The sequence below is a fragment of the Polypterus senegalus genome, chromosome 15, assembly GCF_016835505.1.
Source record: "Polypterus senegalus isolate Bchr_013 chromosome 15, ASM1683550v1, whole genome shotgun sequence".
Taxonomy (NCBI): domain Eukaryota; kingdom Metazoa; phylum Chordata; class Cladistia; order Polypteriformes; family Polypteridae; genus Polypterus; species Polypterus senegalus.
The window spans coordinates 6,064,243-6,136,331 of NC_053168.1; the positions used below are offsets into that span (position 1 = coordinate 6,064,243).

At 41.0% G+C, this 72,089-nt stretch overlaps 1 protein-coding gene across 3 annotated transcripts; it reads left to right on the top strand.

The window, feature by feature from the left end:
- The first annotated feature begins 26,007 nt into the window (after positions 1–26,007).
- On the top strand, positions 26,008–54,626 carry ctnnb1 (catenin (cadherin-associated protein), beta 1). 3 transcript variants are annotated; one of them, XM_039737559.1, is made up of 16 exons: positions 26,008–26,217; positions 45,487–45,534; positions 45,769–45,993; positions 46,104–46,357; positions 46,434–46,672; positions 48,453–48,654; positions 48,735–48,879; positions 48,965–49,068; positions 49,181–49,519; positions 49,778–49,936; positions 50,011–50,130; positions 51,120–51,270; positions 51,507–51,628; positions 51,712–51,772; positions 52,998–53,218; positions 53,361–54,626. In XM_039737559.1, the coding sequence occupies exons 2-15, from the start codon at positions 45,522–45,524 to the stop codon at positions 53,204–53,206; spliced, it is 2,343 nt and encodes a 780-aa protein (XP_039593493.1). In that variant the 5' UTR covers positions 26,008–26,217; positions 45,487–45,521; the 3' UTR covers positions 53,207–53,218; positions 53,361–54,626. The 3 variants fall into 3 exon arrangements, with proteins under 3 accessions (XP_039593493.1, XP_039593495.1, XP_039593494.1); XM_039737561.1 differs by having other exon boundaries at positions 45,772–45,993; XM_039737560.1 differs by having other exon boundaries at positions 26,027–26,098.
- Positions 54,627–72,089: the final 17,463 nt, after the last annotated feature.

Genomic DNA, 72,089 nt, shown 5'->3' on the forward strand with positions numbered 1-72,089 from the left:
AATCACTGAGGTCACAAATTATTCCCATTTATTTTATCTGGAACCCTTGGCTGTGAATGTGCACTGTCTGGAGCTCAGTGGTGCCCCCTTTCTGTCACAGTGTAAAAATATACATATATACACATTTTTAGAAATATAAATATATTTATATAAATATATATACATAGATGTCCCCATGATATTCAAAGCAGTAATGTCTCTCTTGATTTGTAGAATATAATAGAGCAATTTTTAAAGTCACCTCCACATGCTGTCCTGTGCCATGGCATACTCATGGTACAGTAAATCAAGCATTTGAAAAGAGCTGGATGTTTATTATGCCATTTTGCCACTGCATGTTGCACTTTTTATATTGTATAGTTTCAAATTTAAATTAAAGATCTTTTATTCAGCCCTATATTTTGTTTTCCTGTTTCTCTGTATTTCTTCTCTCATGTTGCAGAGAGCCAGTGCTGCTGCCCGGCATTAAAGAGCCCCGGGTTCACATTCTGAAGACTTCATCTTATCACAGGATCAGAGCTCACTGCTCTCCTGAATAAGACGCCACTTCTTCTTCTTCATTTAATGGCGGCTGGTAAACCAACTTAAGGTGCCTCATTACCGCCTCCCCCTGGACTGTAGTGTCATGCAGAAAGGGGGAAAAGTAACACAATGATTTAAAATGTTTCTACTTAAGTGCTCTCAAATAAACTTTTTTAAAAGTTTAAATTTTTTTTTATTATTTTTTGTATTAATTTTATTACAATCCATACAAAGCAATCAACTTTTTACAAAAAGAAAAATTATTTTATTTAATTACCAGAATATGGCTCTTAGATAGATAGATAGATAGATAGATAGATAGATAGATAGATAGATAGATAGATAGATAGATAGATCATGAAAGGCACTATATGATAGATAGATAGATAGATAGATAGATAGACCATGAAAGGCACTATATGATAGATAGATAGATAGATAGATAGATAGATAGATAGATAGATAGATAGATAGATAGATTTGAAAGGCACTATATAACAGATAGATAGATAGATAGATCCCCCGGATACCATCCATCGTATCATTAGGATGTTGTCAGGTATGCATACAATCACGTGTATGGGGGTCAGGGTGGAGGGTTGTTGGGTGGACATACAAACTACTGAGTATGATTTGGAGTTGCTGCAATGACATTTCATCCAAATAGCTTCCCTACCACATCATTTTTTCCCTTTGATTTTCGGGGTGTCTTTGAATTCATCCCACTGTCGGTTGATCATTTTCATCTCCATCAAACGATGTGCCATCCTTTTGTTCCTAACACATTACCATCTCAGTTCATATCAGTAGAGATAGCGACCAGGATATTTTTTTCCCCATTAAGATTTGATGTGTTTTCAAAGTGTTCCTTTAAATTTTTTGAGCAGTTCATAAGATTATCAAAACACACACAATATAAGGACAAGGGATGTGTTGTGCCATACGCTCAGACGCATTTGACACGAGGCTTCGCTAAATTGGTGAGGTGAGGTGAGGTTAGGAGAACACGCTGATACAGCACATTGCTGCACCCACCACATGACAAACCAACTCAAGATCCCAGATTTGGACCCGAGTGCTGCCATGCAACGGGTGACACCTCAGCACCACACCAGTTCAGATGGAATAGAACAGTGTGAGTTTTTTTTATGGGAAGACCCTTCAAACATTTGCAGAATGTTAATCTATTTATTTTTTTTCCTTTTCCGTTGGTCTCTCCTCAGTGGTTTTGTCCTCACTGCTTCACTTCACAGTTATTGTTAGCCAATCTCGCGAAGCGCATTGTGATCTTCACATTACTACACGTATTGGACATTTAAAGTTGACCCAAAGTGGAGCGCTAATGCAGTGTGCAGCGTACGTCATTTACGCTCGAACGGTGCGAGAGCCGGCAGGTCACATGACTCACTCGGGGGTTACATGCTGAGTCAGAGGTGAGGTGTAAAACAAACACTTTTACGACGTTGGCCCTTCAGGGGAGTGGGCGGTGGGTTCGTAAACACCAAACGCGTCCTTTTCACCTCCTGCTGCTCTCTTTTTTTTATTTAAATAAAAAACGGTGAGTCGCACGTTTTATCTGCCCGTCTGGACTTGTGCAGTTTCGGTGTGACTCATGCCGAGCCCACCGCCTCCTTGTTTGACTTCAGCAATAGGGGTGGAGGTTGATTTGTTTCGAACTTTTTTTTTTGTTAAACTCGAATTATTCGTATGGAATGCTATTTGTTTTCAATAAAATAAAAAAAAAGTAAAAGAGCTGAAATACCCTGCAATGGACGGGCGTCCTGTCCCTAGGTTTGTCCCCCGCCTTGCGTTCTATGGCAGCTGGGATGCGACCCCACGTTCAGGACTTGAGCGGGTTAGAAAATGAAAAGATCTGAAAATTGGCTTTTGCAGCTCAACCTAAAATGCATTACTTACTACAATCCCGGGGCACCGTGGACACAGAAAGGATTCAGACTCCCTCACTTTTAAGGTCAGGATCTTTTCATTGTCGCACGTGCAATGTACAGCGAATGTCATAACTTGCCTAATGTCTCCTGTAGTAGACATGATAATCAACATAAATCAGCAGGGAAAAACTTCATAATCGTAGCATATTGTAACAACCCGGCAGCAAGCGCTGGCGGAGTGACGCCTCATGGGTAATTTATGTAAATAGTTTGCGGGGAAATTATGGGTAATTTATAAAAAGCTTATTGTATGTCGGAATTTACGTATTGTCATTTGTGTTGTAAATAATGGTGTGTTTGTATTTAATTGGTTGGGTGGGTTTGGGTTATCGCCGTCCGGGGGTTATTTATTTTGTAAAAAGTACCAATTTATTGAAATGTGTCTTCGTGCTTGACCTTGGCAATGGCCGCGCAATAATGTTGAGCTTTTGTTTCTGACTATCTTCTGTAATAAAAAGATACAACAGGACAGAGCTGTTTATTTGCTAAGATGTTATCTAAGCAAACTACCGAGACACTCGGAGTCGTGCGGTGTATGGGGCACGAGTGTTCTCTTTCTTAAAGAGCTGGGTGCAGTTGCGCATGACGCTGGCAAGCCGCTAGCCGACAGCTTCGGAGAGGTGCACGGCAGAGTTCGGCTCGAAATCTTAAAAGACTCCTCCACGGGTCGCTACATTGGTGTCAGAAGTGGGAGACCAGGCTGTTAAGAAGACGCCATGGAACAGAGTCTTGAAGAAATAGAGCGTGCCATCTCGGAAAATAGCGTTATGTTGGAGCGCCTGATCAGCAGAACTGCACGGAGAAAAAGGACAAACTGGCCTGAGGGTGCCAGTATTCCCCGGACAGTGTTGCGATCTTCTAGGCACGGCCGAATGAACCTGTAGCTGCCGCAACGACACCCCAAATCACCAGTCGGCCGGTCCTCCCCACACGGTCACCCGCTAAGCTGCCACGATACAGCGGGTTGACGCCCCTAGAGCCATACCTTGCACAAGTGGATCTGGCTGCTCTTCACAATGGTTGGAGCTGCGAGGAAGCTGCAACACACTTGGCCCTTGCCTTGGAGGGTCCCGCACTTCAGGTACTCATCGACCTGCCGCCTGAGGAGTGTCGTGATCTTCAGGCCCTCACCGATGCTCTCACCCGTCGCTTTGGACAGAGAACCTCAGCGAACACAACAGGGAGGAGCTGACAAACCGACATCGGCGTGAAGGTGAGAGTGTGGGAGCATTTGCAGCTGACATCAGGGTCTATGTACGGAAAGGTTACCCTACTTTCTCGACAGCAGCAAGGGAAGAACTCAGTGTTCATGCTTTCCTGCGGGCCTTACACCAGAGCGTCTCCGCCAGCATGTCTGTCTGCTGTCGCCCAGACATTTGAGTGAGGCACTACGGGAGGCTGAACGGGCTGAAGAGGTACTACAGCTTGGGTCTCCGCACGCCAATCATCACGCCCAAGCCGCTAACGAGCAGTTGAGCGAGTGGTAGAAAGGGACCAACCTGAGGGTGTGGAGGTCAGTCGCCCAGCCATCATCATCCCTCCGCAATGACTGCCCTAAAGTGGGCGCTGTGGGTTTTCAGGTGGACTGTACCTAGACTGCATTATAGACGGACGGCCATGTAGTGCCTTAGTGGACACGGGTCCACTATTTGTCTATTACAGAGAGGAGTGTTGCCCAAACAGCTGGTCCTCTTCCAAAAGACTGGACTCCTTCTAACATCGAACTGCGACGGTTACGGGTGAACGGACAAAAATGCCCGGAAAGAAACTATTGACTGTAGTAGTAGGGACGAGCCAGACCAGCCACGAATTCTGGCTCATGGACATTAAAGACAAATGCATAATTGGGTTAGACTTGCTGGCCCACTGGGGAGCATGTGTTGATGTGTCCAGGGCCATCCTCCGCGAGGTAATGAGACTGTGTCGCCCAATCGGGCTGGAATCATCCTGGAAGGGCTGTTAGCTTGGATTTGCCTGGACACCACGGCTCACCGCTCCCGACCGCTGTTCGAAGATGCAGGGACTGAAGAAGACCCCCAGGAGAGTATTGCAGCTCAGACCAGTGCTCCCCAACGGTTTTCCTCACACGACCACCCATCCACTGAGACGGTTGCTGCTGTGGAGGAATTGGGCCATCGGTGGTGAACAGCTGAGCACGCCACAGCAGGAGCAACTCCAGAAAGTATTGAACGACTTTGTGGACATTTTTGCGCTCGAGAAGAGGACTGCACCAGAACCTCGTTAGTCAAACACCACATTGACACTGGCCACGCCGCCCCATTCGGTTGCGCCCCACAGATTGCCTCTTGCAAAACGCCAAGCTGCCAAGAATTGATTCGCGAGATGGTAACCAACGACATCATTGAGCCTTCTGACAGTCCTGGGCCGCACCCATGGTCATGGTGCGGAAGAAAACGGGGTTGGCGCCTTGTGTGGACTTTCGTAAATTAAATGCAGTCACCGAAAAGACTCTTACCCATTGCCTCGCATCGATGATGCATTGGACTATGTGGCTGGATCCCGCTGGTTCAGCACTTTGGACTTGCGCAGTGGATATTGGCAGGTAGAACTGGCAGCAGAGGACCGACCCAAAACTGCATTCCCCATCGGACAAGGGCTGTGGCAGTTTAAGGTAATGCCGCTTGGACTTTGTAATGCGCCGCCACGCTTGAAAGACTAATGGAGCGGGTCCTAAAAGACATTCCCGAACCCGCTGTGTGGTCTATTTAGATGACCTGCTGATTCATGCCAGAGACTTTGACCAGGCGGTGCACAATTTAAGGGAGGTCCTGACCGCCATTCAGCGCCGGGTTGCGGTTAAACCCTGAGAAATGCAATCTTCTCGCCCGACAGACTCAGTTTCTAGGGCACGTAATCAGCGAGTGGGGTGGCTACAGACCCGCAAGGTGACTGCCGTGAGCAACTGGCCCCCACCAGCCAATATCACTGAACTGCGGAGCTTTTGGGTTTAGCCTCCTACTACCAAGATTCAGAAAAACTTTGCGACCATTGCCAGCCCTTTGCACCGACTAACGAGTAAGGGCCAACAGTTTGGGTGGACGGAGGATTGCACAGCCGCCTTCCAACAGTTAAAGGCTGCCCTCGCCAGCGCCGTCCTGGCGCCCTGACCCCAACCAACCTTTTGTGGTGGACACTGACGCTAGCAATGTGGGGATTGGGGCCGTGCTCTCACAGAAGGGGGAGGCTGGAGAAAGAGTGATAGCTTATTACAGCTGCAGCCTCAGTCGACCGGAGAGGAATTACTGTGTCACTCGGCGGGAACTGTTGGCAGTGATCCTAGCGGGACGGCACTTTCGGCCCTACCTATTGGGCACTAGGTTCACACTGCGGACTGACCATGCTAGCCTCACCTGGATGTTGAATTTCAGGCAACCAGAGGGCCAGGTGGCAAGGTGGATGGAGATTCTACAAGAATATGACTTTGAGATACAGCACCGACCGGGACGGCAGCATGCCAACGCTGATGCCCTCTCCAGGCGTCCATGCCTCAGCAATGAATGTCGATATTGCCGCCGACAGGAAGAAAGGGGCTGGGGCCATCGCCCGCATCCGCAAGGATAGATGACACTGTTGGAGTAGGGGAGCCGTACACTATTGACCAATTGAGGCAGTTACAGGCTAACGATCAAGCACTAGAAAAGGTAAAGGGCTGGTTGGAGACACAAGAACGCCCCGACTGGCAAACCGTGTCGCCACAGGGGCCTGAACTCAAAATACTCCACTCTCAGTTGGGCAACTTGGAGTTGCACGATGGCGTAATCTACAGGCGGTGGCACGCACCGGGAGGAATTGACCGCTACAACTACTGGTTCCCCAGGCTTTGCGCCGAGGTCCTCCGATGGGTCCACGGAGCGGCTGGATCCGACATTACGGGAACGCTAAGACAGTGCGCCGACTACGGCAGCGGTTTTATTGGCCCGGTGTCGGCAAGACGCAGAGCTACACGCCCACTGCTGTGACGCCTGCACTGCACAAAAGGACCTGGTCAACGCTCTCACGCCGCCATTGCAACGATACCTGGTCGGGCACCCATGGAGAGAATTGGCGTGGACATACTGGGTCCTTTTCCTGTAACGGAAGCCGGAAATCGCTACGTTTTGGTAGCAATGGACTACTTTACCAAATGGCCAGAGGCGTATGCAGTTCCGGATCAGAGTGCCCCACAGCTGCCCAAAAACTCGTGGATGAAATGTTCACTGATTTGGAGTTCCGGACGAGCTCCCCAGCGATCAGGGGCGGAACTTTGAGAGCCGCTTGTTCAGGAGGTGTGTCAGCGACTGGGGTGAAAAGACCCGACCACCCCTTCACCCACAAAGTGATGGATTGGTCGAGCGATTTAATCGCACCCTGGCCACTCAACTGGCAATTCTGACCAGTCAACACCAGCGGACTGGGACCAACATTTGCCTTTGGTCCTATGGGCATATCGGACAGCAGTGCAGGAGTCGAGCCAATGCACGCCAGCGGGGCTGATGTTTGGAAGGGAACTTCGCACGCCGGTGGATTTAGTGTTTGGCTCACCCCCTGAGCCTGAGATTATTGGTGGGCCCGAAATGGATTATTTTAGACGGCTAAAAGAGCGGCTGGACACCGCTTCATCGACTGGCCAGGGAGGCCCTGGAGGGAGCTGGAGCACGCCAAAACGGGCTTATGACTCGGGGCTCATGGCCCGACGCTGAAGCCAGGGACAAAGTGTGGGTATTTTGCCCGCAACGGAAACGGGGATTGTCCCCAAAACTAGCCCACCATTGGCAAGGACCGGGAGAAATATTGGACAAAATATCGGAGGTAGTTTTCTAGTTCGAATGCCTGGACGAGGCAGACGGGTGGTGCTGCACAAGGACCGCTTAGCACCATACCACCCACTGGCCCCAGAGCAACAACAACTCGAAAATATAAGCGGTTCTCCAACCTCCACCCCCGGCACCGAGTCAGACAGTGACAGGACTGAGCCCGACACCAGTGATGGCACCTCCGGCAGGACAAAGCGTGTCCGTCGACGGCCAGGACATTTACGTGATTTTATCTGTGATGAGTAGGGTTGTGGGGACACTAACCCTCTTAGGAGGGGGCTGTGTAACAACCCGGCAGCAAGCGCTGGCGGAGTGACGCCTCATGGGTAATTTATGTAAATAGTTTGGGAAATTATGGGTAATTTATAAAAAGCTTATTGTATGTCGGAATTTACGTATTGTCATTTGTGTTGTAAATAATGGTGTGTTTGTATTTAATTGGTTGGGTGGGTTTGGGTTATCGCCGTCCGGGGGTTATTTATTTTGTAAAAAGTACCAATTTATTGAAATGTGTCTTCGTGCTTGACCTTGGCAATGGCCGCGCAATAATGTTGAGCTTTTGTTTCTGACTATCTTCTGTAATAAAAAGATACAACAGGACAGAGCTGTTTATTTGCTAAGATGTTATCTAAGCAAACTACCGAGACACTCGGAGTCGTGCGGTGTATGGGGCACGAGTGTTCTCTTCTTAAAGAGCTGGGTGCAGTTGCGCATGACGCTGGCAAGCCGCTAGCCGACAGCTTCGGAGAGGTGCACGGCAGAGTTCGGCTCGAAATCTTAAAAGACTCCTCCACGGGTCGCTACAATATCTTGTACGGTGCCCTCTGTCATGTATTCGTGATGCAGTACACTTTCGTACCCTTTTCTTTTGATAAGGACGGACGGACCGGACAGCGTGTGCCTTTTTCTTTATTGTCTTTATTGAACAACAGCAACTAACCAGATGTGTCAGGCATTACCAATCATATCAGCATGCGTCAACTCACAATCAGGCATCAATAGCTGAACTGAAACGCACACTTGCGTATATATTAAATACCACTGACTCGCTCATCATGAAATCTCCCGAACCATGAGGACTTGGGACTTGACATTTGGAATGTAGGTTACCCTTGGCCCATAGGTGCTCGCTAAGAAACGGTTTTAAAAAATTCGTGGGCCAAAATTGAAATTTCTTATAGTTTCTTTTAGACCCGTTTGTATGTCTGTCCTCTTTTCATGAGAGAACTACTTAACGAATTTAGATGTTTTTTTTATATAATTTGCTTGCGACTTTCTCATCGCGCTAAGTATCAGAGTTCGCTTGCGATACCGATTTATTAGCGCGAATCCGAGTGAGACTCATCGGGCTGCGGAGAAAAGGGACGGAGCCCCCCTCACTCACGCGTCATCCTTGGGGCGTAACCTTGACTCCGTTTAGTTAGCGAACGAGACAACTACTTAACGGATTTAGATTGGGTTATCTATATATATAAAATTCACTAAGTCCATGGCAAGCAAGACGCACGCAAGACAGACCATGGGATACGCATGACAGAGCCCCGCCCACCAACAATTCGCGCCAGAGCGAAAGCATTTGCCAAGAATGTTTTCATTAATCAAGAACGAAAGTCGGAGGTTCGAAGAAGATCAGATACCGTCGTAGTTCCGTCCATAAACGATGCCGACTGCCGATCCGGCGGCGTTATTCCCATGACCCGCCGGGCAGCCATCCGGGAAACCAAAGTCTTTGGGTTCCGGGGGGAGTATGGTTGCAAAGCTGAAAATTAAAGGAATTGACGGAAGGGCACCACTAGGAGTGGAGCCTGCGGCTTAACTTGACTCAACACAGGAAACCTCACCCGGCCTGGACACGGACAGGATTGACAGAAAGATAGCTTTATCTCGATTCTGTGGGTGGTGGTGCATGGCCGTTCTTAGTTGGTGGAGGGATTTGTCTGGTTAATTCCGATAACGAACGAGACTCCCTCCTGCTAAACAGTTGCGCGACCCCAGAGCGGTCTGCATCCAACTTCTTAGACGGACGCCGTCCAGGCCCGTCCTTTGCTCTGGGAGGAGGGGGCGCTTACAGTCGTATCCTCAAACCCACCCCATTTGAACAACTGTGTCTTTCAGGAAGTGTTCACCCATCAATACATAATTATGTGGGGGTTGGCTAGTTAACTATAATTTGCTTGAAAATTCCGTTGATTTCGCGACTTTCTCATCGCGCTAAGTATCATAGTTGGCTTGTGGTACCGATTTATCAGCGCGAATCCATGAGCGGCTCATCGGGGGCGGGGCCCTCCTCACTCTCGCGTCTGTCTCAGGGCATAAGCTTGACTCCATTTAGTTAGCTAATGAGAGAACTAATTAACGGATTTAGATCATTTTTTCTTCTATAATTTGCTTGAACATTCCTTTGATTTTGCGACTTTCTCATCGCACTAAGTATCAGAGTTCGCTTGCGGTACCGATTTATTAGCGCAAATCCGAGTGAGACTCATCGAGCGGTGGGGAAAGGGGGCGGGCCCTCCTCACTCACGTGTCTGCCTTGGGGCGTAACCTTGACTCCGTTTAGTTAGCGAACGAGACAACTACTTAACGGATTTAGATTGGGTTTTTTTTCTATAATTTGCTTCAACATAACAGTTGATTTTGTGACATCTCTCTAGAGAGATAAGAATTATAGTTTGCATGCAGGAGCGATATATTCGTGCTAATCCAAGACAGAGGCTGCGGACCGAGGGGAGGGGGAAGAGTGACGTCAGGAGTAGAGAGCTGGGCGGGGCCCTCCTCACTCACGTGTCTGCCTTGGGGCGTAACCTTGACTCCGTTTAGTTAGCGAACGAGACAACTACTTAACGGATTTAGATTGGGTTTTTTTTTTCTATAATTTGCTTCAACATAACAGTTGATTTTGTGACATCTCTCTAGAGAGATAAGAATTATAGTTTGCATGCAGGAGCGATATATTCGTGCTAATCCAAGACAGAGGCTGCGGACCGAGGGGAGGGGGAAGAGTGACGTCAGGAGTAGAGAGCTGGGCGGGGCCCTCCTCACTGTCCTGTTTCACTAATACGCGGGCGAAGCCACAGGGGATGGCTAGTACTGGTATATAACACCCGACAAAGACCACCTTTTTTTCTTGATTTCTCCCCCTACTCCACCGTTTCAAATTACAAATCAAACAGTTCAGATGAGATTTCAGAAGAAATAAAACAAAGAGGAGGAACCCTTGGCACAATTTGGAGTGCCACAGTAAAGGGCCTGAATACGTGGCCAAAAGATCTGAGAATGACCCAAGTGTTGGCTTTCACAAAACTGCTTCAGTGTTTTTAGATCTTTGTGTCAGACTGAAGTAGAATTACAAGCAGTTCACAAGTTTCAAAGGCTTTTATTGACAATGACATGAAGGTTATGCAAAGAGTCCATATTTACAGTGTTGGTCCTTCTTTCATTTTCAAGACCTCTGCAATTCACCCTTACATGCTGGCAAACAACTTCTGGGCCAAATCCTGACAGATTGCAGCCCATTCTTGCAGAATCAATGCTTGGAGTTGGTCAGAATTGGTGAGTTTTGGGTCTCTTGAGGATTGACCACAAGTTCTCAATGGGGAGTTTCCTGGCCTTGGACCCCAAAATGTTGATGGTTTGTTCCCTGAGCCACTTAATTCTCATTTTTGCCTTATGGCCCGGTTCTCCGTCATGTTGGTCACCAAACTGTCCTTGGATGGTTGGCAGAAGTTGCTCTTGGAGGAGGTTTTGGTCCCATTCTTTATTCATGGCTGTGGTCTTAGGCCATATTGTGAGTGGCTGAGAAGCAACTCCACGTGACATGAATGGTCTCAGGATGCTTTACTGTTGGTATGACACGCTCACCTTTTTCCCTTTCCAGATGCCCCAAACAATTGGAAAGGAGATTCATCAGAGAAAATGACTTTCCCCCAGCAACCCTCAATAGTCCAATCCCAGAATATCAGTTTGTCCCTGATGTTTTTCTTGGCTTCTTTGCTGCCCTTCTTGACACCCACCAGGCCATCCTGCAAAAGTCTTCGCCTCACTCCCACCTGCCTGCTGCCAATCCTGAGCAAGCTCTGCCCTGGTGGTGCCCGCAGCTGAATCAACTTTAGGAGATGGTCCTGGCACTTTCTGGACTTTCTTGGGTGCCCTGAAACCTTCTTCACCTCTCTGTTGTTACTCAATCAGCATGACAGAGAGCTGAGTGTTGTAGGAGTGGTGACGCCATAATACATTGGGCTTCCACCACACTCAGGTTCATGCTGATGGGCCACCTGGAGTGCTCCCAGGTGCAGCATAAACAGGACCACCTCACTTCAATCAAGGAGCCAGAGTTGAGAGGGAGAAGACAAAGCTTGCCGGAGGAGGAGTGGAGGCGGAAGGAGAGACAGAGAGAAGACAAAGAAGAGCTGTGTGCTGTGAATACTGTGCTTGTTTTATTGTGCATTGGTGGGAAATGGTTGTAAAGCATTTCCCACAGCTGAATAAAAACCTGTGTGTGTTGTTGAACTTGTGCCTTCCTGTGTCAGGTTTGGGGAGCTGGAGTGTCCCCTTGTGGTCTATCTATCTATCTATCTATCTATCTATCTATCTATCTATCTATCTATCTATCTATCTATCTATCTATCTATCTATCTATCTATCTATCTATCTATTATATAGTGCCTTTCAAATCTATCTATCTATCTATCTATCTATCTATCTATCTATCTATCTATCTATCTATCTATCCTGCCTACTATACTATCTGTCTATGTATCTTGAAGTGTTTTATGTTTAAGCATTTTCTGCCATGATTTCCTCTGCCTCCATCAGACAACAATATGAACACCTCACAGGAGTCCAGTGTTGCCGGACTGTAATGTTAACAGCTTTGATGAACCCCAATTGCTGGACAGCTCTTGAATGAGTCCAATGACATTTAAATATCAGTGCACTCCTCTCACCTCACGCCTCTCTCTTTCTCTCTCTCTTTCATTTTAACCTGTCACATGTTACACAAAAGTGACGTCATCAAGCCACATCCTTGAGGGGAAAATCCAATCTGACAGTTTAAAATAAAATCATATACGGATGATCAGCATCAGGTACCCCATAAAAAAGTGGACTGTATTCAATCTGAAAAAAAATCAGGTGCCAAGTGGTTTTTGGGTGTTGACCCAAGATCCGGTCTTTATCAGATATGTGAGAAAACACAAAATCAGGTCACATCAGAGGGGTAGTGAGAAAGGAGCTTAAGGTATTACACTTTTACGGTGCAGTGTTGTTGACTAGATCTGTAGTTTCTTCTGAACAGCCCACCTGTGCCGAGTAAATGTAGGCATTGCATTGAACGTGTTACTACTAAAAAAATGGAGTTTGGCACCCTACTGTCGTGTACTGGAGAACCACTTAGAAATAAGGCTGAAAGGAAACGAGTTGCCTGGCATAACATTGAGAGTGCTGAGTTTTGGCAAGCCTTATTTCTTATATACAGTATATAATAAAGACAGATGTGAAAGGCACGATATAATAAGATAGATAGATAGATAGATAGATAGATAGATAGATAGATAGATAGATAGATAGATAGATAGATATGAAAGGCACTATATAATAGAGATAAATAGACAGATATGAAATGTATTATATAATAGATAGATAGTCACAGAATGTATACTATGGCCAGTAGGGGGTATAACAGAACCATAGAACAACTTCGCCCCCAAGGGGGTCTGCGTTCAGATAAATATTTTCTTATCTAACAAGGTACTTCCAGACAGGCTTCTGCTTCTTTTTCTTCTTCTTCTTCTTCTTCCAAATCAGCACAAACACAATTCTTTCCTTCTCCCTTCTCCATCTCTCTCAGGCGACATTCGTCTTTCTTCTCTCCTGAGTCCGAGTCGCTTGAGTAAGGCACTGTGACTGCTTTTATGTTGACTCATGGTTGATTCTGATGTCAGAACATTACACCCAGGAAGCACTGCCATAAAACAAGGGAGTCCTCACCTGGCACTGCCCCCTAGAGGCACTCAGGAAGCACAACGCTGTTGTCTTTTAGAACAAGAGCCATGCCAGTGGAGCACTGCCACCTATTGCACTGGGGGAACAGCTGTCCTCAGGAGGTGGTCTCTTTATGTCTCCCTCTGTCCATCCATTATATTCTCCTCATGACTGAGACAGGGAATCAGAACCAATGCACAACCATCTGCTCCGTCCATCCATGATGGCCTCATGGTCAGGTAAGGGAGCTCCCTCTTCTTCTCTATCCCAGATGCCAGTCCATTAATGAATTTACTCCAATACATAAAAAGTAGACCAGGATCTATCTACAATGAAGCCGATTGGCAAGATTTGAACGCCAGCTGTGCCATGTCCCACTAGTTAAGCTAACTGAATTTTTTTTGTGTGTGTGTGTGTGTCTGAGTGATGCCACATACGAGGACATTAAGAGCCTCCTCATGGCACTGTTAAGGATACCAGTGACATGAGAAAGTGCAGTCACTAACGGCCTCTCATCTCACAACCCACAGACGTGAGGACAAGTCCCATGATGACGGGTGGTCCACCCCTTTCTGTCTCAACATCACTGGAAGTCAGCATTCATTTCTGGACTAACGACTGAACGTAATTGAGTTCCGCAGCAGAGAGCCGTTCAAATCCATGACCTGAGAGAGAGGCGCTGAAGGATGTCTATGACGAGATAACTTTTTCTTTCTTCAACTCTTTTTTATTTTTGGGGTCCCAGCGGGTCCCCAACCCTTTGACGTCTCCCTGGTGTCATTTCCTTGACAGTCGTTACTAAATCTCTTATCTAAGAGACTTGAAGCTGCACTCCCTATTTTTGGAGTTACCATCTGTGATTTCTCACCTTCCCACTTCGCTCTGCTCACGTGAATTTCTAGTCAGCGTTCGGGGAGAAGCACAAGAGGGCTTCTGATTTGCTTTCTCAATCCATGTTAAAAAAAAAGAAAAAAAAAGAAATTAAAGAGTAAATCTTATGCTTTTGTGAAAATAGAAAAAGCAAACCAGATGGCATGGTGGCGTAGTAGTAGCTCCGCAGCCTTGCAACAAGGAGATCAGGGCTCAAGTTAAGCTTCCCTCGTCCATACGGATTTCATCCCACAGTCCAAAGACTTGCAAGTTAGCCGGGCTGGTGATTTTTTAATTGGCACCGATGCATGTGGGTTCCCCTGGCCTGGCACCCCATGTCCCTGTCCAGGGATTGTTCTTGCCTTGTGACCAACTCTGCTCGGGATAAGCGGGTTTAAAACCTGGAAGGAATAAAGCAAACTAAACGCCTTAAGTGTGGACAGATAGATAGATAGATAGACCATCCAAAAGCCAACCGCGCTCAAGGAAAGTGGAGCAGAATGGCGAGTTGGTATTCTAAATTTACTAAAGACCCCTCACATGACAGGCCACCACAAATCCTTCTTTTAGTGTGACTACCAACTTAGAGGAATTTATCTTAAGGTAGCTGTGTAAGCCCTTGCTGGAAAAATTCCGGGCTCCTAGAAACTACTGAAATCGTCAGAAAAAAAATAAAATGCAGAGTCGGTGGTTTCATTTTGTCGATGTGCTCACCCCCCTTGTCTATCAGCAGCTAAGCGAGTTTCTCACTCCTCAGAGATTTTGTTTTGTGAACATGCTTGACACCTTCTCTCTCAGTGGCTAAGCGAGTTTCTCACTCCTCGGAGGTTTCATTTTGCCGATGTGCTCGCCTCGCTTTTGTATTAGCGGCTAAGCAAGTTTCTCTCTCCTCTGAGGTTATCGTTAGATGTGCTCGCCTCCTTCTCTCTCAGCGGCTAAGTGAGTTTCTCACTCCTCGGAGGTTTCGTTTTGCGAAGATGCTCGCCTCGCTTGTGTATTAGCGGCTAAGCGAGTTTGTCTTTTGTCAGCAGTTTCACTTTGGTGATGGAGTCGCTTTCTTTCAACTTCATGCTGTAGCCTCGTCCTTCTTTCTTCTTCCGACTCGTCTACTTGCAGCCACCTTGCTGGCACTTTGAGCTTCGTGCTGTAGCCTCGCACTTCCGGGCCGGACAGACAGACACACACACTCCCACGCATAGACATTTTTATATATAAGATACGGCAAAGCCCAAGAGAACAAAGGCCATTCATAAGGCAAGTGCCCTCCAGGAAAGTCTGTCACATATACTATACATCCCACCTCTGCCACCAGTGTGGTCGCATATACTTATACCATTAATACAATATGGAAGTGGAGTTGAAGGGCGAGATGGTGTTCTAAATTTGTTGAAAATCCCTTACTTCACAAACTCCCACAAACCGCTCATTCAGCGCAATTACCAACCTGGAAGAATATATCTTAAGTACGGCAAAACCAGAGGGGGCAAAATACATTTAGTCCCCAGTGTCATGCGGGAAACGAGCTACAGGAGCGTTCAATACTGCAGTGCTTCTCAGGTTCAGCCCTGAGGCTGCAGATTTCTGTTCCGACTACTTTCACAATCAGTGAGTCACATTTTACCTCTTAATTGATTTCATTGTTTGATTAGCTGACTTTCTCTTCCTTCTCTTATTTTGCATTTAGAAAAATGCAGTGGTGTGAGATTTCACTTATAAGAAATTAACAAATATTTGTATTTTTTTCCATATCTTTAAATGCTTTACTCTGTTTTGTATTCTTTATAATTAGATTTTCTGTGGCATTTGCTCTTTTAATTTTATCTCAGTATTGACAATTAATGACAGGCAGAGCAGACGCCAATACAAACAGGAATGAATGCTAAAAAGCAGTATTTCAGTGTAGCCCACTCGTGTGCTTAGCAATAAATTACAGCTTAAATAACCAGAACATTACAAATTAAAAAAATAAAAGCAAACAAATTAATTCTTGCCTGCATAAAACACATAAATTCTTGCTTTATTTTAAAACCCCTTATAAAAATCGATATAAAAATATAGCTGACACTTGGAAACAACAACTTGCTTAAGTTTGGGGTCCAATTTAAAGGAACATTTGGTTAGGACAAAAACCTGTAACCACGGGGGGCTCCAAGGACTAAACTTGAGCAACAAGTATATATTCATATATATCCCACCTCTGCAACCAATTTACCTGAGCTTTGTCGTGGCAGAGGTATGGCACACAGGCTTCATAAGAAGACACACGGACTCAAACCAAGTGAAATGAGCGCCCTAGGATGGGCAAACCAAACTGATCTCCCAACACATTTGTTTCTGTCATCTGACTCCCAACATTTCATTCCCTGCTATCCAGCTTCCAGTTAATTCAAAATGCTGCTGCAAGAATTATTACAAGAACAAGAAAATATGAACACATAACTCCAGTTCTTAAATCCTTACACTGGCTCCCGGTTAAGTTTAGGGCAGATTTCAAAATCCTCCTTTTAACATATAGAGCATTAAAAGGCCGAGGTCTGGCTTACTTGTCTGAACTTATCATGAATTACAAACCTGAGCGCACATTAAGATCTCAAGATGCCGGTCTACTTATTATTCAAAGGATTAATAAAATAACACTGGGAGGTTGAGCTTTTAGTTACAAGACCCCAAAACTGTGGACTGGTCTGCCTGGTACTATAAGAGATGCCCCTTCGGTCTCAGCTTTCAAATCCTCACTACTTCAGTTTAGCACACCCTGACTAGAGCTGCTGAACAGACTGCATCTCTGTTGTTAGTCATTAGCACTAAAACATAAGTAATATGAGTTAGAATTTGCTACTAACCCTCACCGATTCTGTTTCCCTTCTTGGTACTCAAATGTGGCACTCGGTGCCACTGCTCACCTGCCAGTTGTTTTGCCTGCCTAAAGTAAAGTCATCTCTGATGGAGGATCGCAGGAATTGTGGGAAAGAGGGGTCCTTTCATCGGATTGGCTGGCCCAGCACTGACTCAGCTGTTTAATGGCCAATAGGGGGAGGCAGCCTGATGGCCGAGGTCTCCAGGACTCAGAACAAATCCAAATTGTATTGTGTGATATCATCTACTGTTAAATTCTGCTACGTACTTGTAATATTTCTATTGCACTATTATATTGTATTGAGGATTACTTGTGTTCTGTTCTGCATATTGTATTGTATTTACCCACTTTTTTTGACACCCACTGCACGCCCAACCTACCTACCTACACTTCTTGTGTGATTTTGGGCTCTACAAAAATAAATTGTATTGTATTGTATCCTGCCTCCAACTGGTTCCACCAATATTTCCCAGCTCACTGGATGTAACTTCTTTCCCATGCATCACATACGCTTGACAGGGCCTATTCCCGTCTAGTACTGGCTCAGTGGTTGCCACCAATATTTCCAACCTCAAGTTCAAATTTTTTTATCTGGAAGAGAGGAATTTACTCTGCCCACCCCCCACTGCACACCTGACCTATAGCTTATAACATATTGGTGGTTTCTAGCTTATTTACAGTAGATGCATAAAAATAAACAGGCCATAAACCTTTCCAATTTATCCCGTAGAGCGCTCGTGGCTAATAAAATTTCATACGTATCTCTTCATGTGCTCATAATTCATTTTGAATACATATCAATCAACAAAAGTTTAAATATATCCCTGCCACATTACTAGACTTTCAGATTCATTTTCTGTCACAGACTAAATTTGCATAAATTTAACAAGTTGTAGGTTGTCGCAGCCTGATCCCATGACATACCCAGTGACCCACTCCAACAAAATCTTCCATCACCCCGGTTGTGCAGTCTGACAGTCTGAGTTGAGGACCGATGAGCACTCAGCTGGAGGGACAATGCATAAAATAAAGAATAGCCGAGAGTTACTATTAGTGATTGAATTCAAGATGGACGTCTTTTGTCACAACAAGCTTTAGGGAGCCAGGAAAGTGTGCTAAATCAGTTCACTGTGACTGACTGACTGAAATGACAAAGCAATGGTCTTAAATAAATTAGGTTCATTTACATAACACAGTCAGGGGGCATTTCGGTTTACACCAATCGACATACAGATAACTGGTATATTCTTCAAATGCACCAACGTCTTAATATTATCTAAAGGTCCCAAAATAGATAACACATTAGACGTCTTGGACACGCATTTGCCTCTAATGAGAACCTTCTTATTAATAAATTCTTAAAATGTATTTAATTACTGCGGTGGGCTGGCACCCTGCCCGGGGTTTGTTTCCTGCCTTGTGCCCTGTGTTGGCTGGGATTGGCTCCAGCAGACCCTCGTGACCCTGTAGTTAGGATATAGCGGGTTGGATAATGGAGGGATGGATGGATATATTTAATAATGATGACCTCGTCATTCTCTTGGTAATTTCAGGACACAACAGGTACAGAATTTCAGGAAATTCACAGAGAGATCATAAAGCGTACAAGGATTTTTCTTCTACAACGAGGAATAAGGTATACGGGTGTATCGTACGTACAAAGACAAGAGGCACTCACCTGTCTGATGTCATTTTTTACGTACCACGACAGAATGGAACAAAGAAGAAGGAGCCGGGATTGCAGCTGAACGCATCATTATGATGTATGGATCTGTATTTTTGTGTATTTTATAGTTTGTTTTCGGATTGCTATTTTTCATATTGTTATATATTTTCCATTATGTTTAAATTTGCATACTGTGTATTTAAATTTGATTCCATTCCTTTTGCTTTGTGGGTGGAGCCACTCTGACATCACTCCTTCTGAGCCCACCCCCTGCCCATTCTGGCTATTTAAGGTCACAGCTGAGTAGGCTCTACCCACGAGCACATTGTTTGTGAGGAGTTGTAAGTATGGTTATTTCTCTTTGGATTTTTAAGTTTATTGAATTATTTTACTGCGGCGGGCTGGCGCCCTGCCCGGGGGTTTGTTTCCTGCCTTGCGCCCTGTGTTGGCTGGGATAGGCTCCAGCAGACCCCCGTGACCCTGTAGTTAGGATATAGCAGGTTGAATAATGGATGGATGGATGAATTATTTTACTTCTGTCTTTGGTTTTAACTTCTGGATTGTGGATTTCGACTGGTTTACTGAAGGGTTCCCTTTTAGGCAACTCCTTTTTGCCTTTTTCTACTCTTTTGAGCAGTTTGCTTGTATTTTATTTTACAAATAAATCTGTGATATATAAAGCGTCTTTGTTGCCCTTGGTGGTGACCCTCCTCCTTGTGGGTTATTGAATATACAGTATTTTGGGGCAATTCTTGTTGTTTTGCTAGCTAGTCTTGTTTGGGTTCTGCTAGGCCAGAAACCTGCAGTTAGCAGTTTCAAGGCTAACTGGATATGGGATGAGTTTTCCTGGGCAGGTTGGTTAGGTTAAGGCCCCGCTATTATGATCATTTTAGGAGGGCTCCCATCCTTTTTGCTGTGTCTGGAACTCCAAATGACATCACTTGTACCTGCAAAGCTTTCAGACTGCGCCAGCTCTGTCAGGCCGCATGATATGGCTGTGAGAAAAAGGGGTAAGCTTGCAATAGTTTGGAAATTTGAAGCTATGCTGGAAAGTCATAATGGAGTTGTGTAATTTGTCATGCCTTAGTCATTTAACCTCACATCCTCGGGTGACGAGATCAGCAGCTGCAGTTGGCATCCCTTCTGACTAGAAATCGTGTAATGTATCACCGGCTTTACCCACCTGGAAGAACATATTTTATGTACGGCAAACCCCAACTTGACAAAAATACACTCAGTGCCCAGTTCCATAAGGCACACCAGGAAAGTCTGTTACACCACTGCTCATAAAGTGTTTTCTCAGAGCGAATTTGTTAGGTTCACCGATGACCTTATTTTGCAGAATTGTTCCCTAAACATTCACTATGGGGCTGGCTTAGGCAAATTTTTAATTTTTTTTTTTCCCAGAGCCCCATGATGCTAAGCAAAGACAGCATGATATCAAAGAGCTGTGGCAGCCACGTTGAACGGGGTTCTCACCCTCGATCTGTGCTACTTGCCTGGTTTGAGTTGTACAGATGCAAAACTTTCACACATGTACTCCACTTTACACCTCTGAAAGACGTGCATCGTGCACGTATAAATAATTTACAGCGTATGCACGGATGCATGATGTCACTACCTGATTGGTACTCCAGCCTGAATTGCTGACCATAGTGCGAATATTATGAAAACAGTTTGTTGTTCTGCATAGATTCAAAGTATGTTATAATAATAATACATTTGATTTATTCGTAGTCGCTGTAACAATTTGACTCCAGACAGTCACAAAGGTTTGGGGAAGCCACCCGCATAATATGATCCTGGCTGCAAAAGGTTTGAAAAGTGAGTTCTTTACAAGACAGAGTCCAAAACAGAACTGATTAAGTGGAGGAAAGATATCGGTTTTAAGGGCTAGGTAAAGGCAATGATGCCATCCACACCGGAAGTGACATCTTCTGGATTAGAAGTGATGACGTCAATAGTGTCCCTGGAAGTGACATCATCAGTGGCACCGGAACCTGGTGAGATTTCCCAGGAATGGTCTGCAAGAGACTGAGAGAGACAGTCAGCACACTCCGCCACCCCCTGGTCTGATGTAGTATTACAGTTACTTATGCCCTTTAGCTGCTGTGACAGCGCCTTTCTAAACACTCAAGGACACAGAACAATAGATAAAACCCTCATTATAAACAAAACTAAAAATACAAAAATTAACATCAGACAGAGCAGTTGTAGTCAAAGAGAAAAAGCAGTCTAAAACAAATGAGCTTTAAGTTTAGATTTGAAAAGTGTGAATGAATCAATGTTTCTAAGCTCAGAAGGTAATGAGTTCCATGGTGGTAAGACGGATGAAGGGGACAGTCAAGTGGATAGAAGAAGAGGATCTAAGGGTGCGGCAGGGAATGGCAGCATGCAGGAGGTCGGACAAATATGGAGGGGTGAGGTTGTGGATGGACTTAAAAGTTAACAGAAGATTTTTGAATTCAATGCAGAACTTAACCGGAAGCCAGTGAAGCTGCTGCAAGGCGTGAGTGATATGGTGAATAGAGGATAAGTGTTGTGTCTTCCCTGCTTGGTTCAGCATGTTATGCTCCTCACTATGGAGTACAGATCAAGCAGTGACAGGGACAGCACCCTCAAGTATATAATGCTGATCCCTTGCACCACAGGCTCTGTGAGAGTTAGGTAGAGACATAGAGATAGGAGCTTGAGATACACAGAGAAAGATAAAGGGCTCTGTGTATTGTGGACTTGAGGAATAAATCTCAAGGAAGCATCAGAACAATTCAGACAAGAACAGGCCGTTTAGCCCATCAACGTTTTTCCATCCTATCCACCTACTGTATATACTCGCCGATAAGTTCTCCTGCAGATAAGTCTGGACTTGATTTTACAGTATAATTTCTGGTATTTTATAATGTCAGTCAATGCTGAAAACTCACGCTATTGGTACAAGGGATTACGATAAGCTAATGCCCACCTGAGAGAGTCCCCACGGAGCACACTGCCTTTTTTTTCCTATGTGGGCGTGGTAATGTGCTGTATCAGCGTGTGCTCCTAACCTCTCTCTGTCTCTATTGTGCCTACGTGACCACACGGTAATACCCAAACTATTTCGAAGTAACATTTGCACTGAGTTGTATTTTTTGTATCTCACACCCTCATACACCTTTATCGCAAGAGCATCCCTTATCTACGATGGGCCGGTCGATCAGAAGAAAATATGAAGCTGGCTTTAATTTAAACATCGTTGAAGTAGTGAAAGACATTGGTAACTGCGCTGCTGCAATAAAATTCGATGTGTCTGAGAAACTGATGAGAGATTGGAGGCAGCAAGAAGATGGTAAAAAAGAAAAAAAAATTAAGTGTCGCATTTTTGAACGGCGTATAAGTCGGGGTCTAATTTTATGATCGATTTTTCGGGTTTCAAGACCCGACTTATACGTGAGTATATATGGTAATTCCTGCAAAATAACATCAAGTCTAGTTCTGAAGCGTTCTAACGTCCTACTGTATACCATCCTCCTTGGTCACTTATTCCAAGTGTCTGTGATTCTCTGGGTGAAGAAAAACTTCCTAATGTTTGTGTGAAATTTACCCTTCACAAGTTTCCAACTGTGTCCCCGTGTTCTTGATGAACTCGATCCACTGGACTTAACTCCCTTGATAATTTTAAAGGCTTCAGATCATGTCTCCTCTTCATCTCCTGTAAAGGCTCAGCTCTTTTAATCTTTCCTCATAACTCATCCCCTGTAGCCCCTGAATCAGCCTAGTCGCTCATCTCTGGACCTTTTCTAGCTCTGCTTTGTCCTTTTTGTGGACCAGAACTGCACACAGGACTCCAGATGAGGCTTCGTCAGCACGTTATAAAGCTTCATCATAACCTCCTTTGACTTGCACTCTACACATTGTGCTTCAGTATATAAACCTAACATTCTGTTCTAACATTCCACATTTGTGCCTGAGGACCCCCTGTTTTATTCCATCCAGCTCCTGTTTTTAGCCTAATTAAGTGAGCCGTTATTTCCCAGTTTTTGGGTTTTGGAGACGATGTAGAAGTTACAAAGTTTGGTAAATTTGATTAAAATGTTCTAAGAGGTTATATGGGATAATGTCAGTCAGTCAGTCATTATCCAACCCGCTATATCCTAACACAGGGTCACGGGGGTCTCCTGGAGCCAATACCAGCCAACACAGGGCGCAAGGCAGGAACAAATCCCGGGCAGGGTGCCAGCCCACCACAGGGCACACACACGGGACAATTTAGGATCACCAATGCACCTAACCGGCATGTCTTTGGACTGTGGGAGGAAACCCATGCAGACACGGGGAGAACATGCAAACTCCACACAGGGAGGACCCGGGAAGCGAACCCAGGTCTCCTTAATGAGGAGGCAGCAGCGCTACCACTGTGCCACCCTGGCGCCTGGGATAATGTAGTTTTTGTTTTTTTTTTCTTTTTAATAATATTTTCCTCTCCATTTTCATTCTGCTTTTCCAGGTGTTCCGGTTATTTAATCCATTATTTACTAATTAGTGGGTCTGACGCTAAAGTAGTTGTAACCTTTCATTGTTCAGTGTTGCATTTTTATCACTCTTTAATTTAACATTGTTTTTTTTATCAGTATGCTGCTGCTGGAGTACTTGGATTTCCCCTTGGGATTAATAAAGTGTCTGTCTATCTATCTAAAAAACACTTCTCAAACAGCAAACACTCAAACTTTTTAAGCAATGTGAATTAAAGTAATTTCTGAGGCCCCTCTGTGATTAGGGGCCCTGAAATTGAACCTTCATTAGTTTCATAGAACATGCGCCCCTGACGGTCCACTCCAAAGCAGCTCTTCAGTTTCTCCATCCCCGTTGACTTCAATGCATTTTGCAGAAATCGCCCATCACTACTGACCAACCATAACAGCAGAGCTTTTGTGAATCTGAAACTTGAGGGAACAAAAAGACAGAGAACTCCATCATAGAAGGAACTAAAAAATGCATATGGTTGTTAATCATGGAGAATTTTTCAAGACTCCGACTAATGTGTAGTACCCACCTGGATGATGAAACGGAAGACATTTTTGTGCCAGTACGGTAACCACACATTAGCTGTTAGGTGGTGAAGTGGTGAGGGAGGCAGCCAACTAGAGAATGGGGATGATTAGGGGGCCAGAATGACTAAGCCATGGTGGGCAATTTAGCCTGGACATCAGGATACACACTACTCTTTACAAAGGATGCTTTTATGACCACAGTGAGTCAGGACCTCAGTTTTACATCTCATCCGAAGGACGGGCACCATTTTTACAGCACAGAGTTCCCATCACTGCATTGCAATCCACTTTCAGACCACAGGGAAAGTGTCCCCTGCTGGCATCACCAGCACTTCTTCCACAAACTACCCAAGCTTTTCCTAGATGGGAAGTACTGGTCTGGCCTGAACATGCTTAGCTTCAGGTGGATGATCTCTTCTGAAGTGCAGGTGGTACGGCTGCTTACTTACATCTCCAAGTCAAGTCAAGTCAAGTTGGGGGGCATGCACTGGTACAGCGCGTGGCCGCAAACATCATACGACGAAACAGCTCGGGATCCCCAGGCAGACACGCAGTCCCGTCCCACACTCCGGAAATGATCTTCTATCTGCTGCAGCCAGGTGTTACGTGGGTGACACCTTGGCCTTGGTCCAGCCACTCGGGTCCCCAACAGTGAGGATCCTACGAGCTGGAGCACCCTCGGGGAAATGCACCACATGGCTGTAGTGCCGTAACTGAATGTGCCTTATTCGGGACTCCATGAGCAACCGCTCATTTGACACAAAATCAAACCAACAGGACCCTGGGATTTTCCGGAGAAACACAGTACATCTTACATCTCCAATTTTGCTTCAAGTGCTAAAATTACACTATATTATAGTAGACACTCAAACTTTTTAAGCAATGTGGACTAAAGTCGCTTCTGAGGCCCCTTTGTGCTTAGGGGCCCTGAAGTTGAAGCTTCATTAGCTTCATAGTACATGAGACTCTGGCAGTCCACTCCAAAGCAGTTCTTCAGTATCTCCATCCCCGTTGACGTCAATGAATTTTGCAGAGATCGCCCATCACTACTGACCAACCATAGCAGCAGAGCTTTTGTGAATCTGAGAGTACAGGGAAAAAGACCGAAAAACTCCATCATAGAAGGAAATAAAAAACACCTATGGTGGCTATGGTGGAGAATGTTCCAAGACTCCGAACGGTATATTTTATAACGGTTCGTTAAAAAGAGCATAGCCGTTTTAGCAAACTGGTACATATTGTAAGGTCACTAGTGACTTCTTCTTTTTTCCTTCGCCGCCTTATTTAGAAATGATGGCAAAGCGGCTAAGTTTCTGCATGCCCTGGAGGCGATGACATACCGCGTGATGAAACCATTCATTCGCCGCATTTAATGACTAGTGCGGCGGTCGGAGTGCGTGACAACTCCAGACGGGGATGCTCCATACGAACGAATGGCATGAAGCGTGTGACGATTTAAAAATAATAAAAAAAATCTGCAACAACAAAACGGCACAAGACGGACCAAGGAGCCGATCGTTCCTACCTCTGTCCGTCCCCACGCGTCCGCGTAGCGTAATTGCAGAAAATCGCGCGAGATACCCGCCGCCTATGCAGGGCAGCGTCGTGAAACTTTATGCTTTTTCTCTTCTTTAAAAAACCAGACACACACACACACACACTCAACGAAATGGGCGACCGGCTCAGCGGATGTCTGCCGCAGCTCTACGCTCACGCCAACCTTGGGAATTCGCTGTAGTGGAGGGGCACCTCTTGCGAGGGGCGTTCGCCGCTGTTTTTCTCCAGCCAGGTTGCAAAGCCCCCCTCACCTCATGCATCGGTACATTTTATTCACTTCATTCAAATAAGATAAACCTGTTTTGCCTCACTGATTATACCTTCGCATCCCTCATTCCTTAATAAATTCATGGATTATCACAAAACAATATACACGACAGGTTTATTTATTATTATGTTTTTTGTTCGCGCGTGTCCCACCACGCCGGACCACGCACATTCCAAACCGGTGAATAGGTACGCACAGCTAACACGTCGACTGTATCAATGCGCCTAACCCGGGCTTCACTTTCCACAAGGGGTAAAAAATAAATAAATAAATAAAATGAATTAACAAATTTTACCGGTGTTTACAGTTCTTCCATATTTAAGACTAGATAAATAATCGTTGGTGAGCAGAATATTCAATAACAATACGCGATTTGGATTTGATTTGTTGTGGGGAGGGGAGGAAGTAGTGACGGATCTATTTTCTTGTCTTGTGCGGAGTGATACGTTCAAGGAGAGGTGATTATAAGAACCACCCTCTCTCCCTGTCGCGCTCACACTCTCGCCGCCGCCATTTTAAGGCTGTTTGGTTCGTGCGGAAGCATCAATCTGGTCGCTGTTTTCTTCTTTTTTTTAAACGGGGAGGAGTAAGTTTTTCGAATTCCGAAGGTGTTTTGGCAAATCTTTACGAAATTGCTTAAAAATATATAAGGTTTTGGTGTGCTTCTGACTGAATAAGAAGAGGGGGAAAGGCTGTTTGTTGCAGGTAGGTTGAAAAAGATCGACTGGAGTCGAGAGTTTTTTTTTTTTTATTAACTCTTTCCTCCAGAGGAAAACAAAGCCGCCCGATGGTTCGGTTAGCGGTCTCAGTTAGAGAGGAATTTAAAGAGTTCACTATTCTTTTTTTCGCCTGTAAGACTTCTTCTCAAACGTGTTATTTCGTGTTTTAATTACGAGTGGGAAAGTTGTGTATCAAGTGAAGCGATTACTTTTTACTGTCTAGTGGCAAATCTCCGCAGCGGTGTATTCGTCTTATTAAAGAAATACGCTTTTTTTAAAATTTGATACGTTTTATAAACCTTTTAAAGAAAGTTTTCCCAGTTATGTTTCGATTGGATTTCTTCTTTATTATTGGTTATTGTTAAAAGTATCCCAATTTTGGCTTTACGCGATACCCTGCGTTTCGACCACTTCAGACCCACAAGGCGATTCATAATTTTTTATTATCAAAGTGTGTAAAATCCTATTATGTTGCTGGCTGTTAACTTAAAATAAAAATTCTGGTAGTTGCAGTCCGGGCTGATCTTTAACCCCGTCTTAACTTTGTCCAATTGGCTTTTTAAAAGTAAGTGTTCTCGGGGAGGCACATCGATAATTCTTTCACATAGTCGATTCTTCCGATTAGGCTTAATTTATGATTGAAAAAATGTTCGTTTCTGAAAGTGTAGTTCGTTTTTGCCCAAAGACTATGGTCGTCAGCTTATTCGTCCGTTTAGTTAATGAGTATTTTTTCCCCTCTAACACAAAGGCCTTGGATTCCGGGAGTGAACTATGAGCCGTTGTGATTTAAAAGGAAGTCATTTAGGAGACGTCGAAATAAGTCTGGAAATGGTAGATTCATTGCCTACTGAAAACATTGGGAACAGGGGCGGGACAGGGAAACGGGAGGCGGAGAATAAGATGCTTTGATCTTCGCTGGTGCTGGAGACTAAACATTGCAAGGCCAGACCCCGAAAATGCCTTCAGCAGTGCTTCTCCTGGTCGCCAACAGTTTTCGTTGCTGCCATTTGTACAGCGCATAGTCTTCATTTTTATGTCGCGCCCCACGCACACAACACAACCCGGACCTGTGTGAAGCAGAGACGAGTTGAATTCGACTTATTTTTTTACGTCGTTTTCCGAACAGTATTGAAATATTAGTTGTCGGTTAACAATATTAAGAAGGCTTAACGGTTGTGTAGCGTTGAATGTGAAAGACTCGTAGGAAGAAGCCAGGATTCGCTTCCTTAGTGTCGGATTAGAAGTCTGTTGCACAAAAAACAAGAATTTAAGCGAGGAGTGGTATGCAGTGTCTAATTTGAGGGGCAAATTTTCAGTATAATTGTCATTTTGCTTGACTTCTCACTACATTCATAATGGCTAACACAGTGTAACACCCTCACAAATTTTTAGAAATCTCAATTTAGAGTAATGAATGCCAAATATTACAGTACTAGCAGTACCTATTTGGCCAAAATTCAGTGGGCATTGAAATGTTATTTGACTGATAGAATTATGTAGTCTGAAATGTGTTTGCATTAGGTCATTTGAGTTTTTTTTTTTCCCCTCCTCCTTTAAGGGTTAATGGCACTTGGGTCTGCTGTAAGCAAATAAGGTGCAAGAATTTAGTTGATGTGCTGCTTGTGAGTGTTTAGTGGATTTGGTTTACTGAAACACCATTCATTAATTATTGCACAGACCTCTGTGTTCTTAAAAAGCTATACTTGCATTTACCTGATATCTTGCGACAGTGCTCAAAGCCTACACTCTGGGAAGAGTGCTGTACCAAAGTCTTATGTGAATTCATATTATAGTAAACTCATTTTATGTACTTATTTGGCAAGTCGCATTTTAAATGCAGTTCGTTGGTTTTTTTTTTTTTTTAATATAACATTTGGGAAGTGACTTGCCCTCGTGGTCACAGCATTAGTAGCAAATATGAACCCACAACCGCAGGTTTAAAGCCCAAAACCCTAACTGCCATACAACACTGTTTTAAAAAAAAACACATTTAAGAAACTTATTCTTTAGTCACAGTAATGGTCATCTAAAGTTTTGATGGTAGGTTTGCTTATTCCTATGCCCCAGAAGGATCACAGGGCCAGCAATTTTGAATGCCAATACTGTAACAGTGGTATTTTCTTGTTCCAAGGAAGTATCAGTGGTAGTTATTTAAAACTCTTGGAAGGTAGGGGTGTGCATATGCATCAGTCAAACTTTACTTTTTTTATCATTAGAAGTTGGTTTAGCAAGTGAACTGTATAATCTTGTGGTTTTAAAGTCCAGTGTACAGCATTATATACATGTATTTCAGAATGTCTCTTGATAAAACCTTTTTTGGTTACTGGATTTTTGTCGTTTGAGCAAAGCTTATGCTTAATTGATTTTATTTTGTGTTGTATGCCACAGGAAACGAGTGCAACATAATGTTTTTTGTATAAAGGAAGATGTAGTAATCACTTGTTGATAAAATGTTTGTTTGATCCTCATACAAAGCAGGAAGCACAAAAGTAATTGACCAAGAGTTGAGAGGAAGGATTTTTGGAATTTTTTTCTGTGGTCTAATCAAACCACCTCCACCTTCCTGGAGGGTTCTGTGGAAGCAATGCAACTAGTATTCTGATTTGCTCCGATTTTTGCTTAGATCACCAGTATGTAAAAATTTCTCTTCAACTTGTTGGAATTTTTTTTCTCAAGTTTTCTAGAGGTATGGTTTTACCTTTCCATCATGCGACTCTTGGGTTTTTTTTTTGTTTGTTTTGGTTTTTGGTCCTGCTTTTTTAGGAGCTAGTGTTACTTAGTTTTAATATCCCAATGGATACTCGACACTTCATTGTGTATTAGTCTTAAGGTAACTAATAAACTCGTAAGTATTAGACTTTCTCATCATTACACTCTGCTTATGTGAAATAGTGAGTACCTCTCAGGAAATTGAAAGTTTGTAGTGTTCAGTGTGTGGTGCCTATTATGTAAATGGTTGAGTAGTTTAACAAATGTGAGTTTATGTAAGTTTTCTCCAAGTGTTTCTGAGTTGGTTATGTGCATGAGCCAGTGCATAGCCATTTTCAGCCCAGTTTGAGATGTCATGAGAGGCTACACAATACCTGCAAACCCATCCCACCTATGCCACAACATGCGACCCTGTGCTAGATTAAAGGCGCTTAAGAATGTTCTGTTCCGTTCTTAAGAGGAGTGCTTCCATTTAATTTAAGTAGACCATTGTGCTTTAATGTAGGGTAGGCAAGCAATTCATCTTCACTTTTATGTTTTTCTGAAGTCGCATAGCCCAGTTCAAGGCTGCGTTAGTGCAAAGTATTTTGTAGAAGTGCTGCTTTAGGAAAAGAAAGCAAGTATTAAGTGGAATGGAAATCCATGACACACAAGACTGAAAAGCAGTGTAGATAAGCCTTCAAAGTTTCCACCTCACTCATGTGTTGCCTTTCCTTATTGTTTGGAAATGTGTAGGTGCTTGCATCCGTCTCAAATTACTAATGTTTCTTCAGCTGAAAGTTTAGCTTGCCAGGTAACTCAATAGAAGCTTAGTCCTGTATCATAAAATTACTGTCAAGCATAAATTCTGAAGTTGGGATTGACAATGAAGAAACGGCTCCATGTTTACAGGCAAACTTAAACTTTTTTGGAGAGCTTTTGTAACCTCACAAACTAAATTTGGAAAAATTATCTGGACTCGTGACTGTTAGACAACAGTGTTTGTCTTTTCAGTAATTTTAAGGTGTTGCCAGTCAGCTTGTCTCCATTGTACAGAGCTATAGGAGTTAATATGTAAGTGTAGTAATGCAGCATTAACTTGTGTTACATAACCGTCCAATGCTGCGCACTGAGCTTCATGTTCTTTTGACGTGTGTCTGTGTGCCGTCTTTGCATACACTTTTTTTTTTTTTTTGTTCTGTATACCCAATGATATGCAGTTTTTTATATTTGTATTCAGCAAGCAGAGCCTGGAATTTCCTGATGCAACTACAAATCGCTTATTTCATAAATTGAAGGTTTAACTGTAGGTTTTATAAACCTCATAATGGGTCACTTTGTGCCGACAAAGTTTAGCGTCCATCTTTAATTACTAAAGAGAAAATGAAGCAATAGTACTAACAAAGCAGGCACTGTCGTATGTAAAACGAAGATTATTCAGGATACTTAAGTTTTTGGAAATTGTTGTTTTTAACAGGTTGGTCAAGTTTGGCTTTTAAATTTGCTGTTTCCATCACTAAGTAGATTATACTGACTGGTTTAACAATATTTAATGAAAAGTAGCACAATGTCTTATTTTTTTGCATTATCCCTCAGTTACAGCTTTGCAAAATTTAAACCTCATTTCAGAATTCCTGTGAAAACCATCCTTGTATTCAAGGTATATTGTGTGCAGTGAAGTATTTGTAGTGACTTCACTAACTAATTTGGTTTCTGAAAATTCAGTTTTGCTACAAGTTTTTGTTCTAGCGCTAATGCCTTTGGATTTCTATTAGTGTGGTCTATCTTATGCTTTAGAGCATCATTGTGATGAGAAGTGTGAACCAAGCAGTGTAACAATGGCCTTTTTAACATTGGATTGTTGAGTTGCATATACTTTATGGTGTTTATTAGACTGACCCATCTTGCCGTATTTTGGCTTCCCCCAGTCAGATGGAGGAGTTCAAAACAGTTGCAACTTGTTGCTAGTAGAGTGTACCAACCCTGTATTTCTGAGCTGCCAATACATGCATTTGGCAATAATTGGAACCATTTCTGTCTTAAAACACATGCATTTTATAGTTATGCACGTCTTGAGTAAAAGGGGTCATTTCTTGTAATTCAAAAATGTGTCCTGGTCATTGCCTTAGCTTGTAATAGGCAAAGAGGCTATGCCAGCACATTTTCATCCTGTATTTTTTGTAACACAGAGGTTTTAGGTCAAGTTAAAATTGTGCACTGCTGTACCTCGGGTATTTGTAGGTATGAGTAGATAGTTTTGCTATGTATATTAACCATTCTCCTAGGGTTTTGAAAGGATGTTGTAGTTAAGGCTATTGCTTTACCGTGAAACATCTTGACGTTTGAAATTAAATGTATCCTCACAAAAGGGAAAATTGCTGCCGTTGGATAAGTCTGTTCACAATTCCACAGAAGTGTTCAGCTTGCACATGTTTGAACAGTTTTAAGTCATGGTCTCTGTGTACCAGGTATATAACTTTATCAAATTTTACAGCAAGAGTTTATACAGTATGTTTCCTGTAAGTAATGTGATCAAATGTTTATCAAGCTGAACAACACTTGTCAAGTGGAATATAAATCATCAGGCACCTTCACTTGGGAATGACTCATGCAGCCATCTTGTATAGTACATGCAAGAATGCTGTTCTCTTGTTTCCACAGTAGGGCCCTCTGGTAAACACTAGTGTATAGGTGGGAAACAGTTTACTAAGCATCTAATTTTGGAATCTTTAGTCCTTGGAAAATTTCCAACTGCATATTGTTTTGACTAATTTGATATTCATTTCTTTTCAGTGTTTCAATTTTGACATTTCAGTTTTCAGTAAGATTGAGTGCTAGTTTCAGAACAACATTGCTGTTGGGTACCTTTTGGGTGTTAATCCTGTTTTCAGGTAGTTGATGCACAGTGGCCATTTTGATATTTTAATCACTGTGCCTCTCATTGAGGGATTAATCTGAAGACATTGTGTTGTGATGCTTCTATATGAAGCCCTTTATACAAAATCTGTTCTCTCCATATACATTTCAATTCATAAACTCTGCCAAACCCTTTTAATCATGACATTTTGTATGCAGTTTTTTTACTTGGAGTAGGCAAAAGCATTCTTGCTTAGCTTTCTTTGTTTGTCGAGGTGTTTGCTCTTTACTGGCTTGTTGCAATAAACTAGAAGTATGCAGAATTGTACATTTTGTATAGGTTTTTGCACTACCATAACTTAGTGCCACAAGGTTTGTTTCGCCGTTAAATTGTTCACCCGGAGACTAATGCTGCGTTCAATTTACCTTGGGTGTGACGTCAATCCCAGCTCGGATATCCAAGGTAAAAACATTCCAGGAAAACCTTTGTGCTTGCTCTGTCGGAATAAATAGCAGTTGCCACAATGTTTGGTTATGTAAAATACAGGGTAATGTGTTAACATCGGAGAGAAGTTGAACAGTACTATGGGCATTTTAATGAGACACTACTAGGCAGAATTGCTAACTGTATAATAGATTTTGCTGAAGTTTGTAGTGTGTTGGAATTTTTGGATTAATGTCATGATCTAAAGTTGGACAAACTTGGACTTGAGGCACCAGCCCCGAGTTTGAGTTGGAAATCCCCTGGAATGCCCCCTTAATTTGTAAAATTCTGGCTTTCCACTTCATATGGAACACAGCATTTGACTTAAGTTGTCTTCATCCCTTTAGTAAAACATTAATGAACAACCCATGAAAGCCTCGTTTCATAGTTGCTCTTGATTATCCTTGAATCTTTTGCCTGTCTATTAAATGGTCATCAGTAGTTTTCAGCCTAAGACACTAGTAAAGCCAAACTAGCTTTATTTTTAATCAAAGTAAAAGTCTAAGCTTGGGTACATTAAATGTTCTGTTGATTGTTGAACCACACTTTAAATAGCTTTGCGTCTTTATCATTTGCATGATGTGTCCCAGAGTTTGCCCTGTTGCATCTGCATTAGGGGTCAGCAGAGCGCTTCTAAACCATTAAAGGCTTTGCCTTACTGCTGAGCCACAGCTGTCGGCATACCCAGTGGCTATCCTAAGGCCTTGTACATTTGGTGCTTTCTCTACACTTGTATTTTGATGTTTAAATATGATGTTTAATAGGCATTGTGGTGTAGTGGTTAAGGTTTTGGACTTCAAACCCATAGGTGGTGGTTCTAATCCCACTACTGACATTGTCCCAGAGCAAATTGCTTGTTCTGCCTGTGCTCCAATTGGATAACCAAAAAGAAATGTAACCAGTTGTATCATAAATACTGCAAGTCACCTTGGATAAAAGCGTTCGCCAAATAAGTAAATGTGAAATGTCAATTCTGGAAGAGGGTATCATGCCCCAGAAACTAAAGCTTTCACTCATTTGTTTTTTATAGTGTCATGATTTAGGTGGGGATGTTAAGGCTTAAGGACTACATTAGTGTCAATCTGCTGGTTGTTTACATGGTTGAAACTTTAGTGTTCAGGATTTTCACTAGTTCTTTCCTCCTTGGGCTGCATATTGCTATTAGTAGTAACTAAACCATTGTTTATGCAAAGGTCTGCTTTTATAAAAGTCTTTACATTTTGTGCTGTTAACACTCTGCAACTGCCCTTCAGTGTACAGTATTAGCTGTTTACTAATGCTTACTAAAGTAACAGTTAAAGTGCAATTAGTTTCATTTTACAAACTGTACAATAGTGACCTTTAGAAACTGAAATATAGATTAACTTTATTTTAAATTTGATTAGTTAAGAGTTCCTTGGAAGCATGTATCTTTGTAGTTCTTTACGCAGTAACTTTTTCTATGGCTTATGCTTGTGAGCTCATCCAGAGTTCTGTAGCACAGGACTGACATTGACTGCAGTAAGTAATATACTATTGAAAGCTACCTCCAGCTGTGGTGATTTCAGGTGGCCCCTGAAATGACAAACTTGCACCTTCCTGTGACCTGATTCTTTAAGCAGCTTGCACAAACTTTCATCTTCCTAACCCTGAAAGTCTGTCTTCGTGTTCGTCCTTGTGTAGAATTCGAAGTCCTAACATTAAGTTACATTTAAACAGATTAATCTTTGTTTGTCCTAATAAACAGTGCTCATGTGAGCAAGTAGTAGTCTAAGTTGCTCTGCAGATGTTTTGCATTCAGAAGCAAAATAGATGCTTTCACCAATAAATGAAGTATACCAAACCACTGGCACATGCTAAATAAGTTTCACTTAGAAAGTTGATTTGCTGCAGTCTACCATATGGAAAGACCTAACAATAAAAGCAATAATGACCAGTAGTGTGTGGAAATAACAGGGTATTTACAGCAATGTAGCAAGACATGCTGCTAATCAAGATGGTAGTTTGGCAAGGCTTTTGCTAGCTACATTGTGTTTGTGTAAATTTTTTTGAAAAGAATTTGCAAGCTTAGACCAGCTAGTCATGTGGTACATTGTAGTTTAAATTCTAATGTAGGTGAGGATCGTCCTGCATAATGTATATAATCAGGTGAGCTCCTTAACAGCAACTGTGATAGCCGTGATCCAAAATATTAGTAATTATCAATGTGTAAAGCATCGTGCTATGATTTGTATTCGTGACAATTGCCACCCCTGTAGTAAACCTATTCCTGCATTGCTGAAGATTTCCAGTCTGTCTTGCAATCTATTATGAACCACACTACAGCTTACTGGTAGTTTTTGGCTCATGAAAGTACAGCTCCTATCAATGTAGTAGTTTAACTAAACATTTTGGGGGTAAAAATATATACCATCAGAGTTCAAGAACTATTTACAGTAAGCTTGAAGCTAATTGTAACCATCCTCCTTGGCGGTATTAAGGGAATTGTGTAGACACACTGAAGGAACATCATATAATCACTTATAAGCACAGAATAATGTTCAGGAAAATTGTACTTTTTAAAGTATACTTATTTTATAATTAAGCCCTATAGACTGCAGTTGTCTGCCAGAAGATGCAGTTATAAATTACTGTGTGCAGTGTCTCTTAAAGGAGCTGTCTGCAGTTAAATGGTGGCAGAGTTCCATGCCTGGGGAAGATAAATTGTTAAATTCCAAATGTTTTAATGTTAAGACTGCTCTTGTACAATAACCATATTTTGACTTTCAATAGTGATGCATGTCCTCATTTGAGAAACATTTTTTTTTTTATATATATATAAATCTGTCTACAACCTAGTAGTTTGGCGGTGGCATTTTGATTTGATACTTGTGTGCAGATTGTAAAGGCATGATCCATGGCTTTTGTTGAGCTTTAATTGTGCAGTTTGAGGCTGGTCCAGTCCGTTTTTCAAATGGCTTTTTTTGGACGTTTCTATCTGTATAGAGATCATTGGATTAAAATTGTTTCAAAGTGTACTTTTTCCCCTTTTTAGACTATATAGCACTGCACACCAGATCTGTTTGACATTCCATTGCCACCCATGTTTGTTGTTTAAACCTTTCCTAACTTCCATGAAACTTTGACCTTTAAAACACTGAATTCCCTGTGAAATGTTATGCAAAATGAAACAAATTCACTTTTTAAAGTAAATAGTAAATTGGGTACCTTTTTTGATTATTTTAAAATGTTTCTGTTAATTGTACTCATTACAGTTGGTATTTTCAGTTGGTGTCATTTTTGATGCATGTAATCAGCAGAATCTGAGAATAAATATTGCATCTAATGTAAACCCCATGAGTGGCTTATGGAACTGGTTTTAGATGGTTTCCTACTCCTACAAGTATTCCTTTTGAGTGGGCATTGAACTCCCAATACAGGGTATCCCAAAAATGTATACACTGGTTATAAATACAATGTTAAGACACCACTGCAACTAGTGTCATAAATTTGAACTTGCTGCAGAAATTTGTCATGTAACTTCAATTAGTTTCACAGCAGAGGTCATTTGTTGACTTTGAAAGACTGGAACATCTCGGCAGATTTTTGGCAAGACTGTTTCTTTTACTATAGTAGTGCATGCATGCCTTTTACCACTGGATGCTGTGGCTAAGGATGTCATAAGAACAGATATTTGGACACTAATGAGGTGCCAAAGTTCCAGAAATGTAATGGTGTACCAGGTTTTTACAGTATCAGTAGTAATAGGAAAGTTGATAGAATGCAGGTAGAATACTTTGGTAGTTGAAATTTTAAAAATGGTTTACAGTAGTGATGTTACAAGTACTGCATCCACATGTCAAAAACACACGGCTGACTGGAAATGATTGTGTGGGAGAATTGTCATGCAAGTATCATACTTTATAGCAACAGGCTCACTTTTACCCCATAAATCTAGTTCAGAAACTGATTTGTGTGCTATTTGAGTGAAATAACAGTTCGTCGGATTAGGTATGGTAATTTTAACTCCTACATTTGTAAGGGGATAAGACAAGATTAATCACTTTAATAATGTCCTACACTCTGAACAGACTTCACACACATTCTGATTGTATGGAGCACTTTTACAGATGTCCAAGCATACTTTCATTTTTCTAGCTGGTGTATATGCTTCAGGGTTGCAGTATTAAAGCGTTGCTAAATTGGCTGATCACAAACTGTTTCAGCCCATGTTTTTCTAAGCTTTACAGTAATTTAGTTTTCAGTGCTCCTTTATGCAAAGTATTATAGTAGTTAAATCAGCTTTTTTGTTTTGCAGCAAACTTCCTGCAGTGAAAACACAGAGCTGCAAGTAAAGGCTCGTTTTAGCAGTACAGACTCTTCTCTCTAGCAGAGTGAGGTGATTGGAATATTAACCTTAAAGTGAGTAGTTTGAGAAAAAGGAATCTGAGGAGTAGTGCTATGCAGTTAGACAAATGGCAACAAAAGCTACTTTAATGAATTCAGACCTTTTTATTTTGCCCTTTTAAAATGGACATTGTTTCAGTTGGGACAGTGAGTGCAAGTGCAGCTGCTGATTTTTTTTCTTTTTTTTTTTTTTACTGGATGAAGAAAAGGGTAAAGAATTTGAAATTGCTTAGTAAATAGGCTCATTAACAGCAAAATGTATCTTATTTTTAGTCTCATCTCTAACTTCTTAATATTTGATACATTTGTGGCTTTTTATAGATTTGTACCATGCTACTTGTCTCATACACCATAAGTTTTGGTAAGAAACAAGTACTTTATAATTATAATTGGTAATCCATATTTATCACCAAGAATTGATTGTCTAGCAGATATACTGAGGGGGGAACTAAATTTAGTAAACGTAAACGGCAAAAAAGCTGTAGTGCAATTTAAAATGATTTAAAACCTATGCATGTGCATTTACATTTATGCAGTGTTTGTCTGTCTGCAAACTGTTAGGGAAATGGTAAACTATTTTTAATTACTCGTTTCAGATAGGAATGTTACCGTAAAAAATTAAATGACAGCTTTTTTGACATGCAATATGGATGCTCATTTTTGTATATTAGTGTGCGTTTAAAAAAAAAAGAGGCCTAAGGAGGTTTATGGATGTGGTGAGAGGACATGCAGGTGATGGGTGTAACAGAACAAGATACATAGGACAGAAAGATAATGGAAGATGATCCACTGTGGTGACTCCTAACGGGAGCAGCCGGATGAAGACTAAAGTTTGTATTTAGGAAATCTTTGTGGTCGATGAACAATAAGTCTACAGAAGTTCAGTGTAATTGAACAGTTATCTATGGTCTATAGTTTAATTATAAAAATACACTTTAATATAGGACATAAGGTAACTATGTGGGACGTGGCTAGGACAGCGAGGTATGAGAGGTTCTTTACAAGGCACATCTTTGTATGTCTTCCTATTCATACTACATATACTGTGTAAACAAACCCATAGTCGTTAAAACATAGCAGGACAAGTGAAACTAAATAGCCAGTTGCTAAATCTTCGAGCAGTGAATTTTGTTTTGGCTTTTGAAGGTGTAAACGAATGTTTATCAGTAACCCATAAGTGAAAATGCACGTTTAAATTGTACACTGAAGAATGTAATACTGTTCCTGTTAAATACAGGTAATGAAAGCCCAAGTAATTTAACTCTATTTGTACTCTGGCATAATCGATAGCAGTGTGAGTTGCTTAAGAAATCTTAAACGGCAAAGCAATGGCCGTGTAACAGGACTTCAGATATGATAAGTTTTTATAAATTAAAAAAAAACAAAACTACAGGATGTGTCAAGTCTTTTAGGGCAGATGTTGACATTCAGGGGCAGAGGGCACAAAGCTATGAACATTGATTTTTAAAAAGTTGTAGGTAGCCCCTGTTTGCTAGGAGGACTTTTAGACTCCCTCTGTGTGCTTGAGTAGCGCAAACTGTCTAGAATATTAGTGTTGGGCAAGAGTGACATGAATGCAATGCAGAATACTCCATGTGTGGTGTTTTTGCATATTGTGGAATCTGACTCATAACTATCAAACTCCGGTTTTGATGCCGGTGATCTGGAGATGAAAAATCAAAGCTTGGTACCTGCATTAAGTGATCAGTTTCCTTACCTGATCATGCATCTGATGCACCTATGCAACATTTCCCTTAGAGGACTACACAGACCAAGATTTGTGGGGTCTAACTGGCAACTGGACTTCATCAAATTATGCCGTTTGCTAGTGGACAATTCCCAGCCGCTCGACTACTTCAGGCTGTTGTCTCACTCATAAGCTGAAAGGCACTTGAGAATTTTGGAATTCACTAATTCAGCAGTTACATGTGTAATGATTGAATTTCTTTATTATGTATTTTAAGCAGTGATAGTTATTGGACAGTGTCGGCATAAATTTTACAATGTGCCTATGCCAAGGTAAATCTAATAGCACAGGGTTCCAGCATAGAGAAAAATCCCAATTTGCCTGTGAACCTGTTTTTACAGTCGAGATCCCCATCTCTGCCACAAAGTAATCCAGCATTGTGTTGATTTTTGAATGCCAGTACTTGCAGTAGTATCTAGTTGATGGATATTCAAGTTTAATTAATCACTGTTGGTATTATTGAAAAGGCACAATAATGGATTTTAAAGCAGCAACTGGAATGTTTTTGCTGTTGTCATTGGAAGGTATTGAGTGTCTTCAGTATTGTATACAGATTCTGACATTTACATGTATTTAAATTGACATTTCCAGCCATTGCAGCAGAAAAGGAGTTCCACTTGAAACTTTGTACTGTCTTGGGTAGATGGTGGTAATGCCTTTTAGCTTAATGACATTGGCATAGTTGCTATTAAAAGGAAAATGGGACAAATCCCCCTTTTTAGTGGGGGTGGAGGGGGGGGGTATAATCTTAGTGTGATGTGTAGCCATTTTCCTGTGAATCAGCACTGATCTAATGAGGAGGAGGAAACTTGAAATCAAAAGAATTTGCATAGATTTGAATTTATTTTTTCTGATCTTTTGTAAATGCTTAGTTTAATGGTTCTCAAGTTTAGGTGTTGATATGGGTGTGTTTTCAGGTGAAGTAGAAATGTTAGTTGTCATCCTCGAGCATGTTTGGTTGAGCTTGGGCTAAATTAAACGTTGGTGGCACTTTTGGGTTATAGAATTATATATAGATATAGAAATAAAAAAATCACTAAGGCAAGACACCCATGGAAAGCATGCCGGAAGGGGTGTGGATTCACTAAGCCAATGATGTTCATAGAGGCATGTTTCTCGCGGAGGTGAATCGCCATATGCAGCGTGTAAAATGGTTTGTGAGGGGTATCTCATGGGATCCTTAAAACAATCCTTTACAACCGAGGTTAAAACACAATGAAGTAAGCAGTCTTTAAAAACCCGAGTTTTCGGTTACGATGCACGACTGCCTGCACCATAACAAACTGTTTTACACGCTACATACAGCAATTTGCATCCGCGACAAACATGTCGTCTTGGATGCTCCTGCAGGAACCCGCAAAGTCTACGTGAGTCACAGGTGCATCTGGACTGCGCAAAGACGACTCAAGTGACGAGTTGGAGGTGGGCACATGAGCAATGGTGGTCTGCCAGTTTCAGCCACGGACGATTGTGTGTTGGTTCGTTCCGTGCATTGTTACAATGTTGCTTTTCTTGCTGATTTATTACATTACCGATTTTTTCAAATATTAATTTTCTCCCTGTGCTTAAAAATCATTTAAAAAAAAGGCCTGATTATGCGGCGTATGGTACGCTGCGGGTTGGCTAGTAGACAATATAAAAGTTCTTATACCCGTCTAATGGATTGGCCTAGTTTTCTATTAACGATTTATGAATAAATGCTTAAGGTGCCCAGAGTTGGAGCTGCTAGCTCGCTGTAAAGTTTAAAATTTACTAGAGATCAAAAGGCTGTTGGGTCAGTTACCATCCAAATTTGGAATACAGTGGAATTTTTGGCAATATAATTGGTCATTAAAGTCTCACAGTATGACCAAGCCCATACCAGAAGTTGTATCCTGGTTTATAGTTTATTTGGAGGCGCCTTTTTCAAATTAAAATACTATCAAGTTGCTTTAAAGCAAGTCTCTTCCCTACACAGAATCTCAACAGATGCATCAAGTGTCTGTGCAGTATTTTCAGCTGAATATTCAGTTTGATTTTCATTAAAACTCACTTTGATGTACAATGTCCTGAACACAATTTGCTATTCTATGAGCAGTATAGATGAATTCATAAAGAATACTTTTAAGTAAAACGGCAGCTGTTGAGAAAATTATGAATGCATATACAATTGACTATACTTTCATGCCTACCTACTGCAGATTATAAGCTTTGTAAATTTCTCTGGTTTTCTTTTTAGTCTTTTTGGTGACTGGGTTTTTTTTTGTTGAAGAAATCCCTTCCTTTGCTCCATTTGCATGAATATATGGAAAATGTGTGAAACTGATTACAAATTTTCATTTGCAAAGTCTCGTAGGTTTTGTTGGTAGGCAACATTGATTTTGGAAGGGTCATCTCTGCAGAAAAAGCTGTAATATGGGTAAACTTGCAGTAGATCTGAAAGCCCTCCTTTTATATATTATATATAAAAAAGTCCTTATATAGAAAGTACAACTAAATTACTATATAATTAGTATTTCTGGCTATTGTGCATCCAGTAATGTAAGGTTACTGACTGCATATGAAATACTTGCTTCAGCACAAAAGTATTTAACCAACTAATTGTAGAAATTGACAATTGTCTGTCACTGCTTTTTAAATTTTTCTATAGTCTTGACAAATGAGAACATCTTTAACTGACCTGCTTGTTGCTGCCCTGTGTCACATTTAAACATTTCAATTAAAATTACTTAGTAAGAAGTTTAAGTGCCAGTTGGAACAAGTGGAAACACTTGACTTAAACAATAAAGTGTACAATTTCTGTAATGCATAAGCCTGATTGCCCACGCTATGAAGGTAGTCAGTAAAATGTATATACTGGCTTTTTGAATTTTAAGCTGTGGAGGAAGAAACTATAAATTTAAGGTTTACTTTCAGTTCATTGTGAAAAGTGGATTTTGTATGTGTTACATGTTACTGAACTAATTTGCACCAGGGATTTGATGGTCAAATTTTGTAGTAGTCTATGCAATTTCTCCAGGACCTATTTTAACTCCTTTTTGTTTTGATATTCACACAATTGCTGGTTAGAGCACAAGTTGCATACTTTAAACAGATACTTAAGCACATCTCTGATGTTATGATGGTCAAAGTAGCCCCATTTTTCTGCATTCAATTTTTAAGAATACGTTTTGTTAAACACATTGTATTACAAATGTTAGTACTGAGCTTTCTATAATGCTCTGTACCCTCTTAAGTAGTTTGACAAAACCAAAATGAATCCAATACTTAAGAGCTTTATGTGAAAACATGCAGTTTGCACTTTAATTCCCAAATCTGGATACTTCAAAATTAGGACTGTTTTAAATTATACTTGTGAATTTACAAACTTGAATAATTGAGGGGAAGTTCACACTGACCTGCCAAGACACTTAAGCATTAGAAAATGTCAATGTCCTAAAGTTTTCCTGCTGATTAATTTACTACAAAAAGCTCCATATTATTCAAACCTCTTAAATATAGATAAGTTAATCTGCAAGCACCTCGCTAGGAATTGAGTGCATTTTTTGTATTTAATTGAGACAATGTTTTTAGTATAATTTTATATTGGTTGACAGTAGGACAGGATGGTTTTTCCTCTTAATCGTTAATGTTTTTTTCCCCCCTCCCAGTTTAATCGGGTCATGTGTATAGTCAAAACCTGTTATATAAAAGATGGAGATGAATGTCATTTCACTAAGTTTTTTGCAGAGAAAGGTGAACTTCAATTCTGGAGTTTTGGATATGAAGAAATTGGATGTTGAACAAACAAATGTAAAGTTTGTTTAAAATGCTGAAACTTTGAAATACAATCATTTTGCAAATAACCAGAGGAGTAGTACAAATGCAAGAGTACTCCACATAAAAAGCCTGACCCCAACTGGCAACCTCTTTGTTTTGTCCCTGCTTTATGCTCTACATAAGGTGTATTTTATTATTTCCTGTTAGACAGCAGGATTGTTAGCAAGAGTGTCCATTGTATGGTGGTTTTCAGAAGAATATTCTGGCACTGTCCATGCCAGTTTGGTTTAAATGACTAGATTGAGGTTGGTTGAGAAACAAGCAGGCTGTCTTGCTGGTGAAAGGAGGGCAATAAATGCATATGAAGAGTTTCCTCACCACAGGAACTTTTCAGGAAATATGTTCCTGTGTGATGTATGCAGAATGTGACATGTGAAGTAAACAGATTTTTTTGGGGTGGGGGATGGGTTTTGGAAAACCATTCAACCTCTTGCTGCTTAAATTTTCAGAACACCATACTGCATTACTCTTCATATTGGCCTCCCAGAGGTTGAATTCATGGCGGTTATGGTGTCACTCCTACCTTATTGCTTTCAACTAAATGTGACTTCATGGGATAGATGTTCTTGTAGTGGCAGCTATAAAGATTAATGTTGTGCATGGTGCAGTTCTCCATCTTTACCTCTTTAGTAGTGCAAACTACTAAGATTTGTACAGTGACACCAGTACTTGTGGTCAACTAATCACTCTAATCTTACCCACAATCATTCCTGGTTTAAAGAAATGTGCCTACTCTGGAATAGGAGTCAAAGTACCAGAAACTATAAATGGCATGATATTGTGTGGTGGTAATGCCTCAAAGTTCCTGAATTTCCTATGGTGGGAAAGTGTAAACCAGAAGGGACTCCTCTACTTGCAGATCACTACAGACATAGTTTGAGCTTGCAGAGCTGCTTCCCTCTGCTACTGCTGGTTGTATGAAGAAGCAAACGAAAATTGACTGGTTTTTTGCAGATATGCTTAAGCTATAAGGAACAGTGAAGCTTGCAAAAAGGAAAACTGTATAGGCGAAGTTAAAACGCATTACAAAAATTGCCACACTGGCATTATCCAGATTCTTAGAATGTTAATAGCATGGGAGTAGGGTGTAGTAATCTGCTATGCTGCAAGGTATTGCATGCCTGCAGTCTGATTAATCAGTCTGCATTTTGTTACATTGATAGTGTTTGATATGACCTAAAGTGAAGAAATGTAAAATAAAACAATTCTAAAATCCAGGCTTTAAGAGTTGTAATTGATTGATTATTGACATTGAACTGGTGAGGTGTCTGTAGGAAAGCATCAGGAAAAAGCCGAAGTGGTGGCCTTGATTGCTCACCTACACCCCACCATATTGTCAGTGAAAGTTTGACCAAAAACACAATGGTTGATTTGTACACTGTTGGTCAGAACTTGCTCCCAAAATTAAAACTTGACTAAAGAGAAGATAATTGGCTCTTATGGAAGACATTTGAGGAAATTACTGTTGGCTCTACACACAGTAATAAGAGGAGTACTGAAAATGTTTAAGAGGAGCACTAGGATTAGTGCATAGCAAATAAAGTGGAGTATTTAGTAGGGACTAAAATGGAATTTGTACAGTTTGTAAAATTACGTCGGGGAAGCTTTGATCCCCGTTGGTTTGTTTATATACATTTTAAATATTTCTAAGAATATATTTATTCTGCAGAATATGAACACTATCCTGTTTAGAGATTTGTTGAAAATGTTTGTGTAGTCCATAATTTAGTTTTGCTATCATTCAGTCCTAGTCAAAAGCACCACTACGAAGGCTTATTTTGCAAGAAGTAGACATAGGTCAAACTGGGTGTATTCAGTTACATGCATCATTAGCCATTTCTGCTATTTAAGAACATATGGTATTTGGTTATGGGTTTCTCAGATGTAACAGCCTCTGGTTGTATGACTTCAGCTTTACTCGGAATGGGAATGAACTACGGTATTTGGTAAAGTTGTGTAGTGATACTTGACAAATTAAGTGTAATTGATTGCTCTCTTGATGTATGTGTAATTGCAGTAACAAATCAAGCTATACAGTTGTGGAAACTTAAGATTTAGTTGAAGAAATGAGTAAACTTTATAGTAGTGCTGGAAATTGCCCATTTAACAAATGTTTCGTCTATTATATGCAAAGTCTGGCTTCTGTTTGCATGTGTGAAGTGGTGCAACAAACTAAAGAATTAGTGACTGGTTTGCATTTTAATCATGCCTGGCTTTACTTTCCTTACTGGAGATGGTTTTTGAGATTCCAGCCAGTATGCACAATTTTCTGTAGAATAAAATCGACCTGAATGAATAACTAGTAGGAATTTCTGCTTTGTAATGAATAAAGGTCCTGGATTTATATTGTGGAAATTATACTTCTGCAGAAAATCAATTAGGCAGTAAATCTGTACAGAATCAGTGCGATACCCACAAAGATTTGCTTCAGATAACTATGTGGACATTGCTCTTCATGGAACACAACATTCCAGACATTCAGTTAATCTTGGTCTAGACTTACGGTGCAAGCTTATTTGCAAAGGCATCCAAAAAGGATCCTGCAATATGACCATATGTGTGTTATATCTATCTCTATCTCATATTTCTGAAAATGGTACTAGCTTGTTTTAGGCAGTAGCCCATGTCACAGTATAACCATCTTCAAACTGTTTGTCTTGAGAAGGGTTGCTAGGAAACTGGAGCCTATCCCAGCAAGCATGGGTGCATGTATTATGTTGGACCATCATAAAATTACTGTTCTGTATAGCCAGATGGTTAAACTGGTCTGCCACATACTTTTTCTGTGCATTCCATATTGGTTATTAGCCAGAGGTTTTGGTATAAGGTGTTGGGAATACTGCTGATGTCATTTCTTCAGTTTGCTTGTGTAGGAGTTGCTGCTTTGTGTAAATTGTTGGCTTGATAGAACCCACTTTCCTACAACTCTTTTTATGTGAAAGGTTACAAGAGTTTAGGGGAAAGTACTTCATCTTAATCAGGTTTTTTGGATTTGTCCAAGTTGGTAGTTTTTGTTCTAGATATAGAATAATTCTGCCACCTACTAGCTTGGTAGAGCACATTTGTGTAACTTAGATAGATCTTAATGTATAAAAATACGCACACCGGTTTGGTTTTACTTGTGCAAATTGGGTCAGTTTTTGTGCCATAAATGCTTTAAATTTGAAGGGAAAAAGTGAAGATGACCCTGTTTGGCAGGCATATCTGCTCGACTAAAGTTGTGTTTTGTAGCTATGCAAAATTCAAAATGAAAATCTATTTTGTAGTAAAAAAAAGTTGTGCATGCTTTTATTTTATTTTTTCTCCCTCCCTTACAGAGTAGCACTGCAGGCTGCAGTTCCTGGACTAAAAGATGGCTACCCAGGGTAAGTAGTATTTTATTTAGGCATTTTGCCCCGAACACAAGTGTTTAAATTCTAAAAGTATGTTTGGAGTTTGTTGGACTGCTGGTAAGCTGGTCTAATTTGCCTTTTTTAAACAGCTTCAGCAATGGCAAGTTAAATGGAAGTTAAGTCTCTGCACAGATATACAAAACCCCTATTTACCTCGCATGGCCTATTGGTACAGTTGCCCTTTTTTGTTTCAATTTTATTTTGTAGCAGACTTGATGGAGCTGGACATGGCCATGGAACCAGACCGCAAAGCAGCAGTTAGTCATTGGCAGCAGCAGTCTTACTTGGACTCTGGCATTCACTCTGGAGCTACCACTACAGCACCTTCTTTAAGTGGGAAAGGAAACCCTGAAGAGGACGATGTGGATAATCAGGTGTTATATGAATGGGAGCAAGGCTTCTCTCAGTCTTTCACACAAGATCAAGTAGCTGGTATGTATTGAAGGAAGTCTATAGAATTGGTTTTTGAAAGCAAAATAGAAGTATTGTGAGCTGAGACGCCAGCCTCTAGCAAACCAATTTGTTTGTAATTCATTGTGCAGATATTGATGGACAGTATGCCATGACCAGAGCCCAAAGAGTAAGGGCTGCCATGTTCCCAGAAACCTTGGATGAAGGAATGCAGATCCCATCCACTCAGTTTGATGGTGCTCACCCAACAAATGTACAACGCCTTGCTGAACCATCCCAGATGCTGAAACATGCTGTGGTCAATCTAATAAATTACCAAGATGATGCAGAGTTGGCAACTCGTGCCATCCCAGAACTGACCAAACTTTTAAATGATGAGGACCAGGTAGGGTACATCTTCAGAAAAAATATTCTGATTTCTTTTGGTTCAAAGAATCTAAAGTCCTACGTATTTTCTGCAGGTGGTTGTAAACAAAGCAGCAGTTATGGTTCATCAGCTGTCTAAAAAAGAAGCATCTCGTCATGCCATCATGCGCTCACCACAGATGGTATCTGCTATTGTGCGCACCATGCAGAATACAAATGATGTAGAGACTGCTCGGTGTACGGCAGGCACTCTTCACAACCTGTCTCACCATAGAGAAGGGTTACTTGCAATTTTTAAATCTGGTGGTATCCCTGCCTTGGTAAAAATGCTAGGGTAAGTGACTATGGAGTTCTTTGACTTGAAATGATACAATTGGTGTTGGATGCTTAACTCTTGTCACATTGCCATCTCTTGAATTGGCTTTTTTCCTTTTCTGGAGAATTCACTACTAAAGATTTGAACATAAGTGTACACTAGCAACTTGCAGATTTGTTTTGTGCATTTTACTTTGATGATAAATCTCCTTTGGACAAGTCTGCCATTTTAACTTATTGCCAAAATGGAAATTTTGGCAGGTGAACCAAATCTAGATTTTAATTTATCCAAAGAAACATGCTCTGTTTTTGGATTGTTATAGCATGGCTTATGCCCTTGGTTTTTCTCCCCCACCCAGTAAAATCTTGTATGTATAAACAGAAGTGTGGAAGGAGGGTTTTTCCTCCTTTCCCTTTTTAAGCTACATGTTTTAGCTGCACTCGGTGTTTTGAAAGTCGGCAAAGTCTTTAGCTAGGACCAAGTTCTAGCATCTCAAAGCTCAGTTGTGCAAGACAGCAGGATGCCTATATTAAAGTTCCTGGGGGTCAGGTAGTTAACTCAAGCGGCTGTGTTTGATAGCTGGCAGATTTGTAAGCCTAACAGTTCTAGCTGGCAAGCGTAAACCTGGAGTTGCAGTACAGTCTTAATGTTCAAATGCCTTGTGTTTTTGTTTTTTTTAAGGATGGGTAAGAGCTCTTTTTAAAATATAAAAAAGAAAATGAACCAGTGCCTAAAAAGTGGAGACCTTTCTAAAGCTAGCAGATGCTACTGCTGCATCCACACTTCAAATCTGTAAGCTTCAGTTTACCTTAACTGTCGGTAGTTGGCAATCAGTCGCTTCAATAAGGCTGTCAATGTGAATTGTTTCAATCTTGAAACAGTGTAGCCCAAGAAAACAAGTGGCGGCATGAACTCTGCTCCTGTTTTGTAACTAATTATTTAATACCAAATAGTAATTTTTAAAAGTTGAATATTTAATCAGTCATGGATCTTGTACTGGCCCCCAGCAGAGCTGAATGTGAGCCTCCTTAAACTGAAGTGTAATGCTATTTTCAGATTTTGGGGATTTTGTGTAATTACACTGACAAAACATTGCTTTTAAGTGACTTTGCTTTTTCGATAAATTCAAAATCACACTCTTGAGTACCTTATCACAAACAAATTACAAAACAAGCAAATGTCTAATTTATGCACTTTATTTTTCTTGTCTCTAGAGTAGAAGAGCAGTATAAGGCACAATGGCTAAAATTCATATTTGAAAGTGCAGTCAGGTTTCCTTTGAATTCTAATAGAAGGAATGTTAAATGGGATTTGTCTGTAAAGGAGTGTCATAGTAGGCAGAAGCTGTCATACTAAATGATCATTCACAAAATAGCAAAATGAGTCTTTGAAATGTCATGGCTGGTTGTAGTGTCTCTGGTAGGATACATGGGTGGTAATTTCCATGAACCTTTTTACCGTTAATGCTTGGTGGGACTGCTCAATTTTGTGTGTGTATAAAAAAATATACTGCGACAGTTTTTTGATTAAACTGGTAAACTGCCTGTTCAGTGTGGTGGTTTACTGTGCCAGAAGTGTGTGTGTGTGTGTGTGTGCGCGGTTGTGCATATATCAGAATGTGCATCTTGGTGGGAGAACTGAATTAGTTCATACAGAGTTTACTTAGCAAGCAGCCTGGAAATGCTGTTATAGCCAAATGGAGGTTAGTAAGCTACCCTTTATGTGAAGTGTGCCATTTTACAAGTTTGAATTTTGCATGTAAGTCTAAATTGGGTAGCTTTTTTTTTCCTTTTCACAGCTCTCCTATTGACTCTGTATTGTTCTATGCAATCACCACACTGCATAATTTGCTGTTGCATCAAGAAGGAGCTAAGATGGCTGTTCGACTGGCTGGTGGCCTTCAGAAAATGGTTGCTTTACTGAATAAGACTAATGTTAAGTTTCTTGCAATAACAACTGACTGTCTTCAGATTTTGGCATATGGCAACCAGGAAAGCAAAGTAAGACTTGATTTTCCCACCTTTTATCTTCCAGTTTACATATCCTTTTAGCATTCGTAAAGTGTGAACTTCTTTTTCAGCTTATAATATTGGCCAGTGGAGGTCCTCAAGCTTTAGTTAACATCATGAGAACCTACACATATGAGAAGTTATTGTGGACCACTAGCAGAGTGCTAAAAGTGCTCTCTGTATGCTCCAGTAACAAGCCAGCAATTGTTGAAGCTGGTATGTGTTTTCATTAAATGTTATGTTTTTAGCTTGGATTTTCCTCATGATTAAGTCATCATGCTAATGTAATCTTTAAAACTAGGTGGTATGCAAGCCTTGGGACTTCATCTGACAGATCCTAGCCAGCGCCTTGTACAGAATTGTCTTTGGACTTTGAGAAATCTTTCAGATGCTGCCACTAAGCAGGTAACAGGAATTTTCTGTAAAATTTTTGGATTTTCATACTCTCCAAATTAAGAGTTAGAACAAGAGCGAGTTATTGCTTGCAGTTTGCTTAAGTAAATTTTCTTGTTGACAGGAGGGAATGGAAGGTCTTCTTGGAACACTTGTCCAGCTTCTAGGCTCGGATGATATTAATGTTGTAACATGTGCAGCTGGTATTTTGTCCAATCTTACATGCAACAACTACAAGAACAAAATGATGGTGTGCCAGGTTGGTGGTATTGAGGCTCTGGTTCGCACGGTCCTTCGTGCTGGAGACAGAGAAGACATCACAGAACCAGCAATTTGTGCTCTGCGTCATCTCACTAGTAGACACCAGGATGCTGAGATGGCCCAAAATGCAGTCCGTCTTCACTATGGCCTTCCTGTGGTGGTAAAATTGCTACATCCACCATCTCACTGGCCACTAATAAAGGTAAAAATTTTTTTTTTTTTTTATTGAAAGATCTCCAATTGACAGTCATTGACTAGTGTATTGTGAAAAAATGCATTTGCTCATAACCTTGGAAAGTATGTTTGACAAATGATTCAATTAAACACAAGTTGAGATTTTTGCTTAAAATGAACTTCAAGCCGTATTCTGAACTTTTTTTTTTTTTTAAAGGCACTTGACAGCTAAACTCAAGTGCAGTTTTTTTTGTGCATTTTATCGAATTTCTTTTCTTTTCTTAAGGCAACAGTGGGACTGATCCGCAATTTAGCGCTCTGCCCTGCAAATCATGCTCCACTACGTGAGCAAGGTGCAATCCCCAGATTGGTGCAGCTGTTGGTGAGGGCACATCAAGACACTCAGCGACGAACTTCCATGGGTGGAACACAGCAACAGTTTGTGGTAAGTAGGCTTACTTATTTAAAGATTATCTTGTTTAATTCTTGGTTACTAAACAACAAAAAACCTAATTTCAGGAGGGAGTACGTATGGAGGAAATTGTTGAAGGTTGCACTGGAGCTCTCCATATTCTGGCAAGAGATGTTCATAACAGAATAGTCATCAGAGGACTTAATACCATTCCACTTTTTGTCCAGGTAAAAACATTGAATTCTTTTTGTGTAGTATAATGTATAATATGCTCTAAAGACAAATTGTGTTGCAGTTCTTTTTGTATTGGAAAGAATGAGTAGAGGGGTCCAACATTTTTCATACTCTGGGCTTATATGGGTCACCATGCTTAGGCAAGGGTTTTTATAACTAGAAATGGGGAAATTGAGACACTCTTGACTTGTGCAATTGTATAATTTGAGTCATGATTATAATAAGGCTGATGCTATTATCAGATGGCCAAAGGGGTACAGTAGAGGAAAGGCTATAAGACCACCCAAGCCTCCACTGGATTTTCTCTGTAGCATAAATAAGCTTGAGTATTTCCAGTGGCTGCACAGAATGTTCATCAAATGTAGAAAACCAAAAAAGTTAGATTTGAAAATCGTAGTATGAGAGCTAAATACTGTACATATTGGGTCAATTTTTAGTTTCACTTTTATGAAACAGCAAATCTGTTTGTTTTTAAATGTTCTGCAGTTTCAGCCTGTTAACTCTTTACTGAGAGAGTTTTGGTGCATTTCGGAAAAGACCTCTATTGCTCATTATTCCAAAAAGATAAGCATGAGAAGTGGAGTGAGTGAAAATGACTGGTGATATAAAGGGCTGCACTTAAATGTATGAAGGAGCAAGATTCAATTACCCAACCTCTGTACCTTTTTTGTATTGCATTTTTTATGTATTGAAAATATCCCACGGCTTGCTCATAAAGTAACCCTTGGTTATCTTGCTAAATGTGTGCTAGTATCTACACACCTTCCCTGCTTTCATAACTATATATAGGATATTATTCAAACTGCAGTTTTTAAAAGTAGTTGATCAAGTAAAAAAATATCATTTAAGTATAAAAAGTTGACAAATGTGAGATGCATTTTTCTGAAAATGTGAACTGGTCAAAAACAATAGCAAGTGTAAAATGCTTGAATTGAAACCAATACAAATGTTTCACCATTGTTTTTCCCTTCTCTTTGGTTAGCTTTTGTATTCTCCAATTGAAAATATTCAGAGGGTAGCTGCCGGAGTGCTGTGTGAATTGGCTCAAGATAAGGAAGCAGCAGAAGCAATAGAGGCTGAAGGAGCAACTGCTCCTCTTACAGAGCTGCTTCACTCTAGAAATGAGGGTGTAGGTGAGTGCTTGACATTCAGAATTTTTCAAAATGCTGGCCAAATTCTTTGTGTAAAGGTATCCTCTAGGATGCAAGTTCTGTCTAACTCCTGTTCCCCTTAGCCCTCTTATTCTCGGTTTTTTGGTTTTAATCTGATATGGTGGAGTCATTTTATTTCATACTTTGTACCCGGTATTGCTGAAATACTCTGAATAGGGTTTATCTGATTTTGTGCTTTACTTTTTGTATGTATTTAGCAACCTATGCAGCTGCTGTTCTCTTCAGGATGTCTGAAGACAAGCCTCAAGACTACAAAAAGCGATTGTCTGTAGAACTGACAAGCTCTCTTTTCAGAACTGAGCCAATGACTTGGAATGAGGTATGCATTTTTGTAAACTTGTGGTTTAGTGATGGGGGGAAAAAATTGGCACTAATATACCCCTCTCTTTAAACCTCATCTAGACCGGGGAATTGGGAATAGATATTGGAGCCCAGGGAGAACCTTTAGGCTACCGTCAAGATGGTATGTGTACTTCAATTTTTTTTAATGCTTTAACTGATAAAACTGATTAAAGCTGAACACTGCAAAGCAGAGGGCAAGTTAAATATTGTGATGTTAGGTTGAATTCAGCTTGATGAGCTATACTAGACATCAGATTGTCTGGGTAGTTATTTACCTTGTAAAACAGTTTTAAATAGCTTTTTGGCTGCTTGTTTTCTGATCCTGATGTGAATTACATGTTGCTATCAGTGTTGGTTGACTTCTAATTAAACTGGTTTGGAACAAAATCTTGAAACAAGTGGCCCTCCAGGTTAGAACTTGGCCTAATTGGACCTCAGTTCAGTGGTCTTGAAGTAGAGATGCATGAAATACCTGGATAGCCTTTAAGGTTTGAGGTAATGTGAAGTTTTGAACACAAGGCATTTCAAATTGGCAGATAATGTTTAATGTGCCTCTGAACAAGCAGCAGGAATGTAAAATGCATTTTTATTCATTTTTTAATCTGTTCTACACTAAAAGCAAAGTCCTAATTTAATGTAGGCTGCCATCTCCCCTTCTGCGGAGCATGATGATCCAATAGTAGTGCTGCTTTGTTGGTTGGAATATTCCTTTGTAATGTTTTCCCAATACTTCTCTAATGGGGAATAGGATGATTTGTGCCTGTACTACTAGTTTCATTTTATTTCAAGTATAACTCACTGCTCAATTGCTGATTTAAAATATTCATATCAATGTAATTGACTAGCACTTCAGGTTTGCCAGCTGTTTGATACAAGAGATCAGTTGGTATGGGTATATTGGATACACCTGAGGGGAAACTTGCACACAAACTGGTAAAAAGTGGCCCTTGAGCACAGCGACGGATCAAATTTACCAAAAACTTATGTTCTTGTGTAAGAAAGTAAATGCACACCACCGACACAACTGTTGCTTGGCAAAAATCCCAAAATGAAGTATTAGAGACGAATTTAAGTAACATCACCTCTAGTTTGTGCTTAGTGTTCAATACTTGCCATAATCATTTGGTCTTAAATTATTTCAAAGCAATTCCTGGAGGGATGTGCCAAGAAAAAAGGTTGAGGACCCCTGGTTTAGAGAAACTTTTGAACATGTCATCCCTTGTAGCAGTACTAGCATCTTTCACTAGCTGAGGGAAAAGTATCTTTGCAGGCACCTTTTTCCTTTTGAATCTCTGGGTTCAAATGTATGCAAGTTCTGTCAAGTTTCTTTTGTGTCTTATCTATAGATCCTAGCTATCGTTCCTTCCATTCTGGAGGGTATGGTCAAGATGCAATGGGAATGGACCCAATGATGGACCATGAGATGGGTGGACATCACCCTGGTGCTGAATACCCAGTTGATGGGCTACCTGATTTGGGACATGCTCAGGATTTGATTGATGGACTTCCCCCAGGTGATAGTAATCAGCTGGCCTGGTTTGATACTGACCTGTAAATATCTTTTAAGGTAAGGAACGAATTAACATCTGTTCTTGTACAGATATTCCTTGTGTAGGCTCCCAAGTGTGATGTAATGCTATGTAGAAATTGTTTGTGTGTTTTTTTTTGGTTTTTTTTTGTTGCTAACATGCTCTCTTTCTCTTCAACAGCTGTATTGTCTGAATGATCCTGCATTGTGATTTGGCCTGTAGAGTTGCTGAGAGGGCTTGAAGGGTTGGCTAGTATCTCTGAAAGTGCCTGACACTAACAAAAGCAGAGTTTCCTATGGGAACAGTTGAAGATTTTTTTTTTTTTTTTGGTTCTGGTCCTATTTGGTTGTGGAATAAAAATGGATTTTGGGAGTGGCTGCCTATTTGAAGAATGCACACGAGTGGATCTCAAGATGGATTTAAAACCCTAGCCTTCTAATTTTTTTTTTCTTTAACTTTTTCAGTTTCTGTAATGGTACTGACATAGCTTGCTTTTAAACTAGCCATTTTTATTTTTTACTTTTACAGTAATTTGTATTACTTTTTAACAGTCTTGTAGTGTTAAGTTATAGTGGTAATGCTCCAGCTGTTTCTACTTTTTAAGATTAAAGTAATGGTGTAGAACACTAAAACATAATCATTTTAGTTGTACTCTGACTAAAAAGTAACATTGTGTAGTTTTTGTATAAAATTAGACAATGGTCCAATTGCATTCTTTTTAAATTGCGTAAAGCGGGTTAACCATTTCCAGTGTCAATGTTTTCAGTGGAATTTGCAATTAGATGGGGGCCAGAATAAGACTTTTGCTAAAAGTGAAAGTAGTTAAAAATTCATTTATCCCAAAGTTGTTGTAGCCTGCTGTACTTATTGGTTACCATGGTTAAAAATGGCTAAACAATAAAAATGGACTTTCAATTTTGCCTGAATTATTTTGTGATGTGTTATTGAAATGTAAACAATTTGGCTTAACTTGAAACAGCTTGAACATTTTCGTAACGGAAATGAAACATTTATTAAACATTTATCTAATTCACATTTTGGTGATTCTGTTCCTTCATCAGTTTCTTCCTACCACCAGCACTCCCCACCACCCAGCTGAAGGAACAACTGATCTCTTGTGTCCATCTTTGCAAGTGTGGATTGCAAAGCAGTGACTGAAAGGCAATTAGTTTGTCAGCACAAAACTTGAATGGAAAAAATGCAAGTTGAATTTCTTGGGGCTTTGTATCTTGCCATTAGTGCTGATGAACAGTGCTTAAGTGTCTACTTTGATTAGGGAAACTTTATTGTGAGCATCACATTTGATTATGAAACTTAACCCATATTTGGCACGGCTTGTATGCTTGCCAGAGCTGCTGCATATTTTTGGTATTTTTTTATTCAGTACAATCTAAGTACACGGTCCAGCATTGCTTAGTGTGGTTTTTGTATTTTCTTTTTTTTTTTCTTTTTATAGTAGCAATGGAAGTCAAATGCTTCGGGGTTTTGTTTTGACCTGAAACAAAGGTCAGTCTTGTTTTGTAATGGAACACAGCAATCTGTGGGAGTCCTCCTGTCATTGATTTAACCTGCTTGTGTTTAAATAGGGGAAGGGTGTCGTGGTGCATTTGTTTTGTCCTGAGGGCAACCTGCACCGTAAATATAAATTTTCTTCTGTACTCATTTTTGCAAATGTTGTGAACAATGTTTTAAAATGCTAAAAAATAAAACATAGTATTTTTGCTTTTAAAACTTGTCAGAATTTTTTGTACCTCATCTTATCAGACTTGGTAAATTTTTAAAGTTCTTACAAGCATTTCAGTGTGCAGCTATGGCTAAATTTTGAAAATAGACACACTGATACTTAAACAGAAAGGTATGTTTTGTCTCATCCTTTTGAAATTTGCAAGTGATTTATATGAACAAGCTATTGGTCCAGCTCAGAGGTAAACTTAAGACTGTTCAGTTGCTTAATTTGTGATAAATAGACCTGCCTTGGTATGTGGATGAAATGGATATTCGGTGATCCTCACTTGAAGTCTTCAGTACCAAAGTTGATCACTGAGAGCTGTTGGAACAGACTTACAGCCCTTTGGGGGTTAAGACCCCATTTTAAAGCACATGCACAAGAACTAGAGCTGCAGATCCTTCCAGTTTTGGAGTGTCCTTTTATTTCCAGCTGCCCACTTAACTATGCAACTTGTGCTTAGTCTGAGGTAGGCAAATACAGGCTGCTCTGTGGGTAATTTTTAATGTTCTCACTTAAGCTTTGGCTGGTAGCTCACCAATCTCAATTGTCTAATTGGTGGTCAGGCAGGATTATTGGAGCAGTTATGTGCTTTCATGTACAGTAATTCAGAATTCTGAGATGTGTGTATAATTTATACTACAGGTGGCTTAATGCAGGTTCAATAAATGCGCAGGAGTGAGAAACTAAGTTGAACTTCTGCCAGCCGTGTGTTTTATTTAATACATCAGTTGGATAACATCCTACTTCCTTAAACAAGTATTTTGGATTAGGTAAGGTAGTGACACCATACCTGCTGCCCTATGTTCCTTTAATTGTTTCTGCATATCTTTGTGATAAGTCTGGTCTGTGCCCTGCTCCGGCTCTGTTCTGATTTGCTTATGAGTTGAATTGCTGGAGTCTTGAGCTTGTCTTGAGCCACTCGTGGCTGGACACGGAGTACTGATGACTTAATGCAACAACAAATCAATATATATTTGGTTTATTCTGTGATTGTAAATCTGTTCCATCTTTTCACTGAATGGCAGTTGGTTTTCGTGAACTGTCCTAATAGACTTGCTGAATAAATAGTCCGAAGTCTAATGTCCAAACAGACTTACAAAAGTAAATTTACAAGTGTCTTCCAAGCAAATGTAAATGGTGTAATCCATACCACAACATGCAACAGCTGATGTGAAGTTCTTCATTTTCTTTTCACCTGACAGACATCTGCCTGGTATTTAAGTTCTAGTTTACTTTATGCAAGCAGTGCATATACGTACTACAGGTAGTTTGTGCATTAGTGTGTTGGGTTATTCAGCTCAGGCCTGCATGCTGTTACCAATACTTTCTTACACTGAACACTATCCTGAGGAAATAAGAGGCCATAGTAAGGCTGCTTGGGTAAGTTGTGAATGAGAGCCATTTGTTAAGCTGGATGATTGTAGCTTGTTTTCTTTGTGGTTCTGAAGTTCAGTCCTGGTGTTTCAACAATCGTGGTTTTTATTCTAACCAATTTCATAAACGCAACTTTTTAAATTGATGTGTAATCTGTATTTTGCCAGAACTTAATGATAGGGGTAACTTGAAGATTTAAATTCACTCACAGCATGCTTCCCCTTTACTCTTAAGGTGTTGTCACTGTTAGCATGTTGATGCAATCAGGGTACAGTAGTACTATATTTTACTTGTCTACCTCATTTATTAAATGCTTCTATAGGAGTGGAATTGGCACCTCTAGCATTAATATTTGCACCAATGTTTACACTGCTCATTGCTGCTCAGCAGAATTAGGGCTCAATTAAGGTAGAATACTTAAAATTACTAAAAAAAAAAAAGCCACAACTTTAAATGCAGGTTTCATTTTCTTAGTGTATACATTATTTAGAAACGTGTGGGTGAAATTAATGAAATTGGTTAAGTGTCATACTGATTATGCAGTAGTTTTGAATGAAAACTCACTTGTGGTCTTCCAGGACTGAATTTGAAAACCATTGGACTAAATTGACCTGTTGAAACACAGTTCAAAATGCGTGTGACCTGTGGAATACTTGCATGCCTTCTGTGAAATTGCTTTTGTGCTCTTGTTTTAGACTTACCATATTATACATGGAAACAGCATCTGCTGCAGCAACTGCACAAATGTAATAACTGGACTGTAGCATTACCCTTGGCAGCTGTAATTTACTGTCTGCAGATTTGTCAATTTCCTACATGATTGTGTTTGAGACCAGTTGGTATGGATATGTTGGAGCACATGTGCAGCAATACATCTGATCAGGTAACAGTTTGTTTTGGCAGTATGAAAGCAGCCCTTTAAAAAGGATTTAACTGCTAGCTTTCGTAATCAAATGTGATGAGACGAAATACTTGTCCATTAATAAGCTTAGTAGGAAGTGTTGCTGTGTAGTAAATAAAATTTAACATAAGAGTTCAGTCCCACCACTGACTTGATGGTAACCATTAGCAAGTGAATCAATGCTTCAGTTTATGTGCTTACAAGAGAAATTGTAGTGCAAGTGGTGGCCCCTTAAGCAGTGTTCAGGTAAATTTTACTATTACTGTAATCCTAAATTAATCCCAAACATTTGCATGATTTGTATATAGTATTGAACTGCATACAGCTATCTGCTACATGGATTAAGTCCTCTAAGGTGAAAAGCTTGGTGGGTTTAAACTTTATTTTGCAGTCAACGGTCCTCGACTTCCTCCAACTTCTATCTCTCGTAGATTTTGAGCATTAATCCCTCTTATGTTGGGGTTAAGATAGAAAAAGCTCAAGTTACTACAGCTGTCCTTTCTTTAAGGTACAGGTTTTCAACCCTTTAATTTTTTTGATCCAGCCAAGGCTCCTCTCTCACTCAGTGTTCAGACAGGGTTCTACTTTTTTTTTTTTTGCATTCATCAAAATGGATTCTTAAGCAGTTGCACTTTAAAAATGGCGTGTTTAAGCTAGTGCACTTGCTAATTGCATTTAAAGCTGACATCTCATTACAGGATTTCTGCATGGTGGGAATGTCCAGCTTGACTGCAGTTGCTGATTTTGGTCTCCTGAGGATATCTGTCATTCCTGTGATATCTAGCCATGTAATCAAAGTATTTCGAGCTTATCACAGCAAAGCAGGCCCAAAAACCTAACTGGGCAACCTTTCACTGTTGGTATGATCTCTTTGAAAGCTTCTTTTTTGGGTTTCTTGGACATGGAGCTAATGTGATTTGCCAAAAACTCCAGTTTTGTCTCTTCTATCCAAAGGTCTTCCTCCCAGAAGCACTGTGGCTTGTCAATGTACATTTTTAGCAATTTCCAGTCTTTTTTTTTTTTCTCCCCCTCAACTTTGGAGTCCTCGTGAATCATCTTCCTTTGAGCCCACTATAACTCAAAAGCAATGAATGGTGCAATCCGGTGGTGATGGATCTTGACTTTGGAGTTAAGCTTGTATCTCTTTGGAAGTTGCCCTTGGCTTTTGGTCTACCATTCCCATTATCCTCCTGCTCATTCTGGGGTCAATTTTCCTCTTGAGGCTACGTCCATGGAGGTTGGCTACAGTTCCATTGACCTTCAACGTCTTTGAAAGATCTGCAACTGTTAAAGGAATAACTAACAAGCTGTTTGGAAATCTTCTAGCCTTTGCTTCTAACTTCCTCATCTTATTTTCTTGCTGACCTCCTCAAAACTCTTCTTTCTCTGGTCTGTGTTTGGAGTGAGACCCGTGATACCAAATGGCAGAGTGACTTCTCCATGTAAATCTCCTGAAAGACTAATTGCACAATTGGAGATGTGCGAGAGATTTCAAGAAAACATTTGAAAAATCATTTTCAATATATAAATCTTTTCTGTGGATACCAACCAACATGTACAGGCAGTTTTTTAAATCCTTCAAGAATAAGCAATACTTGATTTCTTTTCACACTACTCCGCTTTACTTGATGACTTCTCAAAAGCATGCAGGCACTTGGGGTAATTGCTTTCCATTTCATCACTCTTCAGGAGGTATACTGTACCACACTTTTTCCCTTAGCTGTAAAGGGACTGACATATTTTCCCTATGTCTGTATAAAGCCTTATTAGGCATGTTGCATATTTGAATGGTTCCTTGAGAAAAGTACTAGAAGACTGGAAAGTCGCAAATGGCGACTTTTTGCAGTCTTAAGGGTGCTAATCTAGATCCTGGTACTTGTAGACCGATTATGTTTTACTTCTGTTTTAATTAGAATTATGGAAACTAATCAGGAATGATAATCTAAAAAGGTAACCTACTAAATAGTATCAGGTGTGGGTTTGTTTGAAAGCTTTTGTGGAGCTCGTAACTACAATAGTTGACAAATGCAAAGCTAATCAATTTAGATTTTCAAAAAGCCTTTGATGCAGTTGTCTTGAAAAGATCAATTTTAAAACAAGAAGTTATACCCATCAGAAGTAACCTACATAACGGTCTGTCTGGTTATCTGGTAAGAAGCAAATGCTCCACTTGGAGTGAGGTCATCTGTGGAGTTCCTCGGGGGTCTGGCCTGGCCCATTAAAATGTTAGTTACACTGAACATAAGTGACATTATGTTCAAGACTGACACACCAGTGAAACCACATCTGTAGTATTGTATGCAATTCTGGTCAGGACTGTATCAGAAAGATAAAGCAACACTTGAAACTCTGCAGAGGGGGAGCAACCAGGTGCACCCTTGGACTTGAGGACATGTTGTGCTCTTAACATTTTGGAGAATTAAACCTATTTGGTCTTGAACAGAGAAGACTGAGGTGGGACCTACAATAGCTGAAAAGTCACTGATAAAGTAGAGCTACAGAACTTTACTCACCTAAACGTCATGTACTTGAGGACACCAGTGGAAATTAAGGGGGAGTGCATTTTTAGGCACAGTTGTGTGAATCTGGAACAAACTATGGAGTTGAAGCAGAAACCTTGCCAACCGTTAAGGATTGGGGTGAGAGATTGGGTCAGGTGAGCTATTCGCTTATCTCCTCTTGTCAGATTTCTTATGTTCTTGACCATATTGACCACCTACTGCTAGCTGAGGGTTCATCCATATTTATTTTCCTTGTAGACAAAACCTCATGTTGAATTTGACGTCTCTACCAACTTTTGAAGTTCTTATTCATTAGAAATGGCTTATTCACCATCTTGGCTTAGTTTAATTTTTCTGTACTCCCCTTTTTTATTTTATTGCACAGCTCCTTGGGCCGTCATGCATGAACATTGCGTATGCCCTTTTCCATGCTCACATCAAAATGTGTAAGAACTAAACATTTTCACTGCAGCCTCAGACCTTGCGTACGCACGTTTCTGCTTGGTTTTGCAATCAGGTGGCACCCAGGGCTCAAAGTAGTGCAACTGTTTGTATACAAGAGAGTGAAAAGAATGGGAGACCACACAGTCTAGGGAAGGTATTGTGATAGTCAAAAGATCGGAGTCCAAAAATACCATTTTTTGGAATTGTCTGTGTGTAAACACGATTACCTGAGTACGCTTTCACTTCAGTCAACCAAATTTTGCATACAAGTATTAGCCTAAAAGTTGATAGAAATCTACATTTTTTGTAATTTTTTTTTTTTTTTTACCAATTTCTGCTAACTGGAAGTGAGATTTTACCTTTCATTCATGCAGCTGCAGAGTCTGATTTATTCAACTCTTATGTTCAATGTATTTATTTGATTTGGTGGTGTTTGGTTCTTTAATATAAAAATATAATCATTGTCTTACGGTTTACTTCTCAAATATGCACCCCAATATCTGAGTATATGAGAGAGTCTAGTGGAGACCACTTAACAATTTGTTTATTTCGGGTACTGTGTGACTTTCTGAACTTGAATGTTTGAGTACTTTTGCCATGCTGTGCCACTCTAATTTCCTTTTGTTGCTTAAGCCACCAAATAGTATGCGTTTCGTTGCCTTCACTTTACTGTGCAGGACTTCATTTCACAATCGTTAATTCTCTAATTCTAATTGTCGTTTAACAAAACACTCAACAGAAGGGGGCTATTTATATTGATTTGCATAGCCAAATTGGTGGGATCTGGGTGGGGCTGTAAGGACATGTAGGTTTGCGTTAACCCGGAAATCTCGTCTCGCTCATTCAGCATCCACGTGTTTCGCTGTGTAAAGAGTTACGTTTCGTCAATGAGCTGCTCGGTGCCCACTCCGAGACGCTGAGCAACAAAGATTTGGCCGAGATGGCCAAGTCAGCGAGCGAGGAAAATAAAGAACAAGAGGACCCAGCACAGCAAGAAGATCTGGCCCAACTCTTGAGCGTCTCGCGACCATTCCATGAATGGCAAAAGATCTCCAGATATCGGTTGAAGAATGGGACCCGCAGATGATTTGTTCTGTGCAATTTAGAAATGCTCTTGATGACACCACAGAAGTGTATAAAAACCTCCTTACACAAATGAAAAAGCAGTGCTAGCAACTGCCCATCATGATGTTCCTTGCCCACAAAAACACGGCCTAGTGAGCCTTCAGTGAAGAAGAAACTCCTGACGATGACGGCGGTTCTACAGTCGCCTGAAGAGGCTCCTTTAGAACAGTAACGCGCTGCTTTGTTAAAATTAAACTCATCGTTATGGGATCAGTCATCGTGTCATTGTTGGTGAGTACCCATAACTCATTTTCTACGTACTTAATACATGTACGTACGTTTAGTGTAACTGTACACACATTTTACTGTATACAATTTTTCTTGCATTGTACGTATTTACTGCTGGTGGCCTGTCTATCATAATGGCTGTAACATATGTGATATCGGAGACGCTCGATATCTTTACAATAACATTTAGGTTTTACTGTATATAAACAGTGTGTTTACATACATAATTTCAATGAATCGTACCTAATATCTAAGAGAATACAAAGGGATTATGCTGTATAACTGTGCTGGGGATGTTTATAAGAGTGTGGGAGAGTTTATAAGGGCTTAAAATATATAAAAATAACCAGACAAACATGTGTTTTTACTTTGCTGATTTTCACTTTTCTCCGGGGGGTTCTGGAACTCCCTCCCCGCGATCGAGGAGGGATTATTGTGCACCAATTTTTAGTTTGGATTCCACGCATGGGGGAACACATGAGGCACCAGGCTGCTGTCTTTAGAGCGTAAAAGAGAAGCCGGCTTGTCGGTTTGTGACTTGGTGTGCTTGCCGACTTGAGGTACGAACTTGGGAGTTTTACGAGGTAAAGTCTGTGACCCTCTAACTGGACTGAAAAACGGATGGATGAACGTAGTTGGAGGTTCAGGCTACCACAAAAAGACCAGTTACTTGAAGTCGAGAAAGTGCTGTGACAATCCCCGAATATTCCATTTTTCTGGAAGAAATCAGTTTGTCATGCAAAGGAATAGAAGAATAAAATGCACAGCAGTGAAACGGTCACTTCCATCCAATCACTTGAGCCGTGTTTTGATGTTTGTTAACACGGTTGGCCCATTTGGTTGTGATAGTCAAGTTAGAAATGCTATAATGTTCCTGATTTCAACTTGTTTAATCTTTACAGCTCTAAATGCTCAAGTAGGTATGGAGACAGCAAGTTATATTTTGGTCATGTATCTTTATCTCGTGTGTTTAACAAAAAAATCGGGAGTGGTCTCCCCTCGACTTTCTCGTATACTCGGATATTGGTGTAGCGGTCAGGGGCTGTTAAGATTCACACCTGGACAAACTTGTTAAGAAGGCAGGCTCTATTGTAGGAGTTAAGTTGGACAGTTTGACATCCATGGCAGAGCGACGGCCATTAAGGAAACTCCTGTCAATCATGAAGAATCCACTGAACAGGATCATCTCCAGACAGAGGAGCAGCTTCAGCGATAGACAGACTGAGGAGACCCCACACTATGAGACTCTTAATTTCAACCGGGGAGTAAATGCTAACATTACTCAGTTATTGTCTGCTATTTTTATTTTTTTCATTTTTTCATTTTTATTACTATTTAATTTAATATTGTTTCTTTGTATCAGTGTACTGCTACTGGATTATGAGAATTTCCCCTTGGGATTAATAAAGTATCTATCTACGAGGTGTGGCAGAAAAGTAATGAGACTGAAAAAAAGAAAAACTTTGGTAAATAAAAAATCAAACATCAATGTTATCCCCTTCAAAGTAGTTCCCTTGGGCAGCGACACACCGATGGAGACGTTGTTCCCACTGTTGGTAGCAGCGCTGGAAGTCTTCAACCGGTATGGTCTTCAGCATGTCCGTACACTCTTTTGGATGTTTTCTAAAGTCCTCAAATGACGTCCTTTGAGGACATTTTTCAGTTTAGGTCACACGGACTGAGGTCAGGTGAATAAGGGGGCTGGGGAACCACAGGAATGCGTTTTGAGGTCAAAAAATTCTGTTATGGAGAGGGCAGTTTTTGGGCACCATCTTGGCACAGACCTTTCGCATGTGCAAATGTTCAGTCAAAATTTGATGAACGGTAAATCTGTTCAAATTGAATTGTTCACTCAACGTTCTTAATGTTAAACGACGGTCTGATCTCACAAGAGTGTTCACATCGTTCGATGTTTTCATTGGTTTTTGAAGTTGAAGGCCTCCCTGAACGGTGTTCATCTTCAACGTGTTTTCTGCCTTCCAAAAATGATTTGTGCCAGCGAAAAACTTGAGCTCGGGATAAAGAATGTTCCCCATAGGCCTGTTTTAACTTTTCAAACGTCACACTTGCCGTTTAATGGCACAACTGTCGCACTGAGCTATGGGAGGGTACTGATACACGTGCTCTATCAAGGACAACAGCGCAGCGTTGCCAAGATCGCTTGCAGTGTTGCCAGTCTCATTACTTTTTTGCCACACCTTGTATCCTTATTTTGGTGGAGGAGATCCCAGGGACACCCCCAGCCTTGGATCGACCCACACACATTCACTACAGAGACCAGATAAAGCACACTGGGAACATTAAACAATTAAGAATATAATGAAATTAAATTAACTCAATAAAAGCAATAATACCACCCTTGACCCCTTCGGCGATATTACATTTAACTTAGTTAGGTCCCTAAATATTTGGACAGACGACTTTTTTCTCATTTTGGTTCTGTACATTACCACAATGAATTTTAAATGAAACAACTCAGATGCATTTGAAGTGCAGACTTTCAGCTTTAATTCAGTGGGTTGAACAAAACGAATGAATAAAAATGTGAGGCAACTAAAGTATTTTTTTTAACACAATCCCTTCATTTCAGGGGCTCAGAAGTAATTGGACAATTGACTCAAAGGCTATTTCATGGCAGGTGTGTTCAAGTCCGTCGTTATGTCTTATCGATTAAACAGATAAAAGGCCTGGAGTTGATTTGCAGTGTGGTGCTTGCATGTGGAAGATTTTGCTGTGAACAGACAACATGCGGTCAAAGGAGCTCTCCATGCAGGTGAAAGAAGCCATCCTTAAGCTGCGAAAACAGAAAAAACCCATCCGAGAAATTGCTACAATATTACGAGTGGCAAAATCTACAGTTTGGTACATCCTGACAAAGAAAGCAAGCACTGGTGAACTCAGCAATGAAAAAAGACCTGGATGTCCACAGAAGACAACAGTGGTGGATGATCACAGAATCATTCCCATGGTGAAGAGAAACCCCTTCACAACAGCCAACCAAGTGAACAACACTCTCCAGGGCTTGGTCGGCGTATCGATATCAAGTCCACCATAAAGAGAAGACTGCATGAAAGTAAATACAGAGGGTGCACTGCAAGGTGAGAGCCACTCATAGGCCTCAAGAATAGAAAGGCTAGATTGGACTTTGCTAAAGAACATCTAAAAAAGCCAGCAGAGTTCTGGAAAAGCATTCTTTGGAAGATGAAACCAAGATGAACCTCTACCAGAATGATAAAGGCAAGAAAAAAGTATGGAGAAGGCGTGGAACAGCTCATTATCCAAAGCATAGCACATCATCTGTAAAACACGGTGGAGTCAGGCAGTGTGATGGCTGCCAGTGGCACTGGGACACTCGTGTTTATTGATGATGTGACACAGGACAGAAGCAGCCGAGTGAATTCTGAGGTGTTCAGAGACATACTGTCTGCTCAAATCCAGCTCAATGACGTCAAATTGATTCATGATACAGATGGACGATGACCCAAAACATACAGCCAAAGCAACCCAGGAGTTTATTAAAGTAAAGAAGTGGAAAATTCTGGAATGGCCAAGTGAGTCACCTGATCTTAACCCAACTGAGCAGACATTTCACTTGTTGAAGACTAAACTTCAGACAGAAAGGCCCACAAACAAACAGCAACTGAAAGTAAAGGCCTGGCAGAGCATTAAAAAGGAGGAAACCCAGCATCTGGTGATGTCCAGGAGTTCAAGACTTCAGGCTGGCATTGCCAGCAAAGGGTTTTCAACCATGTATCATAAATGAACATTTGATTTCCAGTTATTGAATTTGTCCAATTACTTTTGAGCCCCTAAAATGAAGGGATTGTGTTAAAAAAATACTTTAGTTGCATCACATTTTTATGTAATCGTTTTGTTCACCCCACTGAATTAAAGCTGAAAGTCTGCACTTCAAATGCATCTGAGTTGTGTCATTTAAAATTCATTGTGGTGATGTAGAGAACAAAATGAGAAACAAGTTGTCTCTGTCCAAATACTTATGGACCTAACTGTATAAACACAAACACCACACAGCAAAGTCCATGGAAAAACCAAACCAGATGAAATGAGAGGTGACGAGATTAAGTCCAGAGATCTGTATGTTGAAAGGGAAGGGAAAACGCAATCCTAATGGTAGTTGCTGGAAGGATGAAGACGGACAGATGGATGGATAGTTCAGGAGCGCTCCTTTTCTTGCGGGAAAGCCAATGAATCCAAACACAGTCCTCAGGTAACACAGGTAGACAGGCCCCAACAAACGAATACAATCCAGGACACGATGATTAAATATGGCTGAATTAACAGCAGGCAGTCCGACCGATAAATGCAACACACAATGTACAACAACAATAAAACTTTTCTTTTGGCCACCTGCCCTCCTTTTAACCTCCTTTGACCACCTTTGACCCCAACAGCCCCTGCATGGACTGCTGGGAGATGCAGTTCTTACTGATAGTAGCAGGACTGCTGCATTGGGATGGATATTTGAGGAGTAAACCACAAGACATTGAATCTATTTTTATATTATATACATTAAAGAACCATCAACAACAACATCAAATGAATCTATTGAACAGATATTAGTAGTACTAGGGTGTTGTTCCGTGTTGGCCATTATGAATAGAGTGAAAAGTCAAGCAAAATGACACCTTTTATTGGCTAACTAAAAAGATTATTACAATATACAAGCATTTGAGGGAACTCTTCAGGCAGCATTACATCTCACATGAAGGGGCCCGAGTTGCCTCAAATGCTCGCATATTGTAATAATCTTTTTAGTTAGCCAAGAACAGATATCATAAAAGTAAAGTTGAATAAATCGGACTCTGCAGCTTCATAAGTAAAAGGTAAAGTACCGCTTCCGGTTGATGGAAAGAGCCCAAAAGTTGATAGAAATCTACATTTTGTACCGTATGCAAAATTTGGTTGACCCAAGTGAAAGTGTACTCGCGTTATGATGTTTACACACACACACACACACACACACACACGTCGTTTGGACTCGGGGAGGTCTTAATCATCAATTTCATCAAAATCTTGAAATGGAAGTTTTTGAAGGATTCCAATGCTCTCCCTATACTTCGTATACGAGAAAGTAAAAAAACTGAATCGGTGAGATCCAAGCAAAAGACGACGAGCTGCACGACCTCTGAGCCACGCAGAGTCCATCTTCCCAAAGTTTTGTGAGAAGTCCAGGTTTACAGGCGCGACGCGCAATGTTCTGTGTGGACAAAGTCCTGTAGTGTTTGCTCCACCAACTGCGAATGTAATTAAGGAACCCAAAGAAGTCTGTGATGGTACGAAGTGGGCAGGACATCTAGTAGTTTTTAAGTGAGGATGGACGAAGGCAAGCGAGGAGGCAGATGACAAGATTTAGGGTGCCTGAAGTGCGTATTTCTTTATAAACCAGCGTCATGGTGCAAAAAAAAAAAATAAGTCCTGAACTAAGTCATCAGGAGTGCAATAAACACACAGTTAAAACCGGACGGAAAACACAAGTCCCATGATCCTCCCTCCCTGCAGCAGCAATCATCTCGGCAGCACCCATTGGCATTAGTGGTGCTCCATTGCCTCCATCGCCACATGGCAAGATGATGCTGCTAGTAATTCTTGGATCACTCCCTCCACAGGCTGGTTGCCCCAGATACACTCGCCTGCAGTTTGACGCCATCACGTCTCCGCCGCACCCTGAACTTGGGAACAGAGGAGATGCCAGCCTGGAGTTGGCACAGACAGTAAAAGCCCAGCGGTCCAAGTATAGCAGTGCAGGTTTGAGCCTTTCAAGGAGAGAGGAGCCATTTGCTCCCTTTTAGTTTAGTTTTCTCTCTCCTGTAACCCTAACACTCATCTGCTCCCTAATCCAGCTTGAGATTCCAATCGTGGAAACGCCGACCAGCCATTCTCGTTCAGCACTTTCTCAATTATGTCAGGCTGTCCAGGCCCTGAAGCAGCAGAGCATCCCCATAAGATCCCACTACCACCACCACCAGCACCATATTTGTCTGTGGGTGTGATGTTCTTATTATGGAGAGCTGGGTTAGCGTTACGGCCAATGTAATGGGACTTCTGAGGTGCTCCATTTTGGACTTGTCAAACCACAGACCGTTATTTCAAACACTTTGGGGGGTGAGTGATCAGGGTGGTTTTGTTAGATGGGCCTTTATGTTCCTCTTGTTTAGCAGTAGTTTGTGACTTCCAGCTCTCCCATGGGTGCCCTTTTTGCCCGGTGGACTCATGAGCTCCAAGAAAGGCCTGCAGTTCTTCAGATGTTTGTCAGGGTTCTTTCGTGACTTGTTGGGTGAGTGAGGTTTACTTACCGCTGTTGCAAGTTTTCCCCGTTTTGGAGTTGATGGCTCTCATGATGGAGTCGTAGGGTTTTTTAGAGATCTCTTTGTAACCCTTACCCAAGTGATATACAGTGGTGTGAAAAACTATTTGCCCCCTTCCTGATTTCTTATTCTTTTGCATGTTTGTCACACAAAATGTTTCTGATCATCAAACACATTTAACCATTAGTCAAATATAACACAAGTAAACACAAAATGCAGTTTTAAATGATGGTTTTATTATTTAGGAGAAAAATAATCCAAACCTACATGGCCCTGTGTGAAAAAGTAATTGCCCCCTGAACCTAATAACTGGTTGGGCCACCCTTAGCAGCAATAACTGCAATCAAGCGTTTGCGATAACTTGCAATGAGTCTTTACAGCGCTCTGGAGGAATTTTGGCCCACTCATCTTTGCAGAATTGTTGTAATTCAAGTTTATTTGAGGGTTTTCTAGCATGAACCGCCTTTTTAAGGTCATGCCATAGCATCTCAATTGGATTCAGGTCAGGACTTTGACTAGGCCACTCCAAAGTCTTCATTTTGTTTTTCTTCCGCCATTCAGAGGTGGATTTGCTGGTGTGTTTTGGGTCATTGTCCTGTTGCAGCACCCAAGATCGCTTCAGCTTGAGTTGACGAACAGATGGCCGGACATTCTCCTTCAGGATTTTTTTGGTAGACAGTAGAATTCATGGTTCCATCTATCACAGCAAGCCTTCCAGGTCCTGAAGCAGCAAAATCAACCCCAGACCATCACACTACCACCACCATATTTTACTGTTGGTATGATGTTCTTTTCTGAAATGCTGTGTTCCTTTTACGCCAGATGTAACGGGACATTTGCCTTCCAAAAAGTTCAACTTTTGTCTCATCAGTCCACAAGGTATTTTCCCAAAAGTCTTGGCAATCATTGAGATGTTTCTTAGCAAAATTGAGACGAGCCCTAATGTTCTTTTTGCTTAACAGTGGTTTTGCGTCTTGGAAATCTGCCATGCAGGCCGTTTTTGCCCAGTCTCTTTCTTATGGTGGAGTCGTGAACACTGACCTTAATTGAGGCAAGTGAGGCCTGCAGTTCTTTAGACGTTGTCCTGGGGTCTTTTGTGACCTCTCGGATGAGTCGTCTCTGCGCTCTTAGGGGTCATTTTGGTTGGCGGCCACTCCTGGGAAGGTTCACCACTGTTCCATGTTTTTGCCATTTGTGGATAATGGCTCTCACTGTGGTTCACTGGAGTCCCAAAGCTTTAGAAATGGCTTTATAACCTTTACCAGACTGATAGATCTCAATTACTTCTGTTCTCATTTGCTCCTGAATTTCTTTGGATCTTGGCATGATGTCTAGCTTTTGAGGTGCTTTTGGTCTACTTCTCTGTGTCAGGCAGCTCCTATTGAAGGGATTTCTTGATTGAAACAGGAGTGGCAGTAATCAGGAAATTGAACTCAGGTGTGATACACCACAGTTAGGTTATTTTTGAACAAGGGGGCAATTACTTTTTCACACAGGGCCATGTAGGTTTGGATTTATTTTTCTCCCTAAATAATAAAAACCATCATTTAAAAACTGCATTTTGTGTTTACTTGTGTTATATTTGACTAATGGTTAAATGTGTTTGATGATCAGAAACATTTTGTGTGACAAACATGCAAAAGAATAAGAAATCAGGAAGGGGGCAAATAGTTTTTCACACCACTGTATAGGGTGGTCCAGATCGAATTATACAATTTTCATTACACTATAACGTAAGTTTATTACATAGAAAATCACCCGAAAAATCCCGGACCATCGAGAAGTGTGCGAACTGACCATATGAAGAATCGTCTTCGTGTCGAACTGAAATCGTCCCCACATAAATCAAGGTCATCCAGACGATCTGGATCTGCATCATTAGTTCTGGACCACCCTGTATGTCAGTAACTTTCTTGGGTCTTCTGGGATTTCTTTTGATCGAGACATAAGCGTGCAGCTTTCTGGGACCTTTTAGCCAACGTATTACACTTTGCTGGAAAAGCCCGGAAGCGATCGTACTTGGGTGTGACTTGACCAACCAACTTTAAATAATGAGCTGAGTGACTAAGGGGTCACTTACTTTTTCACATGGGTGATACAGGTGTTTGGTTTCCTTCAATCGATCAAGTGTTCATTTAAAAATACGTGTCCGGTGTTTACTCAGGTTATCCTTTTGTATTATCGTTCATTTGTTTGGAGATCAGAAACAGTGAAATAAACAGAGGAGATCCAGAGGGGGGCAAATACTTTCTCACTACCCGGTAAATGTAAGAATACGCATGGAAGGTTTCCCACCCTCAGATTGTAGAATGGAAGGCAGTGATGGACACCATTTGCCTGTCAAGGTGTGACCTTGCCCATTTTCTTGAAGCATACGTTTAATTTATTTTTTTTTAAGTTGTCACACACGTGGGCATGGGAGGCAGCTAAAGGGCTTGAGTGTCGCGTCAGACCGGGATGTGGCAGAGCGCACTGACTCTCTTTCTCCCTTTCCTGTACACCACGGGTGTTGAACTCCGGGCCTGGAGGGCCGCAGGGGGCGCAGGTTTTCATTCTCACCCTTTTTCCTAATCAGTGTCCTGTTTTCACTGCTAATTCACTTCTTTTCCCTCTACAGGTGCTGGTCATACAATTAGAATATCATGACAAAGTTGATTTATTTCAGTAATTCCATTCAAAAAGTGAAACTTGTATATTAGATTCATTCATTACACATAGACTGATGTATTTCAAGTGTTTATTTCTTTTAATTTTGATGATAATAACTGACAACTAATGAAAGTCCCAAATTCAGTATCTCGGAAAATTAGAATATCAATTAAGACCAACGCAAAAAAAGGATTTTTAGAAATGTCGGCCAACTGAAAGGTATGAACATGAAAAGTATGAGCAGGTACAGCACTCAGTATTTAGTTGGTCTGGATTACTGCAGCAATGCGGCGTGGCGTGGAGTCGCTCAGTCTGTGGCACTGCTCAGGTGTTAGGAGAGCCCATGTTGCTCTGATAGTGGCCTCCAGCTCTTCTGAATTGTTGGCTCTGGCGTATTGCATCTTCCTCTTCACGATACCCCATAGATTTTCTATGGGGTTAAGGTCAGGCGAGTTTGCTGGCCAATCAAGAACAGGGATACCATGGTCCTTAAACCAGGTACTGGTAGCTTTGGCACTGTGTGCAGGTGCCAGGTCCTGTTGGAAAATGAAATCTGCATCTCCATAAAGTTCGTCAGCAGCAGGAAGCATGAAGTGCTCTAAAACTTCCTGGTAGACGGCTGCGTTGACCTTGGACCTCAGAAAACACAATGGACCAACAGCAGCAGATGACATGGCACCCCAAACCATCACTGACTGTGGAAACTTTACCCTGGACCTCAAGCAACGTGGATTCTGTGCCTCTCCTCTCTTCCTCCAGACTCTGGGATCTTGACTTCCAAAGGAAATGCAAAATTGACTTTCATCAGAGAACATAACTTTGGACCACTCAGCAGCAGTCCAGTCGAGACGTTTCTGACGCTGTCTCTTGTTCAAGAGTGGCTTGACACAAGCAATGCGACAGCTGAAGCCCATGTCTTGTATACGTCTGTGCCTGGTGGTTCTTGAAGCACTGACTCCAGCTGCAGTCCACTCTTTGTGAATCTCCACCACAGTTTTGTTTCACAATCCTCTCCAGGGTACCAGCGGTTATCCCTATTGCTTGTACACTTTTTTCTACCACATCTTGTCCTTCCCTTCACCTCTCTATTAATGTGTTTGGACACAGAGCTCTGTGAACAGCCAGCCTCTTTAGAAATGACCTTTTGTGTCTTGCCCTCCTTGTGCGAGGTGTCAATGGTCGTCTTTTGGACAACTGTCAAGTCAGCAGTCTTCCTCATGATTGTGTAGCCTACAGAACTCGACTGAGAGACCATTGAAAGGCTTTGGAGTTAATGAGCTGATTAGAGTGAGTGTGGCACCAGGTGTCTTCAATGTTGAACCTTCTCACAATATTCGAATTTTCCGAGATACTGAATTTGGGACTTTCATTAGTTGTCAGTTATAATCATCACAATTAAAAGAAACAAACATTTGCAATACATCAGTCTGTGTGTAATGAATGAATCTAATATACAAGTTAAACTTTTTGAATGGAATTACTGAAATAAATCAACTTTATATGTCATGATATTCTAATTTTATGACCGGCACCTGTATTTTAATAGCCCTGTTTTTAAGGATTAAGTCTTCTGAATTGATTCTTTTCTTCATTAAAATGACAGCCAAACAGAAAAGAGACGTGAAACGAGCC

Coding starts and splice junctions, on each gene's coding strand:
- ctnnb1 (XM_039737559.1), top strand. Junction 46,673..48,452: donor GCCTTGGTAAAAATGCTAGG/GTAAGTGACTAT, acceptor TCCTTTTCACAG/CTCTCCTATTGACTCTGTAT. Junction 48,880..48,964: donor GCCAGCAATTGTTGAAGCTG/GTATGTGTTTTC, acceptor CTTTAAAACTAG/GTGGTATGCAAGCCTTGGGA.